The sequence below is a fragment of the Choloepus didactylus genome, chromosome 8 (genome assembly GCF_015220235.1).
Source record: "Choloepus didactylus isolate mChoDid1 chromosome 8, mChoDid1.pri, whole genome shotgun sequence".
Lineage (NCBI taxonomy): Eukaryota > Metazoa > Chordata > Mammalia > Pilosa > Megalonychidae > Choloepus > Choloepus didactylus.
Window position 1 is genome coordinate 125430772 of NC_051314.1, and position 71037 is coordinate 125501808.

The 71037-nt window shown below is 44.7% G+C and overlaps 3 protein-coding genes across 4 annotated transcripts; 2 read left to right on the top strand and 1 right to left on the bottom strand.

Annotated features, from left to right (window-relative positions):
* Positions 1-12596: 12596 nt before the first annotated feature.
* Positions 12597-23065, top strand: C1RL (complement C1r subcomponent like). The gene is made up of 6 exons (XM_037846098.1): positions 12597-12720; positions 13123-13351; positions 19256-19445; positions 20504-20629; positions 20743-20829; positions 21776-23065. Exons 1-6 carry the CDS (start codon positions 12716-12718, stop codon positions 22603-22605), a joined length of 1467 nt encoding a protein of 488 aa, XP_037702026.1. The 5' UTR covers positions 12597-12715; the 3' UTR covers positions 22606-23065.
* A 1719-nt stretch (positions 23066-24784) lies between these two features.
* C1R (complement C1r) lies at positions 24785-33447 on the top strand. 2 transcript variants are annotated; one of them, XM_037847686.1, is made up of 11 exons: positions 24785-24937; positions 25661-25889; positions 27095-27287; positions 27596-27742; positions 27847-28043; positions 28340-28487; positions 28599-28720; positions 30449-30527; positions 30894-31049; positions 32047-32121; positions 32569-33447. In XM_037847686.1, coding segments are annotated over exons 1-11 (2118 nt in total). In that variant the 5' UTR covers positions 24785-24935; the 3' UTR covers positions 33339-33447. The 2 variants fall into 2 exon arrangements, with proteins under 2 accessions (XP_037703614.1, XP_037703613.1); XM_037847685.1 differs by lacking the exon at positions 24785-24937 and having other exon boundaries at positions 25578-25889.
* Positions 33448-59908: 26461 nt separating this feature from the next.
* Positions 59909-68874, bottom strand: C1S (complement C1s). Its single transcript, XM_037847883.1, has 12 exons — positions 68721-68874; positions 67708-67874; positions 67254-67461; positions 66867-67044; positions 65887-66012; positions 65228-65427; positions 64869-65022; positions 64386-64501; positions 63896-63974; positions 63239-63367; positions 62514-62588; positions 59909-61150 (listed from the first exon to the last, which is right to left on the bottom strand). The coding sequence occupies exons 2-12, from the start codon at positions 67710-67712 to the stop codon at positions 60351-60353; spliced, it is 2070 nt and encodes a 689-aa protein (XP_037703811.1). The 5' UTR covers positions 67713-67874; positions 68721-68874; the 3' UTR covers positions 59909-60350.
* Between the last annotated feature and the right edge of the window lie 2163 nt (positions 68875-71037).

The following is a 71037-nucleotide window of genomic DNA, read 5'->3' on the forward strand; positions in this document are numbered from 1 at the left end:
CCCAACAGCGGGATGAAGGCTGTGTGGCAGTGGCCAGCACTCTCACCAGAGAACAGTAAATGGAGCAGGGCACGCTCAGGGTGACCCTCACTCCTCCACCCTCTGGCTCAGAATAACAGGAAGGATCCTCAGGCGCCCTCCTTAGATCAGCTGCTTTCATGGGCAACTCCAGCTCCTGGACACGCTTGTCCACCACATGCTTGTCTTTCCCCTTAGCATCTTCCATGAAAACGCCAATACCTAGAGCCTACTCTCCCTCCTGCCCCACCCTATGAACGCATCCCTCAGACACCACAGGCCAGACACTGCACTCAGTCCTGGCGATCCTGGAACCTGCAGGACAAAGTCCCTCCGAGGAGCTCACAGTCTAAGAAAGACAGACAATTGAACAGGCAGTTGTCATAGAGCAAGATAAGTGCTGGAATGCAGATAGGTCCAGGGAAAGTACACTAACCCTGAGTCAAGGAGGGCTTCCTGGAGGAAGAGATACATGAGGAGAGAAGTGATAACAATGGCTGGCATCCATCAGGTGAATTCTATATGCCAGGCACTGTTCTAATGAACTTTGCACATAGTAACTCATCTACTCCTCTCAAGATCTCTATGACATATTATGATCCCCATTTTACAGATAAGTAAACTAAGAAACTGGAGGTTTAAGTAACTTAATATATCAAATAAAAGGCAGAGCTGGGATGTGAACTCAAACAGATTGGCTCTAGGGGAGCCCAACGATCTAACACAGGGTTTCTCAACCTCAGCGCTCTCGGCATTTTGTCCCAGATAATTCTTTGTTGTGGGAAGCAGTTCTGTGCATCATGGGATGTTTAGCAGCGACCCTGGCCTCTACTCTCTAGATACCAGTAGCTTCCCCCCAGTGGTAACAACCCAAAGTGCCTACAGACATTGCCAGTTTGCCCTCCAGGAGTCAGTTCACCCCAGGTGGAGAACCACTGGCCATTGTGTTATTCTGCCTCCCTAAGAAAGTGATGCTCTTTATTCAGTGCCTACCAAATGCCGGGTACCCTACTAAGCAATTTTGACTATTAACCCATTTAATCCTCACAAAAACCTTAGGGAATAGGGACTATCTTTCTCATCCTTGTTCTACAGATGAGGCTGTTTGGAGGCACAAAGGAGTCATATAAGCTGGCCATGGTCACAGTGGCAGTTCCTGGACTTCCACCTGGTGAATCTGGCATGAGAGCTCAGACCTTTAGCCACTGTGTAACTCTGTCTTTTGGTCTCAAAGACTAAAGAATATGGAATCGGCCAGGGCATCACCCATGCAGAAACAAGTCATGTTTGGAAAATAGTAAGAGCATGAGCGTGGCTGGAACACAAGGGGGTACAGTACGGGGTGAGGCCAGAAAGGCAAGCAAGACCCCAATTATGAATGAAGAACATGCCGTGACAGACAAGCAGCTTGGGCTTCATCTTGTGGCTCACAGGAGGCCGCCATTGCAAGGTATAACTGGGGAGGGGCATGGTCCACTGACACTTTAGACAGAGCAGGCAGAGTAGGGAGTGTGGGCTTAAAGGGTAGGACAGGTGGCTGGCACTCCTTTGGGGTTGAGTCAGCCCCTGCCTAGATGTCTTGACCCATAGAAGTCAAGGCCTCACCTTGCTAGCTTAAGATGACTTGGGGGTGTGGGAGCAGGTGGGAAAGACCCAAGCCGTGCCAGGCTCACCCTTATACCTTACATCCCTAGTCTGTCCACATCTCTACTAGCCTTTAAGGACAGAAGAAGTCCAGGACCCAGCCCAGCTGATTCAGTGCTCCTCAGCCCCCAGCTGCTCTCCACCTCTCTCCTAACATCACCTGATGTCACCTGACATTACCTGATGCTGGGCATAGATGCCCCAGTGGGTCCTGGCCCAGGGCAAGGAGGCTAAAGATGAGGCAGGGGAACTGTGGGAGGTGATAGTCCCTGCTGCCCCAGCCCCCTCAGCCCGTGGTCTCCCATGGCTGTCTGGATTCCAGGAGAGGGCAAGCTCCTTCCTTTCTAAATGCTGGAGTCTGCTGAGGGCTGCATTAAAGTCCTCCCTGGCTGCTGCAAACCCAGACGTTGCCTCTGCTGGGCCCTTCCCCAGGCAGGCCGGCAGGTGGCAGCACCAACAGGAATGTCAAAAATAAAACCTAATAAAAGCCAAACTCCCTAAGTTTGTTTGTGCACTCCCTGAACTCACACCCCATGCACTTCTTCTTTCCCTCCCTCCTGCAACTTTAAAGACTATCCTCTCCTCCTGCCTCTGCTTTTTTTCCTTCTCAGTGAATGTGAAACAAATTTCAATGGGTGCACGGGCTTAGAAGCAGGCTTAGAAGGTGGCAGTGAGTCCCCTTGGCACTGGAGGTAAGGGGAGAGTTGAGGCAATGAGATATCAGTTTATCTTTCAACATAAACCCACATTTATCCCTGGTAATTGGAGCTCCCTGTCCGTGTTCATATACTGCTCCCCATGGTTGAAAGGATCCATGCCTGGCCTACATTTTTAAATCCTAGGACAAAATGCTTTTCTTCATTAAGACATTCATTAAAGATGCCTCCAGAGCCAGGGTCCAACATCGTTTGTGAAGATTTCATCCTTCTAATCTTGTCTGACTTGGAAAGTACCATCTGGTCACCATTATAATAGCAAATATATTTTTAAACTATTATAGTGATTAAATAACATTATAGAATTTTTACTAAATAAAGAAACATTTTTAAAATCATCTGTAAGCTCTATATTCTAATACAATTATTTTGGATTTTTCTCATGGATGTTTTCTATATTTGTGGATAAAATATGCTTATAGTTTTGTCGCTTGCTTCCTTTACTTAGCATGCCAGGGATCTCAGGCCTCTTACCTCTGTTTGGGAGCCTAAACATAGAGAAGATGTGGATTTTGCCCTTTGGAGGGGGGGTCACATTGGGTAAGAGAAAGGGAATAGTAAATGATTGAACGTTAGGAAATAGATGACAAACCATCATTTGGCCTTGAACTGTCCCAGTTTTAGTGCTGAAAATTCCACCTCCTGGGAAACCCTTCAGTCCCAGACAAAACCAGATGGTTGATCACCCCAATAGAAATAAGCCCCCCAAATTAAATCTCTTTAGCATTCAGAATCCCATTTTAACTTACATATCCACCTTTTAGCTACCTCTTTTTGCCTTATTTTTCAAGTGGTTGCTTACTCTTAAACACTATTGAGAGCCCCCAAAGGGCTTTTGTTTATGTGGGTTATATCTATTAATATTCACTCTGTTAGAAATTAAAACTGAGAACATTTTAAAGCACAAGGATGCACATGCACACCTTCCATTAGCCATCAGGGATGGTGTCATCACATGCCATGTAGCCTCGGGAAGACACCACTGTACACTCAGGAGAGAATGACAGCAAAGAAAGCAAATAACATTAGTAATATTATGGAAATAATTTTGATCTCACAGACCCCCTGAAGGGATCTCAGGGAACCCCAGGGTGATCCGACTGCTGCTCTAGAAATTACAGCATACATCCTTAACTTGCCAGTCTTCTTAGGGTTCATACTGTACCCCTTCATATAGAATGAAGGAATCTTGTAGCCAAACAAGTGCACTAAACACTCCCTCATCTTTATGATATTATGGTTTTCTTATATGTTGCATCTATGTATGTAACAATACAATACAACGTTATAAATTTTACTTTAAAGAGTTTTATGTATTTTAAAGAAATTTAAAAGAAAAAATGTATTTTATATTTACCTGCAAATTTGCCATTTCCCTTTATGCCATTCTTCCATTGGTTTCACTTCCCTTCAGCCTGAAGAGCTTCTGCTACCATTTGTCGTAGTGCAAGTCTACTGAAAACAAATCCTCTTAGTTTTCTTTTATCTGAAAATCATTTTATATCTTCATTTTTTTTCCTTCAGTGCTTGTTGTCCCACCATCTGCTGCCCTGCACTGTTTTGTTTTGCTAATTTTTACTGTGGTAACATATATACAACATAACATTTCCCATAGACCTGCATTGTTTTTTATGAGAAAACAGTGACATTCAAAATGTTTCCATATGCAGTGTGTCCTTTTTCTCTGGCTGCATTCAAGATTTTCTCATTATCTTTGGTTTTTAGAAGATTGGCTATAATGTGCCAAGGTGTGATTTTTTTCTTTTTCTTCTTTTTATTTTATTTGCCACTTTAACCATTTTTAAGTGTACAATTCAGTGACATTAATTAGTTTTTTCAGTGTTTGCTACCATCACCACTATCCATTACCAAAACTTTATCATCCAAAATAGATGTGCTTTCTTATTTTTTATTTTTAATTCTGTTTTGAGTTTACTGAGCTTCTTGAATCAGAACATTTGTGTCTTTCACCAAAGTTGGGAAATTTTCAGCAATTATTTCTTTAAATATTTTTCCTGTTTCATTCTCTCTTCCCTTTCCTTCTGGGACTCCAAGAACACATATATTAAAGGTTGTGATATTGCCCCACGGGTCCCCAAGTTTTTGCTCATTTTTTCCAATTTTTTTCTCTCTTCTTCAGATTGGATAATTTCTATTAAATTATTTTCAAATTCACTAACTCTTTCTTTTTCATCTCCATTCTGCTGTTAAGCCCATTCAGTGAATTTTTATTTCATATATTATATCTTTTAGTTCTAGAATGTATATTTGGTTCTTTGTTACAGTTTCTGTTTCTCTGTCAATATTTTCTATCTTTTTTATGCATTATGAGAATTTTTTCTTTACATCCTTGAGGCTTTTACATCCTTGAGGATGATTATAACAACTGCTTTTATTTTTTTTTTATCTTTTTTTTTTAATCTTCATTTTATTGAGATATATTCACATACCACGCAGTCATACAAAACAAATTGTACTTTCGATTGTTTACAGTACCATTACATAGTGGTACATTCATCACCCAAATCAATCCCTGGCACCTTCATTAGCACACACACAAAAATAACAAGAATAATAATTAGAGTGAAAAAGAGCAATTGAAGTAAAAAAGAACACTGGGTACCTTTGTCTGTTTGTTTCCTTCCCCTATTTTTCTACTCATCCATCCATAAACTAGACAAAGTGGAGCGTGGTCCTTATGGCTTTCCCAATCCCATTGTCACCCCTCATAAGCTACATTTTTATACAACTGTCTTCGAGATTCATGGGTTCTGGGTTGTAGTTTGATAGTTTCAGGTATCCACCACCAGCTACCCCAATTCTTTAGAACCTAAAAAGGGTTGTCTAAAGTGTGCATAAGAATGCCCACCAGAGTGACCTCTCGGCTCCTTTTGGAATCTCTCTGCCACTGAAGCTTATTTCATTTCCTTTCACATCCCCCTTTTGGTCAAGAAGATGTTCTCCGTCCCACGATGCCAGGTCTACATTCCTCCCCGGGAGTCGTATTCCACGTTGCCAGGGAGATTCACTCCCCTGGGTGTCTGATCCCACGTAGGGGGGAGGGCAGTGATTTCACCTTTCAAGTTGGCTTAGCCAGAGAGAGAGGGCCACATCTGAGCAACAAAGAGGCATTCGGGAGGAGGCTCTTAGGCACAACCATAGGGAGGCCTAGCCTCTCCTTTGCAGCAACCGTCTTCCCAAGGGTAAAACCTGTAGTAGAGGGCTCAACCCATCAAACCACCAGTCCCCTATGTCTGTGGTCATAACAACTGCTTTTAAATCCTTTTATGCTGACTCTAATGCCTGGGCCATTTTAGGGTAGTCTTTGTTGCTTGTCTTTCTCTTGATTGTATTTTCATCTTTCTTCATATTTTGAGTGACTTTTACTGTATCCTGGATATTATAATTGATACATTATAAACATGATGGATTCTGCAATTTTCCTCCAAAGAGTATTGATTTTTTTTTTAACTTGCAACTCAAATCTAACTTTGGTCTTAGCTAAGCTGCTTGGAGTCTGCCCCATGCATGCATTGTTTGGGGATCATTCAGAAATTTGGAAAGAGTTTACATGGGGAATTCTGTGTTACCCCTTTCCAGGATTGCCCAACTCTGTCTTCTGGTTCTGTAAGCCAGTAAGACCTCGGATTTCATTTGAGTTCCAGGCATTTCATGTTGTGTTTAATTCAGGCTTCCTTCAAGCTAAAAACATATATAAAAAAAAAAAAAAAAAAAAAAGGCAAGAAACTCACACTAGGTAATTCCCTTCATTTAAATGTTAACTCTCCTGCCATAGCTACCTGTTTTTGTTCAGTCTCCCAAACCTTCAGTTTTTGCTTTTTTATCCAGACTTTATAGTTGTTAGCTGTGGGAGGGTGAGACAGATAGGTGCTGACTCCTACAGTACCTGGAAGCAGATAACATGCGTCTGGAAAAAAAAATTGTAAACTGCAAAACACTCCACATGTTTCTTTTTTTTTTTTTTTTTTTTCTTAGCCATCAATATTCATTGAGGCAGGACGGTGGGGGGTAGGGGCAGAAATTTCTGAGACATTCAGGTAGCTTACAATCTGGTTCTGAAGTCAGCATCATACAGTAAGAGAACTACACATCTGAGGAGCCCAGAACTCAAGGAGGAGTTTCAGAGTCTCAGGGCTATACCCCAAAGCTGCTCCTTGGATCTCCTGTGCTATTAATTAAGAAGAAGGTGCTAGTTCTCCCCCTAGACCCACTTCCTTACTCCAGTCTCCAGAACCCAAGGCATTAACTCCATACCCTCCACATCTCCCCATTGCCAGATATGAGCAAGTGTGGCCCTGAAGAGCTCCTATGTCTGCATCTGTGCCTAAATTACCAGGGTGGCTGCTTCTGCTCCTGCTGTGAAGGCTACAGGCTGCAGAGCAATAGCCAGCCAGACATTGCAACATTGTGAATGTGATTAATCCCACTAAATGGAATGCTTGGAAGGGGTTGGAATGGGAAGATTTATGCTGTATATGTTTCCACAATTGAAAAAAAAGACAGTCTAAATAATGGCAATTAAATGCCATAGATGATCCTGGATGAGATCTAAGAATAGAGGAGAAAAGGCTCAAAAGGACACAACTGGGACATAAGAAAAAAATGAAATATAGAATGTAAGCTTTATATCAATGTTAAATTTCTTGAACTTCTTAGCTACACTTAATGCGATTACATAAATGAATATTCTTGTTCATGGGAAATGTATATGTGAATTATATTGTTTGTTCAAGGATGTGTGCAACTTGCTCTCTATGTTCAGAAGACAGAGCAATAGATGATGGATGATAGGGAGGGAGGGAGGGAAAGAAAGAAATAGTAAAGTGACAAAATATTGAAGTTGGTAGATCGGGGTATCAGTGGAAGGGGGTTGGGGTATGCTAGAGTTCTGTGTATGGGGTTTGTATTATTTTTGCAACTGTTACTGTAAGTTTGAATTTATTTCAAAATACAAATTAAAAAGAATTAAAAAAAAAAAATAGCCAGCTAGAAAGAAGGCCCCAATACAGGACAGGTGGTGCTGAAAGCAGGACAGGGGCACAGCGGCCCAGCCCCTGCCGCACAGGGGCCTGCCTGCGTTGACCAACTGTTCACAGAGCCTCGGGCTCCTTCTCCGGAGGCTTCCTTCCCCCGACACCAGCACCCATTGCAGCCACACCATCTAGGTAGGGCCAGGGCAGACCCTCACATTCCAAGGGTTGGGTTCCCCAAAACCAGGGCCATACCCACGACTGTTCTGCTCCAGTCACCAGCTGCAGGCCTGGTCACTGCCTCTTCACCCTCTTGGCTCCCTGCCCTTCTTTCCCATCCAGCCTCCACCCAGCACTTTAGCTCCCGGTCCATTTAGGGTGACCAAATGTCCTGGCTCACCCAGGGCATCCCCAGTTTTAAAACTGGAAGTGCCACATCCCAGGAAATCCTTCATTCCCAGGCAAAATGGGACAGTTGGTCACCCTACCCACCCTGGAGTTTTCTTTAAAGGCCTCCCTCTTTCTCTCCACCACAGCATCTCCAGGATGGACTAGCCCTGGGACTGCAGAACCTACCCTTCTTAGGAATGGAATCCACTCCTGTCCATAGCAGGCTTTTGAAGACAATGAGGCAAATCTCTGAAAAGGAGACAGGGGTGAACCACTTCCCAGGACCCAGCCCTGGTCTGAGTCCTAGCTGGCTCCTTCCCAGTAGATGCATCATGGGGTCGGTGCCACTGTCCACCCCTGGGGATTCAGCCCTGGCTGTCCAGGTGTTCCATGTGACCCAAAGAGATGCCAGAGAAGGCAAGGGCGAGGGGAGAAATGCCAGCGAGAGGGTCCAGCTCCTCAAAGGGTAGATGTGGGAGAGAATCCCCAGGTGCACTTGCTGGTGGGGTGTGGCAGACAAGGTGGACTTGACCCCAAGGTTGTACCCAGGAAATTGCATCTGTCCTGATCCTCACCCTCCTGCCATCCCCTTGCAGCCAGGAAGCCTGAAACTTTTAGCCTGGAAAACCAAAATCCAGAATCCAGAAAGTGCCCTTTTTGGGTCTGAGACCAAAGAGTGTTCTGGAAGATTTGGGAAAGTTAATCCATCAAAGCTACAAGGGAAGGGAAAGTTAGTGACCCTTGTGGGTAAGGCACTAACATTCTGGCTAGACCTGTCAGAGTCACTTGGGAAGATGAAGACAGTGATGGAGGGGTAGGAGCACTCATGCTTCTAGGAATGTCTTCAAATAAAGTGAGTCAGGTTGGGTGAGAATAAATACAGAAGCCATCTGGTAATGTCAGGGCTTCTAGGTTGGTCAGGTTGGTGTACTGTAAAGGAGGAGCTGTGGCGAGGCATCCGGTGGCTGTTCCAGTGCCTCTGCCTCTCAGGGCAGACACCTGGGGGCTCCTGCTGCAGCCCTTATATTCATGGGCCTTTTCACCTGCACATCCTGGGCTTTTCACTTGCAGGTGTCTGGGGATGCCTCCTCTCCTAGGCTCCACTTGCCCTCCTCCCCCTGCTACAACTGGCAAGAAATGGCCCAACCTGGACTTCCAGGGGCCATCAGGCTTCCCTCCCCATGGGCAGAAGTGGCCCATAGTCAGCCACCTTACGGCTCTGACATCCAAAGAGAAGACAGGCATTGGCTGTATAACGCCAGATTTCTGACACAGGGCAGATTACTCTACAAGGTAGAACTGTGAAGCCCAGGAGCTGAGATGGAAGCATCATGCCTCTTGGCTCACCTTCACCCAGGGTCCTCTGTCTTACCGCCTCATTTCTTGCTGCCTCCACATGGCCATCCTTCCTCTCCCCAGCAAGCACACAGCCAAGAGCCAAAGAACAGAGCTAGAGATGACCAGAAACAAGAGAGAGATTGGTAGAGAACCAGAGACACAAGGAGATGCAAGGAGTCTTTGAAATAAAGATGTTAAAAGCATAGACAGCCAGCATGGCCCTCATAGAACTTTCCTTCAGCTTCTCCTCTAAGTCAGTGGGTAAGACGCCTATCTGGTCTATCTGGTCTACCTGGTCATAGCAGATCAAGCACCAACCTGGGTAAACACCATCTCCAATATTTCAGCTCTCCCTGAGTCAGCAGGTGGTGTCTACACTAGAGTTTTCAAACAGAACATGCTGAAAATTTCTACATTTCCAGTAACTTCCTGTATCTCCCGCTGATGCAGACATTTCCCCAGCCACAGCTCTGTTCCCTACCGTGGGCCAAACCCTCTCATTCGCCCTAGAATGAAGGGACTTGTGTCCCAACTGGAGGTGAAAAACATTGTGTGTCCCATATCTCATGTGTTAATGTTCTCTTTTGTTCACTTTAACCTTCTCAGATCAGCTTATTTTCCCTGCTGAATGCTCTCTAATAAAATTCTGGTGCTCGGTTTTCAAAATCAAGCCCCACAAATGCTAATGAAAGAACTCTCAAAAGATAAGAAGATGCTTGCTCCCTCTTATCCTACATTTGCAGAATCAGACAGGATTCTGCTTCACAACACTGATTCTGATAAAGTAGTGACTTGAAAACACTCAATCTCACTGGTGTGAAAATGTACAATCCTGTTCTGTGTTATGTTTCTATCATCCTTGGAAGTATAATTGATAGAGACGAATTTTTTAAGACACTCAGACTTCAGGAATTATTACTATATGCCCAGTGAAATATAGTCAATAAACCCCAAAAATCTGCAACTCTATTTGGTTATTGATAACTTATGGCTCTGAAAACTGGTATTTAAATTAATCTCTTCAGTTTCCAGAAAGTAGAAATGCTTGTGCATTTGTTGTTTGATTGGTAGACCAGGAGAATATCTTTGGTATTCTCTTCTCTTCCTTTCAAGCATAAAGGTAAAAATCCTATTACCTTGTTCAATTATTTTTTTTGATCCAAGTATTTGAGAGTCTGATTATTTAAATGAACAGGAGGAATCACTGCCCTGTGAGCTTCCAGAATGATAGAAGCAAGCCAGGTGGGAAAGGCTGGAAAAGGAAAGGGGAGGAAGTGGTAAGACCCTGAGTTCAATTAGCTCAGGGGAGATTTATAATTTGTCCATGGCCTGTACCATCCCTTCCCTGGGTGTATAGTTTCCTGGCTGCTATTGCAAATACCACACATGGGTTGGCTTAACCACAGGAATCTATTGGCTCACGGTTTCGGAGGCTAGAGGGCTTGCTTCCTCCCTGCGTCAGTAGTGTTCTGGCTGCCGGCAATCCTTGGGTTCCTTGGCTTTCCCATCACATGGCAACATCCTCTCCTTTCTCTTCCAGGTTCTGCTGACTTCCAGCTTCTCCTCCACGTGGCTTTGTCTTCATAAATCCTCCGGTAAGAGGATTAAAGCCCAACCTCATTCTCTTGGGCCACACCTAAACTAAAAATAACATCTTCAGAAGGTCCTCTTTACAATGGATCCACACCCACAGGACCAGGGGTTGGGACCTGAACATGCCTTTTGTGGGGAGCTTGATTAAATCTACCATACTGGGGGTGACCATAAAGAGGACAAGTGCTCTGACCATGAAAACACAGTGTCTGGGATATTTAGGTGTCCCACCTCCATTGCACCCCTAAGATTTTGGAGGGAATAAAAATTCCCAAGCCCAATAAGAAGCTGCCTACTGAGGTCAGAGGCTCCCCAGGAAGATGGAGCGATACAATGCTTAAAGGATAGGAAACATACAAAGCTAAAGCTTGGGTGGAGGAAGAAGAGCAGAGCAAGAAAGGAAAGATCTGGGGAAAAGGAAAGGAATGTAGCTATGGGACAGGGAAGGGAAGGGTAAGGAGAGGGGGAAGAACATGCCACTGGGACCTGAGCACTGTGCTCTTACTGCCTCCCAAGCTCTTCCTTGGGCTGAGGAAGGAGGGAGGAGAGGACCCCAGAGGAGTGGACCTTGAGTGGGGACCAGGTCACTTGGGATGGGGGTAACTCAGAGAGAGCCAGGAAGGAGATTTTCATTGCTATTAAAGTAAATATTCAATTTTAATATTTATTTAGGGGAGGAGGTAAGAAGGGAAGGAGATAGCTAAAGAATATTTCTACCCATATATTCAAAATTCAACTACACATGTCTCATGGTCTCATACGTGGACGTGGCACTGCACTACGCATCAGTGACGGTGAGCAAAGTAGCCGTCATCTCTGCCTCCCTGGAGTGCATTGTCTGGCCTAGTGGACTGTTTGGAAGTGCCCCTAGGGTTCCCTAACAGCCTCTTGAAAGAAGAGGTGGACCAGGAAGCACCAGAGAGGGCATGAGGTGGCCTGCGTGCTCAGTAGAACAGGGAAGTAAAGGGCAGTAGAACTATCTGATGAAGCCACAGTGAGTTACGGATTCTGAGCCCCAGCTGTGTGCAAGTCTTCTAGAAGGGCTGGAGCCCACACCCAGGACCTGACCCTGGGGCCCCCAGTGAGGGAGAATTCGCCCCACCCCTGCTCATCCCTCACTCCTTCCTTCCTCCTTCAGATCACAGATGGTGGGACTACCCTGGGCCAGTTCTGTGGGCAGCAGGGACCCCCACTGGACAGCACCCCTGGTCAGAGGGAGTTTGTGTCCTCAGGGAGCAGGGTGCAGCTGACCTTCCGCACAGATGCCTCCTCGGAGAACAAGACCGGCCCTCTCCACAAGGGCTTCCTGGCCCTCTACCAAGCTGTGGGTGAGCGTCCCCCTTGGGGGTGCAGGGAGGGCACCTGCTGGGTATCTGCCTAAGGAAGCCTGAGTGACAGCTGGGGGCTCAGGGACACCGGGGCCACCCCTGCCCCTACCCCAGCCCTGACCTGCTGGACAAGCAGCCTCCAGTTGCTGACAGCAGGATTCAAAAGGCTCCCTAAGTGAGCCCCCCCCCCCCACCGCTGCTTGGGGAAAAGGGAGAGGGAGGGAGAAGCTCAGGCTCACAGGCCACAATCTTCAGTTTCTTCAGGAGACAAGCAGGTAACATAAACGAAAGGAGCAGACTGAGTGGGAGAGGCACCTGCTGGGTATCTGCCTAAGGAAGCCTGAGTGCATGAGGAGCCACCCTGCCATGTGTGATGTGTGCATATGGCAAAAATTAGTTTTAAATGGTGAAAAAGAGTCAACAGTCCATGCCCCCCCACCCCTGATCTCTGCCAGGCCAGCACAACTTTGGAGATGTTTTCTAAGTTGTGGGGGGTGGGATCTTCCCGATTCAGACAGCAGGTGGCGCCCAACCCAGAGAATTAGAAAAAGGGAACCCAGGATTACTTAACTCATTTCCAGTAACTTCCACCTCCTCCCCCCTGGGCCTTCTCCAGCCCCACCTCCCGTGCCCTGGCCTAGTCCCAGAGCAGGGGAACTGTCTCTGGAGAAGCCCCCACCCCGCAAGCTGCCTAGGCATGATGTGAGTGTGCCCCCTGGAGAGGCCCTGACGGGAGAGTGGGGCGTGGGACACACACACACACACACTCCCCAAGGGGAATTGGGGTTTGCCTGTAGGGGGAGGAGCAGAGGTCTGAGTAAGGAAACTAACATATTAAATGTCCCTCACTTTTACCACCATTGCCCCTCAAATCCCAGGAGGGGGATGGGAGGAGAGTTATTTGCTGAAGAAGATAAGCAGCACCCCCCTCTGGATGAGCAGCTTCAGGGAAACTGGCAGACCTGGAGCTCAGGCCGAGTAGAAGGGGAAGAGAGTTGAGGCAAGGAAGAGGCAATAAAGCCTCTCCTCGCCCGCCCCGCTCCTCCATGTCCACGGGCCCCAGGCTGTCGCCGCGTGGCTCATCTCCCCCTCGCCCTCTCACAGGTGGTGGCTGTTCCTCTGGGGGGCCCTCCAGGTCTGCCCCACACAGGGCAGTGTCCTCTTGGCCCAGCAGCTACCCCAGAAGCTGACATCTCCCCAGTACCCGGAGCCGTATGGCAAAGGCCAGGAATGCACCGCTGACATCGAGGCTCCAGAGGGCTTTGCAGTGAAGCTCCTCTTCAAGGACTTCGACCTGGAGCCGTCCCCGCACTGTGAGCGGGACTCTGTCACAGTGAGCTGGGGACGGGGTCCTGGAGGGTCTCTGGGGAGGCAGCCCTGGGCCTGCAGCCTCCCAGGGGCAGAGGGAGGTGGCTCGGTCCTGGCCCCAAGGTGGGACTGGGAGGCGATGGCCTGCCCCCGTGCCCAGCCCTCCACCGGCGTCTGTCCACAGCTACCATCCTGGGGCCAGAGAGCAAAGGAGACTTACAAAGGGACACACAAATCCTGCAACTCTGGAGTAAAAGGCAGGGACTCACCCTTCAGGCCTTAGAATTATATCATCGAGTATTTGTTGATACCTGTTCTGTCAAGAAGCTGGGCATAAATAATAACAAAGATTAGGTAACCATTCACATTTGCCTTAGAGGAGCTATCGCAAGACGTCTTATGACAAAGGCTTTATTCAGAATAAGAAGGTTTAAAAACATGTACCTCATTTAAAAATCAGAGTTCTACAAGGCTTGTAATGAAAAACAGCAGTTCCCCGCCTACTTCCAACCACCCCTGATTGAGCTCCCCGGGGACAATCATTCACAAAATCATTCACAACTCATGTAGCTGTTTCAACTAGGATACACTTTCATATCTAAAAATAATGTGCTTATTCTGTTATTTTTTATTTTTCATTTTTCGTATATCACTTAACGTTCAACTATAGAAGATGCGGACTAGCTTTTTCTCTTAGCCCATCACCACCCCCATTTCCCCTCCCCCATCCTCCCAATTTATCTATAGGATCATTTTTATTTAAATCTATATCTGTTGTTTACATTGTTTATGGCTGTAAAATATTCACAGCTCAGCATGTGGTATACGATAATTATGTTTTCTTTCTTCTCCAACTTTTGGTTTCCCCGGGGCCAATAATTACATGGAGTTCTTTTCCAGGATTTGTTCATTTGTTCTTGTTTTCTTTTCTTTTGTTTCAATGGTTAGTTTGCTGAGTTCTCTCTGTAACTAATCTCCCCAAACTCTTAGCCTGGAGTATAAATTTCCTCCTGACATATTCAAGCACAGCTGGTCTGTTGATCTCCTTGTTATTGGTGACATCCTGCCTGAAGACTTCAGATTCCCTTCTTCAGTCCCAGTTCTTTGCTCTCTAAGCCCTCACACATTCCAGAAGTTAGTTCCCTTCTCCCTCATTCTAGGGCTTTCCTTTTACCTCTCCCATGTTACACCCAAATCCCATCTCTGTCTCTTTCTTGGTTGCCCCCTTCTTTTGCACATTCTCCAATAGCTTCTTCAGAAAGGGAGTAAATTTTAGAGGATCTTACATACCCCTAAATGTCTTAGGTCTGCCCTCACAGTTGGATAGTTTTTCTGGCTATAACGAACTAGCTTGTAAGCCATTTTCTCTCAGAATTTTGATGTCATGTCTTCTAGTTTTAGTGTTGTTAAGAACTCAGATCCATTATGATTCCTGATCCTTAGGTTTTCCCTCTCTAGAACTTCTGGAGTTTTTCTCTTATTCTCAATATTCTGACCTTTCATTTCGATATGCCTTGATTCGAGTCGTTTTCATTCATTGTGTAGTGCTCTTTTAATCTAGTCTTTCAATTCTGGGAACTTTTCTTTTATGATTTCTTTAATAATTTCCAGACATCTGTTTTCTTTATTTTCTCTTTCTGGAACTCCTATAATTCAGCTGTTGCATGTTCTGGACCAATTCTCTAGCTTTGCTATCTGTTCTGTCCTATTATCCATCTTTGTCTTTTTGTTCTACTTCCTGGGAAATTTCCTCATCTTTAAATCCCAGTTTTTCAATTAATGTTTCATCTCTACCAACATATTCTTTTATTCCTAAGGGCTTATTTTTATTTTCTAGCTGTGGCTTTTTGTATAATATTGTTCTTGTTTCATAAAGGCAATATCGACTCCTCTCTGTGGATATCAATTATATTTGGATTATTGTTTAATGTTCTTTCTGTTCCCTGTTTTATTTCTACTTCATTCAAGTTCCTTTTTCCGTTTGTTTTGTTTGTATCTCTGCTTTTCATGTTACAGACTTCCCCGCAATGTCTGATGATCCTTGGCTATCCAATCACACTTAAGAGTGAAGCACTAAAACCCTAATGGAAGCTCTGCATGGATAACTGAAATGTGTTAAATAATAGGCTTGAAAATAGAGTTATCCACAGAGTGGTCTAGATGCACTAGTGGGGGCCTCCCAGTTGTCAGTATGTGGAAGTATTTTTCTTTGGGGACAACCAGTTTCCCCAGAGAGAAATTCTCCAGTTTCCTGCTTGGAGTAGCCAGCATTCCAGTAAACAAGCAGGGAAGGGGCTGGGGCAGGGGCATTGCATCACAAGGCTTGATCTGTAAACTTCCACTTAACCCCTTGTTCTAGTTTGCTAATGCTGCTGGGATGCAAAACACCAGAGATGGATTGGCTTTTATAAAAGGGGGTTTATTTGGTTACACAGTTACAGTCTTAAGGCCATAAAGTGTCCAAGGTAAGACATCAACAATCAGGTACCTACACTGGAGGATGGCCAATGGTGTCCGGAAAACCTCTGTTAGCTGGGAAGGCACATGGCTGGCATCTGCTCCAGATTTCTGGTTTCAAAATGGCTTTCTCCCAGGATGTTCCTCTCTAGGCTTCAGCTCCTCAAAAATTTCACTCTCAGTTGTTCTTGGGGTGTTTGTCCTCTCTTAGCTTCTCCAAAGCAAAAGTCTGCTCTCAAAGGCTGTCTCCAAACTGTCTCTGTAAGCTGAAGCTCCTCTCTCAGTTCCAGTGTGTTCTTCAAAGTGTCCCTCTTGGCTATAGCTCCTTGTCAAAATGTCACTCACAGCTGCACTCAGTTCCCTCTGCCCGTCAGCTCATTTATATGGCTCCACTGATCAAGGCCAACCCTGAATGGGTGGGGCCACACCTCCATGGAAATAGCTCATCAGAGTTATCACCTCCAGTTGGGTGGAGCACATTTCCATGCAAACATCCTAATCCAAACGTTCCAACTTAATCCCCACTAATATGTCTGCCCCACAAGTTTGCATCAAAGAATATGGCTTTTCCTGGGGGACATAATACATTCAAACCGGCACACCCCTCTATTTTCAGTTCTGGCCTTCCCCCTCTCTATCAAGTGTGCCTGATGACCCCAGGTCCAGGGTTTCTTGTTCAAGCTCTGGGCTGCTGCTAGGTGGGTCAGAGGGCTCTACCTGGATGATGCACAGGGTGGGCAGGGGATCCTCCTCCTGTCAGCCCTGCCCTCAGCCTCATCCTCAGGGCTTCTTGGGTCCTCCACTTTCTGAGGCCTCCCAGGGCTCTGAGACAAGAGCCTGCTCGCTTCCTTTCTGGCAGTTTCCAGTTGCTGCTTGTCCACCTCTGTCCCACTTCCAAAATCCTGTTGACATCTCTCATCTGCTGGCATCTCCTCTCAGTTTTTTGTCCTCAATTATGTAAACCTTTTTATTCATATCATGTCATATTAGTGGTTTTTGAGGTGGACAAGGTGAGAAATGCTAGCATTTATTGCTTCAGATTTAACTCTATTCAATTCAGCCTATGTCTGCTGAACACCTACCATGAGCCCTGTTCCTGTTAGCCATGGAAAATTTCAATCCTAGTCTGATCCTCCCTTGACATTGAGAGCATTCAAACTCCTATCTATTGCCTTAGATGCAGAATTCAACACCTCAAATGCAGAATTCAACACAATGTAGTCCATCTGTGCTGGTTTGAATGTATTATGTCCCCCAGAAAAAGCCATATTCTTTGATGCAGTCTTGTGGGGCAGATGTTTTGGTGCTGATTAGATTTGCATGGAAATGCGCCCCACCCAACTGTAGGTGATAACTGATGAGATATTTCCATGGAGGCATGGCCCCACCCATTCCGGGTGGGCCTTTATCAGTGGAGCCATATAAATGAGCTGACGGGCAGAGGGAACTTAGTGCAGCTGTGAGTGACATGTCCTGAAGAGGAGCTACAGCCAAGAGGGACACTTTGAAGAAAGCACAGGAGCTGCAGATGAGAGACAGTTTAAAGATGGCCATTGAAAGCAGACTCTTGCTCCAGAGAAGCTAAGAGAAGACAAATACCCCAATTCCAACTAAGAGTGACATTTTTGAGGAACTCCAGCCTAGAGAGGAACATCCTTGGAGAAATCCATTTTGAAACCAGAACTTTGGAGCAGACACCAGCCACTTGCCTTCCCAGCTAACAGAGGTTTCCTGGACACCGTTGGACATCCTCCAGTAAAGGTACCCAATTGCTGATGTGTTACCTTGGACACTTTATGGCCTTAAGACTGTAACTGTGTAACCAAATAACCTCCCCTTTATAAAAGCCAGTCCATCTCTGGTGTTTTGCATTCCGGCAGCATTAGCAAACTAGAACACCATCCTTTTTTCCCTTGTCAGTATCTTAGCACAGTATCTCACACCTGGTACATCAGCATTAAAAGTTTGTTGAAGGAATAGATGAAAAAAGGAATGAAATCCAAGTTTGCCATTTGTGCATGATGCTCAACAGAATGAATTTTCAATAAGCAAGTGTTGAGTATTGTAGAGCTGCCATACAATGTTATGTTGTCCTAGCTGCAAGAGACCTCCAGACCATTTCATGGGAGGTCTCATTTTATAGAAGGGAAACTGAGATTTGGGGCAATTAAGAAACTCCCCGTGTCACACAGGGAATTCAGAGCAAAATCTGGAATTTAACATGGATCTTATGGTTCTCAGACCTGTGTTCATTCCACTTTGCTAGAGAGACTCCTAAGTGATTTTTAAATAACAATTCATGAGGAAGGGTAAAAAGAAAACTGGAGGGGTTTATAACCACATAGATCAGTAAATGACAGTTTCCTATAGCAAATGCTTCTTCCTCCAGAGGGAAGCCTCTTAAATGTGGGGAGTTACATTGGGATGTGCTGGAGCAAGGCATTTGGGGTGATGGAGAAATATTCTTCATGCCAACTTTTACCCAATTAATGTAATCACAGTGAGATGGGCTAGATTGAGTCTTAAAGGAATTTGTTATTTGAGGAGAAAGAAGGAATGAAGAGCCAGCAAGAATCCAGGATATGTAGATCAAGATCAAAGTCAGAAAAACAAAATGATCTAAGCAATGAGCTGTGTGTCCAGAGTAGAGATTAATCATGATGCACAGGCTAGGGGAGCTCCTTCCAAATTCCCCTTCCTTGGGTTGAGTAATCTATGGGAAAGAATTCGAGCAAGAGCCAGGCACTAGAAGGGGAGTGAAACAGAGACAGCCTGTTTTAAGAACTTACCAAGTTAAGCCATAGTGGCCAGTGTACATATACGCCATGACTTTTGTGTCCTGAGATTCCTGCACATTGTGAGGGCTTCATTTACAGTTCATGGGGTAAGAGGAGGGATCCCCTAAAAGAAGAAGAATGGGAAAGGTCAGAAATCCCAGGGGCTCAGTCTTTGCAGGTGGATCTTCTTGTCCACAGGTGCTAGCAATAGAAAGTTACTCAGAGAAGTATGTGGTGATGACAGGGAGAGAAGAGAAGCTGGTTGGGAGAGACTTCTGTCTATATTCATTGAGTCAAAACTGTGCTTGCTATCAACACCATGCTGAGCATCAGGGACTCAGGGGTGAGCAAAACAGATATAGTCCCTGCCTCCTTAGAGCTTACAGTCTAGGGGACTACTAGGGGAACCATGGGGTTCCCAAGGAGCTTTTTGAAAGAAGGTCAAGGTGGTGGGCTTTATGAGATAATTATGGTCAGCTATGAGATATTCTAGGTATGTGGTCATGTCTGGAAGAATCAATAGTAGAACAGGAAGCTCCATAAAGAAGCCTCCATGGGTACAGCTTCTGAGCCGCAGCCATGTACAGACCTTCAAGAGGGGCTGGAGTCCACACCCAGGACCTGACCCTGGGACTCCCAGTAAGGCAGTATTCACCCACCCCTGCTCATCCCTCACTCCTTCCTTCCTCCTTCAGATCACAGATGGTGGGACCACCCTGGGCCGGTTCTGTGGGCAGCAGGGACCCTCGCTAGGCAGCACCCCTGGTCAGAGGGAGTTTGTGTCCTCAGGGAGCAGGGTGCAGCTGACCTTCCGCACAGATGCCTCCTCGAAGAACAAGACCGGCCCTCTCCACAAGGGCTTCCTGGCCCTCTACCAAGCTGTGGGTGAGCATCCCCCTTGGGGGTACAGGGAGGGCACCCACCGGGTCCCTGGGTATCTGCCTCAGGAAGCCTGAGTGACAGCTGGGGCCAGGGGCTCAGGGACCCCTGGGCCAGCCCTGCCCCTACCCCAGCCCTGACCTGCTGGATGGGCAGCCCCATGAAAGGGGGCAGCCACTGCTCAGCTCCAGCAGATTGTTTCCAAGCAGATGTGCAAGCCCAATGGTAGCAGATCATCTAATTTTTCAAAACAGGCCCCGAATCCAGATTTTTAAGCGAAGTTCTAGATTTTCAAATAGTGACTCCAATTTTTTGAAAAATAGTGCATGCATATGATAAAAAAATTTCCCAAGGAAAGACAGTATGGTAAAAAGAAAGTCTTCCTCTGATCTCTGATCTTTAATCCCTCTCCAGAAACAACCTCATTCTCCATTTCCTGGATATTCTCTCAAAGATATTTTATGCCATTCAAATAAATATTGTATGTGTGTTGCATTCTATCCCCAAAGTTCTAAACTTGGCATTTTTCAATCAGTGATATATCTTAAAGATCATTCCATAAGAGTATGTTTACAATTGCTTCATACTTTTTTAATGGACATGTAATATGCCTTTGATTGATGTAATATGATCTTCCTTTCATTGATGTATTCAATCAATCTCCCACTGATAGATATTTTGCTGCCACTGACTGTTCTGCTGTGGATATCCTTGATTATACATCTTTGAGCATATGTGTAAGAATATCTTTAGGATGAATTCTTAGAAATGGATATGCTAGGTCAAAATATGCTTGCATTTTTAATTTTGATATTGCTAAATTTCCTTCCAAAGAGGTTTTGCTAATTTACACTCCCTCCAACCTCTTATGGAAGTGCCTGTTTCCCCATACCCTACTTAGCACAATTACTTTCAAAATAGTTCAAATGTTAAAGAAAAAAGAAAAAAAAAAAAATCACTGTACAAATCAAACTAAATAGGGCCCATCCAGAATCAGCCCCCCGGTTGCTGGTTGCCAGTTTGCTCGTCTGGTCCATGTGCTGATGGCTGCTGTTTTCCTATAGCTGTGAACAACAGTCAGCCCATCAGCCAGGCCAGCGGGGGCTCCGAGGCCATCAGGACACCTGGAGACAAGCCCTCCAAGGCCCAGAACCACTGCCAAGAGCCGTATTATCAGGCCTTGCCAGCAGGTGAGTCCCCACCAGCTGGGGAGCCCTGTCTTATATGCCTCACTCCTACCCCAAGAGGCCTGAAGCCCTCTAGGCACCTACTTTCCCAATTCTGAACCCGTCTCTTTCCTCAGCTCACTCCTCCAGGACTCTCCCCTGTGCAGCGCAGGGCCCCTGGAAGGACACACGGGATAGGGAAGAGGTTCCTCAGTGTGTGCCTGGTGAGTCTCGACCTCCCAACGCTGCCCTGATGGCCGCTCCCCAGACCAGCCTCCCCTGCAGCTGGGCCCTGGGGGGACAGGGAGGGGTGGGCAAGGGAGGGAGAGGGCCAAAGGAAAGGCTTGGGATAGAAAGGGAGATAAAGGCAGAAGGCGAGAAGGGAAAGGGGAACTAAGAAGCCCAGAAAAGGAGAGATGTGGTGAGCTCGTCCCTTATTCTTCAACTGTCAAGAGAGATCTGAGAAAGTTAAAACATGAAGGAAGTTAATCAGATGCTAAAGTTAAGGAGGAGGAAGGCCAGGGGTGTCAAGAAAAGTTGAAAGTATTCATTTGGTGTGCTTTAAGGATATACAGAGAGGCTCTTTGCCCCCAGTATATCTCCCTACTGAGATGTCACAGTGCCAGAAAGTCCACCAGTTTTTAAATCCCCTTTTTTTTATATTTTATTTTATTTTATTTTATTTTTTGAGTCAAGCATTGCCTTCTTACCCCGTCTGAGTGAGTTTTACTCCTGATCCACAGAAAGCTGAAGGCTCATTGTACTTTGGGAGTGGGTTGGAGGGTGGGTAGTGGTGGGAGATGTTATCAATTAGGCTATGCCACAGGAAACAGAGGCACCACTTGCTGCGTGATTTTTTCCCAGGGACGGTCCCACCAAGTCTAAAGGAGCAGCTTGAAGATGGGTGAGGAGGCAGGAGGGAGAGCCAGGCAGAGCCAGCTTCCCAAACCCCTCACCTCACTGTCCTGAGTCCCCACAGGATGGGTCCCCAGTACCATCTGAATTGATTCACTGCTCATGTCCCTCCATCTGGCCTTCCCTTATGAGTCTGCCTCAGTGCAGGCTCCTTCTGACCCCTCTTCATGCACCCTTCCAGGACAGCACTTCCCAGAAATAGGTGTTTAATGAGTGCAGCTGCTGACTTCCACCCTCCCCTCTCCCCTCTCCCAGTGTGTGGACGGCCGGTCACCCCCATCGCCCAGCACCAGGAGGCCCCCGGTTCTCCCGGAGCCGGGCCGGGCAGCTTCCCCTGGCAAGCCTTAACCAGCATCCACGGGCGCGGGGGCGGGGCCCTGCTGGACGACCGCTGGGTGCTCACCGCCGCGCACACCCTCCACCCCAAGGACTGCGTCTTCCAGGGCAAGAACCGGAGCGTGGACGTGTTCCTGGGCCACACACACGCAGAGGAGATGATGGAACTGGGAAACCACCCCGTCCGCCGTGTCTTCGTGCACCCGGACTACCGTCAGCACGAGCCCGGCAACTTCAACGCGGACATCGCGCTCCTGGAGCTCCAGCGCCCCGTCCGCCTGGGCCCCAACCTCCTCCCGGTCTGTCTGCCCGACAGCGAGACCCAGTACCTCAGCGGCCAGTGGGGCTACGTCAGCGGCTTTGGCGTGGAGAAGGGCAGGTTAGCCAATGCGCTGAAACACTCAAGGCTGCCCGTGGCCCCCAGGAAGGCCTGCGAGGCCTGGCTCCGAAAGCAGCAGAGGACCGAGGTGTTTTCCGACAGTATGTTCTGTGTTGAGGAGAGGATGCAGCAGCAGAGCATCTGCCAGGGGGACAGTGGCAGCGTCTTTGTGGTGTGGGATGACCGGGCCCGCCGCTGGGTGGCCGCGGGCATCGTGTCCTGGGGCATCGGGTGTGGCCAGGGCTATGACTTCTTCACCAAAGTGCTCAGCTACGTGGACTGGGTGAAGGCAGTGATGGGGGGAAGGACCGAGCCCGGGGGCGCCTCAGCAGGGACCACCCAGCCCTGTGACCCCGCTGTGCACCCGTGACCTTGCCATCAAGGGGCACTGCCCCCCACTCCGAGAAGACCAAGTCTTTCCAGTTTTTAGTGAGAACTTGAGGTGATTTACAGTAAAAGACACAAATATAATACAACGGTTCAAATGGAAATAGAAATAGAATACCGAAAACAGGGGGGAGACCAAATTCGTCAGCCATGAGAGTCAAGGTAGCTATGTGATTCAACGGTAACTTTATCTGTGAAAAACAGCAGGATTCACGGTCATTCATGCATGTGATCACTTCTATTTTTCAAACCTGTGCACAGTACAAAAGACTAAAAATACTCTTAAAATAGGGAGGTTGTTTTAGGTGGGATAATTTTGGCTGTTTTGTTTTTCCCTACTCTTCTCTATTTGCCAAACTTTATTGAATGAGCATGTGTAATTCATATTGAAAAATGATATAAGCTTCCATCTGCCAAGGCAAATAAAATAAAATATAAATATATGAAGTGTGTGTGTGTGTGTGTGTGTGTGTGTGTAACCTCCACAGAGGGAAACCTACCATTACTTTAGTTGAAAAAGTTTTCTTCCTAGAATCAAATCCTAAGAAGAATGAATAAAACAGGAAATATCTTCAATACCAAGTTTAAAACAAATGCAGGAGCAATCTTTACATAGTGGTTGCTTCTTTCTGTTCTTGGTATAAGTCAAAGGGATAACAAAAATGTGCAAGAAAAGGTTATTTTGAGGGCTGGGGCAGAGTGGGGTAGGGCTGGACCCGGCTCAGGAGTTCAAGCTTGTCGCTTTCCCGTCATGTTGCGTGACACCAGGACAGAACTCAGAGTCCCTAGCACGGATGGGAGCTTCAGCTGAGACCTCCTTCTTGGACTACCGCCTCCTCACCCCCAGGTTATGAACACACACACACATTCTGCAGTCAGGATGCTAACATGCAATTTGCTAGACAAAACTCCCCTTCCTTGTGGTCTGATGCAGTCCTTACCCGCCCCCTACATTTTGTCTTTCCTGACCAGACAAGGCCGGGCATGGGTCAGCCCTACCATCGGATTCCTTCCTCAGCTCAGACTGGCGAGCCTGCTGGAGGAACCCCCAGACCCCCAGGCGCCTGCTGTCTGACTATACTCAGGGTGGCCTTGCCTTGGTCACTGCAAATCAGAAACTGCCCCATCTTTGTGAGTCCTTGCAGTTCATCTCCTGGGAGAGTGCCTGGCATGCAATAGGGAGCCCATAAATGGAAGAATGAGTGGGTGGCAAGGGAGAGGCAGATGGATGGATCCTTCAGGGGAACAAGCAAGCAGCCTTCAAAGGCGTGAGAACCCCCAGGTGTGTTCTGCAGCCCAAGCCTCCCCGTGCCATAGGGTATGTGGAGCCCTGGAGAACTGACCCAGGAAGGCTTCCAGAAGGAACAACATTTTAAACCAGGACACCAAGGCCTGGTGGGCAGGAGAGACAAGAGCCCCTACTTCCTCCCCTGGGGCCTGGCTGAGTCCGGAAAAAACCCTCACTCTCTACTCACACCAGGTCTGTGCTTAGCCCCAAGCAGTCAAAGCTCTTGGAGGTGCAAACTCTTGCCAGATGCTGAGGGAAAGGGGATGTTTCTACTCCCTCTTCAGCTGCCACTGCTTCTCTAAGGGTCAAGTCTGCAGGCCTGAGTTCATCAAGGTGGGGAGGGTCTCACAACAGACCCTAGTGCCGCTTCAAGCCCTGTTCTGTGTCGGTGTCATTCCTGGGTCAAGTAGGCCAGTGCCCCCAGGATAACCAAACCCTATTCTCTCCTGTCCATTCCCAAGCTGCATTCCCCTGCCCCATTGTTCCTGGCTCTCCCACTGGGCACTGAAGTCCCAGCCGTTGCTGGACTGGACGATGAGGGTAAATGGAAAAAGGCATGGTCACCCTGCGTCCCCCTCACCCTGCAATGTCCCATTGCCCTTTGGGTGGCAGCTTCATAAACACAGCAGCAGGCCCTAGGAAGGCCCCCAGGGAGAGGGAGAATTCAGATATGGGTTTAGAAACCGGGGAGTCCAGGCCAACAACCAAAGCCGCCCCCACTCTCCTGCCCCATCCCCTAAAAATTCAGATCCATCTCTTTAGTCCTTCCCCTGTTGACCAGCAGGTGGCACCACCGACAGCTGTTTCAAAACCAAAACTAAATAAAAGTGGAAACTCGGATTCTTTTGTTTATGCAAATAGTTCATTCCCTTCAACATTCCTCCGGGAATGGTTCCCCCCTTCCACCTCCACAGCCATTCCCTCCCCCTTCCCTCCGCTGCATGACCGTCTCTCCCTCAACACCTCAACGCAGAGCTCCGGAGACGCTGTCAGAGAGACCAGGATCCAAACACAGGCCTTGAGAAATGTGAGTGAGGCCAACGGGACCCGGGAGGCGGGAGAAGCCAGGGAGGAGGACCCTGGGCACAGGAGGCAGATCTGATCCCAGATTTGATTCAGAAGATGGGAACACGTTTTCCCTCCTCTATGCCTTATCCATTCCAATGTGCAAGCGTGCAAGCACCCCCATCCCTCCCTAGAGGTAGGAGGCGATGGCCACATCCCCTCTCTTCCTCCCAGCTCAAAATAGGGGAGCAGCAGGATGAGGAGCCCAACCAGCCCAGGGCAGGATCCTCTGTGTGGGTTTCCCGCATCCCACAGGCGGTTTCTCCCAGAGGCCTTGGCTGAGTCTTTGGGAGCCCTCTCAATCAGCCACAACTGGAAACCCTCACCCTCAGTTCAACTGGTCCCGAGCCAGCCCTGTTCCGGGAAAGGCTCACATCTGGGTGGGGAGGGGTGTGATGGGGCCAGCAGGGGAGGAGGATGGGGAGTGGAGCCAAGGCAGTGTGGTGACCTCCGGACTGGACACTGCCCCGGGGAGGATCACCCAATGCCACGAGCTGCAGAGACTGAACTCCCCAAGCCCCCCGCCCCCACCCAGAACACTTCTGCGAGGTCTCGAGTGGACGGGGAGGAGAAGGCTGAGCGGAACGACCATCCCGCCCCCCCACCCAGCCACTGCCCAGATGGCGAGGGTGCTGCAACCTCTGCTGAGAGGAAGCCCAGTGGACAGCCTCTCTCTTTTTGGCAGGTGGCTCTTGTACCTCCTGGTGCCACTCCTGTTCTTCAGGGCGGGAGACTCCAGCCCCATCTCTCAGAAGCTCTTTGGAGAGGTGACCTCCCCTCTGTACCCCAAGCCTTACCCCAACAACTTTGAGACAACCACTGTGATCACAGTCCCCCAGGGATATGGGGTGAAGCTCATCTTCTGGCAGTTTGATCTGGAGCCTTCTGAAGGCTGTTTGTACGACTATGTTAAGGTAGGGGTCAGGTTGGGCGGGCAGAGGGGAGGCTAAGCTGGGAGTTCCTGAAATGAGGCCTTGTGCTCCAGCAGCCCCGTACAGCACTCACCAGCTTGTGAAAGCCGATGGCTAAGTGGAGTCCCAGAGTCAGTCAATGTCACGGAGGGGGTGCCCCACGGTTTCAGAGGCCGTGGGTGATTACCGAGGGAAGAAACACAAGGGAGGAAAGGTACAGGCCCCACTCTCAGGAAATTCACCATCTGCAGGAGTTAGAAAAACCTTCCCTACTTCCTGACTTTCTGGGAGTCTTTAGGAGACCACTGTGCCTCAGTTTCCCAAACTGAGAACATTACATGGCTGCCTGCCTCAACAGGAACATGAGGAAGAGAAGTAAATGTGTGTGGTGGCAACTTGAGCATAGACTTCCTCAAGGACAGTGAACTAGGTCCTCTCACCTGTAGAACAACCCAAGGGCACCTTCCCAGTCCTGTCTGTTTCTCCATCCAACAAGAATGAGATTCCAGATTCGGGATTCAAGTAGAGCCTGCAATCATCCAATAAATAGCTCCCTTGGAGGTTACGAGGATGTAACATGAAGATGGTACATCTTCCTAGCCCAGAGGATTTGGGAAACTTGCTGTGCTGGTAGAGAGGGGGCTTGGTGGCAGGGGGAGTGAAGGGTGGGTGGGATGGGGAAACATCTCTGCTCTGGAGGGATGGAGGAATCTGTGAGGAAAGGAGATTGGGGAGCTGGGCGGTGCTGCCAATGCTAAGGCTGAGCCCAGAGGCTCATGTTCCGCTGAATACGTCAGGAGGCACAACTGGGCGTGAATGGGCTGAACAAGGTGAGGTGGAATAAGAAGACAGAAAACAAAGCAGACCAGTCCAGGTCCTAGAAAGGAGGAATAACAAGGGCTAAGGAGAGACAACCAGCACTCCAGCGGGAGAAGGACATGGGAGGTGGTGGGAATGAAGAAACATCTGAAAGGTGCTGGAGGAGCATTAACATGGAAGGGGTGATATAGCAGGCTCAGGATAACATACAAAGAGTCAGTTCATGGAAGAAGCAGAAAGGAAGACAAAGGCCACCTGGGGAAGCCCGTGTGGGATATGATTCACTCTTTGGAGTAAGAGAGGAGGGACCTTCACTCACCTCCACATGGGACTAGTCTCCTCAATGTGCCTTTTCCTACCCTTTGTCTTCCTACCACCCCCACCCCCAGATCTCTGCAGACAAGAAAAACCTAGGGAGGTTCTGTGGGCAACTGGGTGCCCCACTGGGCAACCCCCCTGGAAGGAAGGAGTTTGTATCCCAAGGCAACAAGATGCTGCTGACATTCCACACAGATTTCTCCAACGAGGAAAACGGGACCACTATGTTCTACAAGGGCTTCCTGGCGTATTATCAAGCTGTGGGTGAGTGGTCCCTGGGTGGAGCCTTTCTCCAGGCCTCAGTCATATCGGATGGGGACCAGCCAAAGGGAATGTCAAATCCAAAGAAGCCGGAAGCCTGGCCTTCCTCTTCCTCCTCTCAGGGGCTCTTTTTCCACCCTGGATGCTATCCCCATTGGGCAGGTTCCCGAAAGCATCAGAGGGGCCTGGAGGACCAGGTGGCCAGTTGCCAACTTTGTCGTTAGGGGTCTGATGAGCGACTCCTCTGAGACCAGAGCCACTGCAGAAGTCCTCGGCAGGACTTTAACCCTTCCTTCCTGGATCCCCAACAGATTTCAACGAATGTGCTTCCCAGGGCAGCTCCGTCCAAGACGATCCCAAGCCCCGGTGCCAGCACCTGTGTCACAACTACGTTGGCGGCTACTTCTGTTCCTGCCATACAGGCTACGAGCTTCAGGCGGACGGACACTCCTGCCGGGGTGAGGTCGGGGCGGGAACATGGGGGAGGCAGAAAGCAAGCAAGGGCTTGCTGGGCCAGGCAGAGAGCCTGCCCCTGACCCCCCGCCCGGCTCTGCTCTCACAGCCGAGTGCAGCAACGAGCTGTTCACAGAGCCATCAGGCTACGTGTCCAGCCTGGAGTACCCCCGGCCCTACCCCCCGGACCTGCGCTGCAATTACAGCATCCGGGTGGAGCGGGGCTTCACCATCCACCTCAAGTTCCTGGAGCCCTTTGAAATTGATGACCACCAGCAAGTACACTGCCCCTACGATCAACTGCAGGTACAGCCATCCTGCTCCCCAAGGGACCCCCTCCTCTCCCTCCCATCCTCACTTGGCTCCTCTCTTCCCTACTTCCTCCTGGACACTCAGGCCAACATCACACAACACAAATGGGCTGGGCAAATTCCCACACAACTAGAAGTGGATCTTGGGGATCCCTTTTCCCCTTAAATTGAACACCTACACAAAGAGGGATTCCCACCACCGCCGCCAGCCTGACCACCACACCAACACCTGCTTGGCCCTGGGGGAAAAGGTCCAAGTTGGAGAGATGACCCTACTTCCTCCCCCACCAGATTTATGCCAAGGGGAAGAACCTTGGAGAGTTCTGTGGGAAGCAGAGGCCCTCTCTCCTTGACACCAAGAGCAATGCTGTAGATCTGCTGTTTTTCACAGACGACTCTGGAGATAGCCGGGGCTGGAAGTTGCACTACACCACTGAAGGTAAGTTCTCCTGGGGGCCTCCCTCGCTGGCCAGCAATGAGGCAGCCTCAGGTGGAAGGAAGGAAAGTCAAGAGGCTCCTAGATAAACATGCCCTTCCGTCTCCCCAACAGTCATCAAGTGTCCCCAGCCCAAGACACTCGACCAGTTCACCCTCATCCAGGACCTGCAGCCTCAGTATCAGTTCCGTGACTACTTCATTGCCACCTGCAAGCAGGGCTACCAGCTCGTGGAGGTGAGGGTCCAGGCCAGGGGAGAGAGAGCTGGCCCAGCATCCCTGCAGTAATTCAGATGGGTAGGCTCACAGCAGCTCTGGGCGCAGCCCCAACAGGAATCATAGCTGTGTGAGCTGGAGGGTCACCTGGTCTACCAGCTCTCAAACTTGGCTGCACATGGAAAACACTCAGGGAATTGGAAAAAAAAAAAAAAAATCTCTTGCTAGAGATTCCAATTCCATTAGTCTGGTGTGTATCCTGGGCATCAGGATTATTTAAAGCTCTCCAGGAGATTCTAATATGCAGCCAAGTTTAAGAACCGTTGACCTAGTCCAATAACTCATTGTGGAATTAGGAACTGAAAAGGAAGGGGGAGAGGCAGAGGATAAGGAGTGACTTGTTTAACATCATGTGGTGATTTTGCTGTGGAGCAGAGACTAGGATCTAGATTTCCTGCCTCTTGCTCCAGGGCTTTTCATGCACATAGGTAGTTTCACTTTGGATCCACTTTGCAGACTCAGGAAGGAACGGGGTTTTATCAAATGGCCAGTCCTACAAAGCTGAGTGGTAAACTAAAATGCTATTTTTAAAATATATGATTGGAGTTATCCCTAGCCAGGGACAGGGACAGGACATTTCCTCCTTGTTCAATAGATATACCTGGAAGACCTAATCAGAATCAGAGAAAAGAATTGTAATATGTCCTCACGCAGTAGTGAATCCACCCGACAAATATTTTAAGTGTCTACCAAGTGCTAAGCAGTGCTTTGGATGCTGGAGGTACGGTAAAAAGAAACAACACACATTCACACAGCTTTCATGAGCTTACATTGGAATGTTTCACCAAGTCGAGTTGGCCTGATGGATTTCTCTTTACCCCAGTTTGCTGCCCTCTACATCATGAGGACCGGGTGTCCCGGGTCCCAAAGGCTGGAGAGTAACAAACTCTGCTCATGTTACAGCCTCCGTTTCCTGTACCACCACCACCTTTACCTTTGCATTTGTCAGTCACATAATACAACCTAAAGCAAGTCACATTATTAATCTCACATAATTTACATTTTGCTCAGACATCCTAGTTGTCACACACATTCTCTTGTAATCTTTTAACAGGCTTTACTCTCTGGGATGATTTTTAGTCTTAACAAAACTCATTCATATTGTCCAATTACTTTTCATTCAGAGGGTGCTGTTTTCTCACCTTGTTCCTGCTACCCACTTGACTACAACAGCATTTAGCACACGTGCATCAGCATCTCAAGCATCTTTGGAAGGGACTAGGAGGCACTGGTATTCTAAGAAAGTCTCTTGCCTTTAAGAAAACTGCAGTCTAGGAGAGAGAAAGTGATGGAGGGCATTCCAGAGGGAGAAACATGGTTCTTGCTCCAAAGCTATGTCTTCTGTATCAATACTGAAAACAGGCAACCTGGCTTGTTATTTTTTTTTTCTTTTCATTACAAATTATGGGATTCAGCTGGACGTCAATGAGAACAGGCAAGAGTCTAGAGAGAAGATTACTGGGTCTAAAAACCTAACCTTGCTCTGACGTTCTGCTGTGTGACTCAGTACTCCTGTCTGTAATTCTGGTCTGAGAAGACTGGCTGGGGAGAAGGAAGGAGCCACATCAGGGGTGCTGAGGTCCGAGAGTTTGAGGGATTCTTTGCATTCCCTACTATTCCTGTGTGGGTAAGGACAGGAAGCTGCCATCCCTCCTTTCACTAACGGCACTTCTACCTCTGTTCTAACAGGGGAAGCAGGCGCTGCTCTCCTTCACAGCTGTCTGCCAGGATGATGGCACATGGCATCGTGCCATGCCCAGGTGCACGAGTAAGTCACAACACAGGAACGCCTCTACACCTAGAGACCTTCCACCTCCAGCCTTAGGGTCCTGGGCTGAGGGGGATATTAGGGCCCAGACTGACCCTCTCCCCAGGAGATGCCCTCTACCCATTTTGTCCTTCAAAGTCTATGGCCATCTGAGGAACCAGTGAGCCTTCATTTGGCAGAACTGATGGGCTCTACCCAGAACGGAATTTCACTCCATCCAACTCTCATCCATCTCAACTGCTCTCTCCACTGACCATATTTCTCTAAGGTGCACAGCCTGTTCTGTGGGCAGACAATTCCCTTTCCCTCACTGAGGTTCGAATAAGGCTGCACTCAGCTCTCATACGGCTTTGTGTTCTCTCCAAGTCAAAGACTGCGGGCAGCCCCGGAGCCTGCCTAATGGGGCCTTCAATTACATCACCACAAAGGGCGTGAATACCTACCAGGCCCGTATCCAGTACGACTGCCATAAGCCATATTACAAGATGCAGACCAGAGCTGACAGCAGTGTGTCCACGCGAGGTAGGATCCCATGAAAATGGCAGTCTTCTCCCTTCCATCATCTCAGGACATCCTCTGAGGTTTCTTCCCAATACAACCCCTAGGTGATATGTAGTAGGGTATCTACCCAGGGCACTGGCTTCTAGGACCTAAACTATGGGATCAAGAAGAAGGAGGAGGCACCTGAGCTGAGGTCAAGAAGAAGAAGGAGGCACCTGAGCTGAGGCAAAGAGAGATGTAGGTCTTATAAACAGTCTGCTCCTTCTCACCATCATCACCACTAGCACCACCAGCACTGCCAGCACACCATACCACCATCACCGCCATCACCGTCATCACCGCCACACCACACCACCACCACACCACCACACTGCCAGCACCACCAGCACTGCCATCACTGCCATCACCACCACACCACACCACCACACCATCACCACCACCACCGCCATCACCACCACACCACCACACCACCGCACCACCACCAGCACCACCATCACCACAAACCTTGATTCTGGCACTTAGAAGTTATGTGACCTTATGCAAATTATTTAAACTTTGTTTCCTCATCCATAAAACATACTTCAAAGGGTCACTGTGGATAGTAAATGAAACAATGCAGATAAAGTGCTTAGCATCAAGCATGGCAAAAGGCCAGCAGTCAGAAAATGGTAGCTTCTGTTATTATCTGTAATCCTACTACCAAGATGCAAGCACTAATAAGACGTTTGTATGTTCCTTTCCAGTTTTATGTCTACTTTCACAAATAGGGATCACATCAAACACATAATGAAGTATTCTGATTTTTTTCACTTAACATTAAAACAAAAACTATGTATGAAGTTTCTTAGCACATTAGATATTCTTTTCTTGTATACTTGCACCTTTCCCCTTTGTTCTTTTCCATGTTGGTTCCTTATGTCCCGTCTCCCTGTACAACACACTCAGTGCTAAATGGCCTCTGCAACCTGGATTTTTGCCCGTCACCTCCCAGTTCAATCAGATTCTCCTCTCCCCTCAGGGGTATATACCTGCACAGCCCAGGGCATTTGGAAGAACGAGCAGGAAGGAGAGAAGATTCCTCGATGTTTACCAGGTAAGTGAAACTTTTCTCAGGCCGTCCTCAGTGCCCTTTGCAGCCCAGCAGGGCCCTAGAAGAAGCACAGCACAGAGAATGGAGACAGTTCAGCTCAAAGTCAAAGACAGGAATGTGGAGTCAGGAGAAAAGAGAGGAGAGAGAGTCCCAGGAGAAAGGGAGAGAAGTACACAGAGAACTCAGCCCTGGCATCCAGCATTCTCCCTGAGCAGACGGGAAGTCAGGGGGAAAAAGAGCAAGGGGATTTCCAGGAAAGAATAAACAAGAACAAGGAGAAGAGCTTGACAAGAGGCCAAAGAAGGGGGAATGGGAATGGGAGGAGAAACTCAGAAGAGTCCCACGGGCCAAAAGGAAGGGATGAAAGGGGAAGGAAATGACCACAGAGAGGGACGAGAGGGCAGGAGCTGAAGCTGACTTGTCCTTGCCTTTCCCGTCTGTCTCCTCCAGTGTGTGGGAAACCAGTCCACCCCGTGGAGCAGAAGCAGCGCATTATTGGAGGGCAAAAAGCCAAGATGGGCAACTTCCCCTGGCAAGCATTCACCGTCATCTATGGGCGAGGAGGGGGGGCCCTGCTGGGTGACCGCTGGATCCTCACAGCTGCCCACACCCTCTACCCCAAGGAACAAAGCATACAAAGCAATGCCAGCAGGGATATATTCCTGGGCCACACAGAGGTGGAGGAGATCATGAAACTAGGAAACCACCCCGTCCGCAGGGTCAGCATCCACCCAGACTACCGTCAGGATGAGTCCCACAATTTTGATGGGGACATTGCCCTGCTGGAGCTGGAAAATAGTGTCCCCCTGGGCCCCAACCTCCTCCCCATCTGCCTGCCTGACAATGAGACCCTTTATGACAAGGGCCTCATGGGCTACGTCAGTGGCTTTGGGATAACATCAGAGAAGCTCACATCTGACCTCAGGTTTGTCCGTCTGCCCGTAGCTAAGCGAGAGGTCTGTGAGAGGTGGCTCCGGGGAAAGAAAAGGGATGACGTGTTTTCTGAAAACATGTTCTGTGCTGGGGACCCAACTCTAAAGCAGGATGCCTGCCAGGGGGACAGCGGAGGGGTCTTTGCAGTGCGGGATGAGGACAACGATCGCTGGGTGGCCACAGGAATTGTGTCCTGGGGTATTGGGTGCAGCTGGGGGTATGGATTCTACACCAAAGTAATCAACTATGTGGACTGGATCAAGAAGGAGATGGAGGGGGAGGGCTGAGCCCAGAAATCACTAGGTTACAATCCAGAGAGCAGCGTGTAACAAAAATTATCTGACCAGTTGTTGATCACCACTAAGAGTCCATATTAAAATCACTGATGCAGAAATACACTGTGTGAAATAAATTCTCTTTTCTATAATCCCATCCACATTCTTCACCTGAAACCACCCACAGGGCACCTTTCTTTCTTCAAGGATTCCAGAAGACGTTTCCACGATCTCTAGTTATCATTTTCCTTTTCCATTTTTATACCATTAAGGGGTCAAATAAAATGCCCTTGTCCAAATAAAATTTTACAAATATTCCAGTATGTAAAATGAGTAAAAGTGGTATTTGATTGATATAAAATATTTAGTAAAATAATGTGACGGTTAATTTTATGGATAACCTTGGTAGGTTATGGTACCCAGTTGTTTGGTCAAACACTTGCCTGCTTCTTACTGTGGCAGTGTTCTGCAACTTTAAGTAAAAGAGGTGATCCTCAATAAGGTGGGTGGGCCACATCCAATCAGTTGGCTGTCTTGAAAGCAAGAACTACAGGTTCTGGAGGCCTCAACAATTTCTGTCTCAAGACTTCATCAACTCTTACTGGAATTCCAGCCTGCCAGCTTCCCCTAAGGAATTTGGACTCCAGAATTCCACATCAACTTTACTGGAATTTTCAGCCTCAGTCTCCCTGTGGAAATCAGACTTACCAGCCCGCATAATTGAGTGAGCCAATTCCTTATTTCATTTATACGCACACAAACCTACCCATATATACATATATCCTGTTGGTTCTGTTTCTCTGGAGAACCCTGACTGATACAGGTAACATTTAAAATATCTACTTAGGGCATGAATGAGAAGAATTACACTTACGCACACAATTATAATTAGGGTTATAGAAAACAATTTATTCCTGTATTTCACTGTGATTATACAAGCTGAAGAAAATTCTGATTTTCCCACATAGATAGTTTTAAATATAATAGCTTTTTTTGACAGCTCACCTTCCATTCTCTAAATATTCCTTAAGAGAGGGGTGGTATGAAATTTTGTTTCTAAGTTAAATCACTAGCAATATTTTTAAATAACTTGTACTCCTTTAACATACACTTAAAGGTCAGAGAATAGCCCAAACCTTAGAATAAGCATTGTAAATATTTATAATAGAATATGATGTTATTGCCCAAAAGACTGCTGAAGATTTGTTTGAACAACTCTACATGAGCCAAAACACACATCTGAATTTAAGAAGACTGGTGCAGAGCTAAAACCTTCCCAAGTAATGACAAGTTTATAAATCCACATGCAGATCCTTGATTCTTTATCCGAACCCTTTGGACCAAGTACCAGTCAATGGTCAAGATTTTACAGATTTTAGAAATCTGCCTATTATGTAATATCCCTGCCAGTTCTAGGGCAGCACCCTATAATAAAACAGAAGAATAATTCTTTAGCAAAATATTTGAATAGCTACAGCAAGCAGATAAATAAAGACTCTACATAGCTGCCCATCAGCTCAGGTCAGATTTTGCCACTAAAAAAGTTTTGTTGCCAAACTTATAAAGACACATTCAGTAGTTTTTAGAGCATTTTGGATTTCAGGACTATGGATTTCAGGATTGTGTACCTGTATACATAGAAATGACAGAAAAAACTTTTTCTCATGTCTATACAAAAGTGTGCACAAATGATATATAGTACATTTGAGGAATATGCTTTTATTGCAGTTTTTTTCATGGTTAGAATTTTTTTTTCAAGAGTGAAGTGCCTCCAGGATTCCACTGGAAGTGGGAGTGGAGGTGATGGAAACGATTTTAAAAAAAAAAAAAAGGCTTTTTTTTAAATAAATAAAACATTAAACTATATTATTTCTAAGATCCCTAGCAAATATAAAGTCTGAGTCCATGATCCTCATTATAATCATCCAGAGCTGTTGCAACTACACAAGTCCCTGGGAGAGGCAGATAATCCTCTGACCTTCCCAGTTCTCTTTCCCTTCCCCCAAAGTCATGTGTAGGCCCCCAAGATGAATGAGTCTTCCTGGCAACATGGGACATGGATTCCAGGAATGAGCCTGACCCTGGCGTCAAGGGATTGAGAATGCCTTTTGACCAAAGTAGGGAAAAGAATGGCAACAAAATAAGGTTTCAGTGGCTCAGAGAATTCAAATAGAATCAAAAGGCTGTCCTGGAGGTTACTCCTAGGCAAGCTTCAGCTAGATAGGCCAAATGGCCACAGCATGATAAGCCCAAGTCAACTGTAGTCCTGAAAAACTTGAAGAATACCTGCATCCCTATCAGACACTCTATAAAAGTTTCACTCACTAAGCTTATTCTTCAGAAATTTAAATCCTTTAGAGTGCTCCTATGCCAGCTAAGTCCCAAAACCCAGAGGCAATAGCATCTTCAAGAACATCAACTAGATGTGTCCCCTTTGCTCACCCCTTTTCAACATGAACAGGTTAGGGTGGTCACTGCCTAGACATCTCTGACGATCGGGAAAGTGATTAAACTAGAGGAAGGGGTAGCAGCAGACAAGGTGGAATTTAACAAAGGATTATGAATAGTGAATCTCTATATAATTTTCTTTTTCTTGGTTGCTAGGGTGTTAAAATATCTAGAAGGAAAGAATTGAAATGGTGGAATTGTAACCCATAGCACCCTTTGAAATTTGTTCTAAAGCTACGTGTTAAATTGTAATTTGAAAGCTATATCTTTTGTATATATGTCATATTTCACATTTAGGAAATAACTGAAACTATGGTACTATAACTATAACAACTTTGGAAATTTCCTATATATCTACTTGTTAAATCATACTTTGATACATGTTTTTTGTATATATGTTATATTTCATAACAAGGAAATAACTAAAACTGTAGAGTTGTAACCTATAATGTTCTTTGAAATTTGCTCTCTAACTACTTCTTAAATTGCACTTGAAAAGTTACTACTTCTATGTATATATGATATATTTGCCAATAAAAAATATGATCATAAAAAAAAGTCTTGTGTCTCTTACTCTTCCAGTGCACCAGAGTACAAAAAATGAGGTCAAAAACTGAGGCTCTTCGCAAACACGTATTCAAACAAGTTCACATACACACATGCTCATAGGAGCACTATTCACAATGACCAAAAGGTGGAAACAACCCAAATGTCCATCAACAGATGAATGGACAAACCAGTTTTAGTATATCCACACAATGGAATATTACTCAGCCATAAAAAAGGAACAAAGTACTTGCTACAACACAGGTGAACCTCCAAAACATTATGCTAAGTGAAGAAGCCAGACACAAGGGGTCACATATAGTATGGTTCAATTTATAGGAAATACTCAGAATAGACAAATCCGTGAAGACAGAACGCAGACTCGGGGAGGGGAGGAATGCAGAGAAACTGCTTAATGGATATGGGATTTTACTTTGGAGTGATGGGAATGTTTTAGAACTAGATAGAAGTGGTGGTTATACAACATTATGAATGCACTAAATGTCACCGAATAATTCACTTTAAAATGGTTAATTTAATGTTATGTGAATTTTACCTCAATAACTTTTAAAGAAAAACAACAATGCTATATGAATAGACTGTTCACAGAAAAGAAAATACAAATTGCTTTCGGGTTTGGGGGCTCAGTATCACTCAAAATAAGAAAATATTTAAACACCATCTTTTTAATTACAAGATTTGCAGATGTAATATACCATGCTGGCGAAGATGTACAGAAACAAGTCACTTTCATGCATTACTTTCTAGAATGAAAATTGGTACAACTCTATAGAGAACAATTTGGCAATAATATAATCAAAATTACAAATGCACATGCCTTTTGACCCAGCAATTCACTTCTAAGAATTTATCCCAGAGATATTCTCACATGAGAGACAAGTGACATCTGTACAAGGTTGGTCATTGCAGCATTGATTATAATAGCAAAATATTAGAATTCTGAATTCTGAAATGCATCCAGGTGCAAAGTTTCAGATAAATTATGGTATATCCAAACAATGGATACAGTGTAGTCATTCGATCCCCATGGTAGAGTGATAAGTGAAAAAAAATCAAGAGACATAACAGTGTGAAGAGAATGCGTGTTAAAAGGGGGAATGGGTACATATTGCTTTTATATGTATAAGTTAATGCTGAAAAGATACAAAATAAACTTTGGTGGTCTCTGGGGGAGAAGAAACGTTTGTGAAAGGAAAAGTTATTTCTCTACATTCTTTTGATCTTTCAAGCTTTGAATCACATAGCTGCATTATCTGTTAAAAATAAAATAAAGAGACGGAGCGCTATTAAAATATTCTTTAAATAAATTGTTATTTAAAAAAAGAAAGGAGTAACCTCATTGAGAACACTGACATTTAGAGAATATTGAAAGAAGCAAGGAAATTAGCCATTCAGATAGCAAGGGGAAAAGCATTCTAGCAAGATGGCAGAGCCAGTACAAAAACCCTGAGGCAAGAGCATGCCTGATCTATTAGAGGACTGCAAGGCAGCCAATGCAGGGTTTTGAGCAGAGAATATGAACTTACATTTTGAAAGGCTCACTCTGGCTGCTGAAATGAGAACAGACTATAGGCAGACTATAGACAGACTATAGGCAGAAAGGGGTAGAAAGGGGACCAGTGAGGAGGTGATTACAGTAATCCAGGCAAGAGTGAAAGTGGTTCAGACCGGGTGGTAGCAATGGAGGTGACGAGAATTGGTCAGATTATGGACATAATTTGAAGGAAAAGCCAAAAGGATTCCCTGAAGGAGTAGCTATTGGGGAGGGGGAGGGAGCTGGTCAGGGTTAGAAAAAGAGAGCTGTCAACCAGAAAAATGAGGCTGCCATGAGTTGAGATGGACAAGATTACAAGAGGAGCAGCATGTCTGATGAGAAATATGAGGTCAGTTTAGGGCACATCGATATTCAGATACCTATTAGATTAGGGATTTCTCTTTTGGCCAAGATGAAGTAACAGGGATCAGATTTACCCTCTGTGGTGGTTTGAAGTTGTATGTACCCCAGAAAAAAAACCATGTTCTTGAATTTAATCCATTCCTGTGGATGTAAACCATTCTAGGTAGGACCTTTTGATGAGGTGGCTTCAGTTAAGGTGTAATTCACCTCATTCAGGATGCATCTTAATCCTATTACTGGAGACCCTTATAAGAGAATGAAATTCAGACAGAGAGAGAGAAAGCCACAAGGGAAGCAGCCGGAATCTGAAATCAACAGAACCCAGAAGAGAAGGGAGAGACCAGGAGATGCGGCCATGTGACAAACTAAGGACCAAGGAACACCACAGTCTTTGGGAAGAAAGCATCACCTTGATGACACCTTGATTTGTACCTTCTTTTAGCCTCCAACCGTAAGCGAATAATTTCCCGTTGTTTAAGCCAATCTATTGCACAGGATGTGCTAAGGCAGCCTAGGAAACTAAAATACCCTCCCACCTGAAAGAAACAAACAAGCAAACAAAACAGACAAAATATACCAATGGTTTCCAAGACATTGGACTTCAGGCATCAAGCAATGATCCCTAAGAGACTGAGCCCTATGTTTGCCCTGGTTTTGTGCTTGGAGGGAGTTTCTAAGCTGAGGCACTGAAAGGAGAAACCCAGGCAGGGCTCAGTTGGCCCACTGAGTTGAGGAGACCAGAGCTGAATGCCAGAGAAGACCAAGCTCACTAGTACCAAAGAGGAGAAAGCTACATGAAAAGAAAACTCCAGAGATCTGCAAACAATCCTCCTTCAAGTATTCAGCAGAGTACTGATCAGCACTCATGTATGAGGAAACTACCCCAGGACAGAAAAGGAAAAAACATATGAGATGATCAGAGGGAACAGTCTGCAGTATTCACCAAGGCTGGGAACGGTGCCTGATCCCACCAGCCGACTGGAAAGCTTCATGATTCACAGGGCATTCAGTACCCAGAGTATGCAGGAGGGTCTTGCCTCATTATTGGGGAATAATTAGCCCTTGATTAAATGCTGCTTTGGTGCCATCTAGCAAATCTTAAAGGCAAGACCCGAAAGGATCAAACTGTTTCCAAGTAACTTTACTGAATCCCTGAACAAAGCTCAATAATATTTATAGAATTACAAAAATACCTAGCACCCAAAAAGATAAAATTCACAAAGTCTGGCATCCAATCAAAGAATATAAGACATATAAAGAAGTATGGAAATCAATCAAAACTGACCCAAAACTGACAAAGATGTGAGGACTGGCAGACTGGAACATTAAAACAACTATTTTGACTGTATTCCAAGTATTCAAAAAATTAAATAGATACCTATCAGACACCCAAGGAGAGATGCTGAATAGATTGTTTGATATGAATCTGGAGTTGAAAAAAGAGGTCTGAGCTGAAAGTTTAAATTTGGGAGTAATTGATAGGTATTTAAAGCCACCAGCTTAGATGAGATCATCAAGGCAACAAACTGGGATAGGAAAAAAAGAGGACCATGCCATGCCAGTATTACAAGTCTGGAAGAATTGGAAGAGCCAACAAAGAAGGATCAGAAATAGTGACCAGTAAAGTGGGACGAAAACCTGGAGAGTTCAATATTTCAGAAGCCAAGGAAAGAAAGTGCATCAAGAAGGAGGAGTGATCAAACATGTCAAATGTTGCTTATAGGTCAAGATAAAGACACAGGATCAATCCTTGGATAGGGTGATGTTGAAGTCATTGGTGACTATGCCAGTTTGGATGTATTATGTCCCCCAAAATGACATGTTCTTTGATACAACCTTGTGTGGGCAGATGTATTAGCATTGTTTAGGTTGGAACCTATTGATTGAGTGTTTCCATGGAGATGTGACTCAATCAACTGTGGGCAAGACCTTTGATTGGATAATTTCCATGGAGGTGTTACCCCACCCAATAAAGGTGGGTCTGAATTAAATCACTGGAGCCATATAAAAGAGCTGACAAACAGAGAGAACACAGAAAATAGTTTAGAGAGACATTTTGAAAACGGCCATTGAAAACTGACACAGACATTTTGGAGAACGCCATTTTGAAATGCAACCTGGGAGCAAGCAGATGCCAGCCACATGCCTTCCCAGCTAACAGAGGTTTTCCAGATGCCAATGGCCTTTCTCCAGTGAAGGTACCCTATGGTTGATGCCTTACCTTGGACACTTTATGGCCTTAAGACTGCAACTTTGTAACCAAATAAATCCCCTTTATAAAAGCCAATCTATTTTTGGTGTTTTGCAAAATGGCAGCATTAGCAAACTGGAACAGTGACTCTTAAGCATAGTTTGGTGGGATAATGGGGACAAAAGCCAGACTGGAGTTGGAGAGGGAATGGGGAAAGAGGAACTGGAGACAGAGAGAGTAATCAATTACTTTAAGGAATTTAATGCAAAGGAGAAAAAAGAAGGGGCAAGCTGTTGGGGAAAGTGAAGTGGAGAGAAGGTATTTTTTAAGAATAGAGAAATAACAACACGTTTGTGTAATGATGGGAATTACACAAGAGAGAGGGAAATTGATGACGGTGGGCAGAGGTGGGAGGTGATGGAATCTAGTTGGAAGCATGGGTAGTTATCCACAGTTAACAAGCAAGCAGGCAAAGTATAAGGGAACAGATGCTGGTGTTTCAGCAGATGTGGGGTAGAAGTGTGTGGAAGTTCTCTTCTAATTCTTGATATGTCTTGGTAAAGTAGACAGTAAGGTCTTCAGCTGAGAGTGGACATAGAGAAAGGTTTGGGTACTTGAGAGAAAAGAAGGAATGAAATAGTCATCTAGGAGAGTAGGGGAGAGAATGGATTAGGGAATTTTGATTGCCTGGGAGCATTCAGGGTCATGAATTAAAACTGAGACAGTTCATCTTCAGCCGCTGTCAGTCACTACCATACCACTAACGGTGTACAGGGGGCAAGGTTGGCTTTTGCCAAGAGGGTATTTTGGAGCAGACAAGAGTGAGAGAGTCCAAGCTGTATGCAAGAGAGTTACTATATGGAATTTAAGCTAGGTAATTAGGAGAGCAAGTGCTAAGGGGGGTGAGCGGCAGTGAATATGCAGTAGGATTTACGTATTGGAGTCCCATGTTGTAAGATGTAGGAAATGCAATCCTAAAGGAAATGACCTGGAGAAAGGAGGTGGTGACAAGAGAATGGGATGTATAAAACTGAGATTGTCAGAGAAGCTGTGGTTATTGGTAAGGACAATATCTGTCTAGGCAGGACCATGGGAGTGTATGTGGCTGAGACAGAGTGAAAGAAAAGATTGTTGGAGGAGAAAATTTTGAGGAAGTACAAGGCCAAACCTTTTGAAGGATCATCTATATATACATTGAAATCATCAAAAATTAAGACAAGAATTGTGTTAGAGTGACAGTATACCAGGAACCAAGATCGTTGAGAAACGAGGGGAATGACCCAGGTGCCAGCAGACGGCCACAACAATGAGAAGACATGAATGGAATAATCTGATGAGGTGAGTTCAAAGCCAAGGGTTTCAGAGAAGAGGGGGAGGATGGTCTGCACATGGCAATGAGGATCCAAGAAGACAGTTACACACTGCCAGGCCAAGTGGAAGTGGGGCTGTGGGAGAATAATACAACCAGCACTTGAGAGAGCTTCAGGAGGGCACAGCAGTTAAGAGAACTGACTCTAGGATCAAACTGCCTGGTCACTTTTCACTAGTGGTATCTTAACCCGTTACTTAATCTCTCTGAGCCTCGGTTTCTGGATCTATAAAATGGGGGTTAAAATAGTACATACAGGGGAGGCGGGGCAAGATGGCAGACTGGGGAGCTGTATGTTTTAGTTACTCCTCCAGGAAAGTAGGTAGAAAGCCAGGAACTGCGTGGACTGGACACCACAGAGCAATCTGTCTTTGGGCATACTTCATACAACACTCATGAAAATGTCGAACTGCTGAGATCAGCGAAATCTGTAAGTTTTTGCGGCCAGGGGACCCGCGCCCCTCCCTGCCAGGCTCAGTCCCATGGGAGGAGGGGCTGTCAGCTCCGGGAAGGAGAAGGGAGAACTGCAGTGGCAGCCCTTATCGGAAACTCGTTCTACTGATCCAAACTCCAACCATAGATAGACAGAGACCAGACACCAGAGAATCTGAGAGCAGCCAGCCCAGCAGAGAGGAGACAGGCATAGAAAAAAAAAAAAAAAAACACGAAAAACTCCAAAATAAAAGCAGAGGATTTTTGGAGTTCTGGTGAACACAGAAAGGGGAAGGGCGGAGCTCAGGCCTTGAGGCGCATATGCAAATTCCGAAGAAAAGCTGATCTCTCTGCCCTGTGGACCTTTCCTTAATGGCCCTGGTTGCTTTGTCTACTAGCATTTCAATAACCCATTAGATCTCTGAGGAGGGCCCTTTTTTTTTTTTTTTTTTAATCCTTTTTTCTTTTTCTAAAACAATTACTCTAAGAAGCCCAATACAGAAAGCTTCAAAGACTTTCAATTTGGGCACGTCAAGTCAAGAGCAGAACTAAGAGAGCTCTGAGACAAAAGGCAATAATCCAGTGGCTGAGAAAATTCACTAAACACCACAACTTCCCAAGAAAAGGGGGGTGTCCGCTCACAGCCACCATCCTGGTGGACAGGAAACACTCTTGCCCATCGCCAGCCCCATAGCCCAGAGCTGCCCCAGACAACCCAATGTGATGGAAGTGCTTCAAATAACAGGCACACACCACAAAACTGGGTGTGGACATTAGTCTTCCCTGCAACCTCAGCTGATTGTCCCAGAGTTGGGAAGGTGGAGCAGTGTGAATTAACAAAGCCCCACTCAGCCATCATTTGAGCAGACTGGGAGCCTCCCTACACAGCCCAGCAGCCCAGAACTGCCCTGGGGGGATGGCACTCACCTGTGACATAGCACAGTCATCCCTCAACAGAGGACCCGGGGTGCACGGCCTGGAAGAGGGGCCCACTTGCAAGTCTCAGGAGCCATACGCCAATACCAAGGACTTCTGGGTCAGTGGCAGAGACAAACTGTGGCAGGACTGAACTGAAGGATTAGACTATTGCAGCAGCTTTAAAACTCTAGGATCACCAGGGAGATTTGATTGTTAGGGCCACCCCCCCTCCCCGACTGCCCAGAAACATGCCCCACATACAGGGCAGGCAACACCAACTACACACGCAAGCTTGGTACACCAATTGGACCCCACAAGACTCACTCCCCCACTCACCAAAAAGGCTAAGCAGGGGAGAACTGGCTTGTGGAGAACAGGTGGCTCGTGGACGCCACCTGCTGGTTAGTTAGAGAAAGTGTACTCCACGAAGCTGTAGATCTGATAAATTAGAGATAAGGACTTCAATAGGTCTACAAACCCTAAAAGAACCCTATCAAGTTCAGCAAATGCCACAAGGCCAAAAACAACAGAAAATTATAAAGCATATGAAAAAAACAGACAATATGGATAACCCAAGCCCAAGCACCCAAATCAAAAGACCAGAAGAGACACAGCACCTAGAGCAGCTACTCAAAGAACTAAAGATGAACAATGAGACCATAGTACGGGATATAAAGGAAATCAAGAAGACTCTAGAAGAGCATAAAGAAGACATTGCAAGACTAAATAAAAAAATGGATGATCTTACGGAAATTAAAGAAACTGTTGACCAAATTAAAAAGACTCTGGACACTCATAGTACAAGACTAGAGGAAGTTGAACAACGAATCAGTGACCTGGAAGATGACAGAATGGAAACTGAAAGCATAAAAGAAAGAATGGGGAAAAAAATTGAAAAAATTGAAATGGACCTCAGGGATATGATAGATAATATGAAACGTCCAAATATAAGACTCATTGGTGTCCCAGAAGGGGAAGAAAAGGGTAAAGGTCTAGGAAGAGTATTCAAAGAAATTGTTGGGGAAAACTTCCCAAATCTTCTAGACAACATAAATACACAAATCATAAATGCTCAGTGAACTCCAAATAGAATAAATCCAAATAAACCCACTCTGAGACATATACTGATCACACTGTCAAACACAGAAGAGAAGGACCAAGTTCTGAAAGCAGCAAGAGAAAAGCAATTCACCACATACAAAGGAAACAGCATAAGACTAAGTAGTGACTACTCAGCAGCCACCATGGAGGCGAGAAGGCAGTGGCACGATATATTTAAAATTCTGAGTGAGAAAAATTTCCAGCCAAGAATACTTTATCCAGCAAAGCTCTCCTTCAAATTTGAGGGAGAGCTTAAATTTTTCACAGACAAACAAATGCTGAGAGAATTTGCTAACAAGAGACCTGCCCTACTGGAGATACTAAAGGGAGCCCTACAGACAGAGAAACAAAGACAGGACAGAGAGACTTGGAGAAAGGTTCAGTACTAAAGAGATTCGGTATGGGTACAATAAAGGATATTAATAGAGAGAGGGAAAAATATGGCAAACATAAACCAAAGGATAAGATGGCCGATTCAAGAAATGCCTTCACGGTTATAACGTTGAATGTAAATGGATTAAACTCCCCAATTAAAAGATATAGATTCGCAGAATGGATCAAAAAAAATGAACCATCAATATGTTGCATACAAGAGACTCATCTTAGACACAGGGACACAAAGAAACTGAAAGTGAAAGGATGGAAAAAAATATTTCATGCAAGCTACAGCCAAAAGAAAGCAGGTGTAGCAATATTAATCTCAGATAAAATAGACTTCAAATGCAGGGATGTTTTGAGAGACAAAGAAGGCCACTACATACTAATAAAAGGGGCAATTCAGCAAGAAGAAATAACAATCGTAAATGTCTATGCACCCAATCAAGGTGCCACAAAATACATGAGAGAAACACTGGCAAAACTAAAGGAAGCAATTGATGTTTCCACAATAATTGTGGGAGACTTCAACACATCACTCTCTCCTATAGATAGATCAACCAGACAGAAGACCAATAAGGAAATTGAAAACCTAAACAATCTGATAAATGAATTAGATTTAACAGACATCTACAGGACACTACATCCCAAATCACCAGGATACACATACTTTTCTAGTGCTCACGGAACTTTCTCCAGAATAGATCATATGCTGGGACATAAAACAAGCCTCAATAAATTTAAAAAGATTGAAATTATTCAAAGCACATTCTCTGACCACAATGGAATACAATTAGAAGTCAATAACCATCAGAGACTTAGAAAATTCACAAATACCTGGAGGTTAAACAACACACTCCTAAACAATCAGTGGGTTAAAGAAGAAATAGCAAGAGAAATTGCTAAATATATAGAGACGAATGAAAATGAGAACACAACATACCAAAACCTATGGGATGCAGCAAAAGCAGTGCTAAGGGGGAAATTTATAGCACTAAACGCATATATTAAAAAGGAAAGAAAGAGCCAAAATCAAAGAACTAATGGATCAACTGAAGAAGCTAGAAAATGAACAGCAAACCAATCCTAAACCAAGTAGAAGAAAAGAAATAACAAGGATTAAAGCAGAAATAAATGACATAGAGAACAAAAAAACAATAGAGAGGATAAATATCACCAAAAGTTGGTTCTTTGAGAAGATCAACAAGATTGACAAGCCCCTAGCTAGACTGACAAAATCAAAAAGAGAGAAGACCCATATAAACAAAATAATGAATGAAAAAGGTGACATAACTGCAGATCCTGAAGAAATTAAAAAAATTATAAGAGGATATTATGAACAACTGTATGGCAACAAACTGGACAATGTAGAAGAAATGGACAATTTCCTGGAAACATATGAACAACCTAGACTGACCAGAGAAGAAATAGAAGACCTCAACCAACCAATCACAAGCAAAGAGATCCAATCAGTCATCAAAATCTTCCCACAAATAAATGCCCAGGGCCAGATGGCTTCACAGGGGAATTCTACCAAACTTTCCAGAAAGAACTGACACCAATCTTACTCAAACTCTTTCAAAACATTGAAGAAAAGGGAACACTACTTAACTCATTTTATGAAGCTAACATCAATCTAATACCAAAACCAGGCAAAGATGCTACAAAAAAGGAAAACTACCGGCCAATCTCCCTAATGAATATAGATGCAAAAATCCTCAACAAAATACTTGCAAATCGAATCCAAAGACACATTAAAAAAATCATACACCATGACCAAGTGGGGTTCATTCCAGGCATGCAAGGATGGTTCAACATAAGAAAATCAATCAATGTATTACAACACATTAAAAACTCGAAAGGGAAAAATCAATTGATCATCTCAATAGATGCTGAAAAAGCATTTGACAAAATCCAACATCCCTTTTTGATAAAAACACTTCAAAAGGTAGGAATTGAAGGAAACTTCCTCAACATGATAAAGAGCATATATGAAAAACCCACAGCCAGCATAGTACTCAATGGTGAGAGACTGAAAGCCTTCCCTCTAAGATCAGGAACAAGACAAGGATGCCCGCTGTCACCACTGTTATTCAACATTGTGCTGGAAGTGCTAGCCAGGGCAATCCGGCAAGACAAAGAAATAAAAGGCATCCAAATTGGAAAAGAAGAAGTAAAACTGTCATTGTTTGCAGATGATATGATCTTATATCTAGAAAACCCTGAGAAATCGACGATACAGCTACTAGAGCTAATAAACAAACTTAGCAAAGTAGTGGGATACAAGGTTAATGCACATAAGTCAGTAATGTTTCTATATGCTAGAAATGAACAAACTGAAGAGACACTCAAGAAAAAGATACCATTTTCAATAGCAACTAAAAAAATCAAGTACCTAGGAATAAACTTAACCAAAGATGTAAAAGACCTATACAAAGAAAACTACATAACTCTACTAAAAGAAATAGAAGGGGACCTTAAAAGATGGAAAAATATTCCATGTTCATGGATAGGAAGACTAAATGTCATTAAGATGTCAATTCTACCCAAACTCATCTACAGATTCAATGCAATCCCAATCAAAATTCCAACAACCTACTTTGCAGACTTGGAAAAGCTAGTTATCAAATTTATTTGGAAAGGGAAGATGCCTCGAATTGCTAAAGACACTCTAAAAAAGAAAAACAAAGTGGGAGGACTTACACTCCCTGACTGAAGCTTATTATAAAGCCACAGTTGCCAAAACAGCATTGTACTGGCACAAAGATAGACATATAGATCAATGGAATAGAATTGAGAATTCAGAGATAGACCCTCAGATCTATGGCCGACTGATCTTTGATAAGGCCCCCAAAGTCACTGAACTGAGCCATAATGGTCTTTTCAACAAATGGGGCTGGGAGAGTTGGATATCCATATCCAAAAGAATGAAAGAGGACCTCTACCTCACCCCCTACACAAAAATTAACTCAAAATGGACGAAAGATCTCAATATAAAAGAAAGTACCATAAAACTCCTAGAAGATAATGTAGGAAAACATCTTCAAGACCTTGTATTAGGCGGCCACTTCCTAGACTTTACACCAAAAGCACAAGCAACAAAAGAGAAAATAGATAAATGGGAACTCCTCAAGCTTAGAAGTTTCTGCACCTCAAAGGAATTTCTCAAAAAGGTAAAGAGGCAGCCAACTCAATGGGAAAAAATTTTTGGAAACCATGTATCTGACAAAAGACTGATATCTTGCATATATAAAGAAATCCTACAACTCAATGACAATAGTACAGACAGCCCAATTATAAAATGGGCAAAAGATATGAAAAGACAGTTCTCTGAAGAGGAAATACAAATGGCCAAGAAACACATGAAAAAATGTTCAGCTTCACTAGCTATTAGAGAGATGCAAATTAAGACCACAATGAGATACCATCTAACACCGGTTAGAATGGCTGCCATTAAACAAACAGAAAACTACAAATGCTGGAGGGGATGTGGAGAAATTGGAACTCTTATTCATTGTTGGTGGGACTGTATAATGGTTCAGCCACTCTGGAAGTCAGTCTGGCAGTTCCTTAGAAAACTAGATATAGAGCTACCATTCGATCCAGCGATTGCAGTTCTCGGTATATACCCGGAAGATCGGAAAGCAGTGACATGAACAGATATCTGCACGCCAATGTTCATAGCACCATTATTCACAATTGCCAAGAGATGGAAACAACCCAAATGTCCTTCAACAGATGAGTGGATCAATAAAATGTGGTATATACACACGATGGAATACTATGCGGCAGTAAGAAGGAACAATCTCGTGAAACATATGACAACATGGATGAACCTTGAAGACATAATGCTGAGCGAAATAAGCCAGGCACAAAAAGAGAAATATTATATGCTACCACTAATGTGAACTTTGAAAAATGTAAAACAAATGGTTTATAATGTAGAATGTAGGGGAACTAGCAGTAGAGAGCAATTAAGGAAGGGGGAACAATAATCCAAGAAGAACAGATAAGCTATTTAACGTTCTGGGGATGCCCAGAAATGACTATGGTCTGTTAAATTCTGATGGATATAGTAGGAACAAGTTCACAGAAATGTTGCTATATTATGTAACTTTCTTGGGGTGAAGTAGGAACATGTTGGAAGTTAAGCAGTTATCTTAGGTTAGTTGTCTTTTTCTTACTCCCTTGTTATGGTCTCTTTGAAATGTTCTTTTATTGTATGTTTGTTTTCTTTTTAACTTTTTTTTTCATACAGTTGATTTAAAAAAGAAGGGAAAGTTAAAAAAAAAAAAAAGAAAGAAAGAAAAACAAGGAAAAAAAAAAAGATGTAGTGCCCCCTTGAGGAGCCTGTGGAGAGTGCAGGGGTATTCGCCTAACCCACCTCCATGGTTGCTAACATGACCACAGACATAGGGGACTGGTGGTTTGGTGGGTTGAGCCCTCTACCATGGGTTTTACCCTTGGGAAGACGGTTGCTGCAAAGGAGAGGCTAGGCCTCCCTATATTTGTGCCTAAGAGTCTCCTCCTGAATGCCTCTTTGATGCTCAGATGTGGCCCTCTCTCTCTGGCTAAGCCAACTTGAAAGGTGAAGTCACTGCCCTCCCCCCTACGTGGGATCAGACACCCAGGGGAGTGAATCTCCCTCGCAACGTAGAATATGACTCCCGGGGAGGAATATAGACCTGGCATCGTGGGACGGAGAACATCTTCTTGACCAAAAGGGGGATGTGAAAGGAAATGAAATAAGCTTCAGTGGCAGAGAGATTCCAAAAGGAGCCGAGAGGTCACTCTGGAGGGCACTCTTACGCACACTTTAGACAACCCTTTTTAGGTTCTAAAGAATTGGGGTAGCTGGTGGTGGATACCTGAAACTATCAAACTACAACCCAGAACCCATGAATCTCGAAGACAGTTGTATAAAAATGTAGCTTATGAGGGGTGACAATGGGATTGGGAAAGCCATAAGGACCACACTCCACTTTGTCTAGTTTATGGATGGATGAGTAGAAAAATAGGGGAAGGAAACAAACAGACAAAGGTACCCAGTGTTCTTTTTTACTTCAATTGCTCTTTTTCACTCTAATTATTATTCTTGTTATTTTTGTGTGTGTGCTAATGAAGGTGTCAGGGATTGATTTAGGTGATGAATGTACAACTATGTAATGGTACTGTAAACAATCGAAAGTACGATTTGTTTTGTATGACTGCGTGGTATGTGAATATATCTCAATAAAATGATGATTAAAAAAATAGTACATACAATCTCATACAAATATTAGAGAGTTAACTAGATAATACATGTAACAGTCTTAATACAGTGCAGGCATTTTGTAAGATCTACTGGAGAGATGCCCTTCTGATTACTTTGTTGCCTTAACTATCACAATCAGAAGACAGGATCCTTCTCTGTGACTGATCTTGGAGTCACTCACTTTTCACTCCTTGTTCCCTCCCCAACACACTTTCCAGTCAGTCTGATACAGTGCAACCAAAATTGCTACTATCATTAAAGGTACAGGACCAGAGAAGTGGCATGAATTTCAGGGTCTGTGGTGGTTTGGAGCTGTGTGTACCCCAGAAAACATGTTCTTAAGTCTAATCCATTCCTGTGGGTGTGAACTCATTGTAAGTGAGAATGAAGTTACCTTAGTTAAGGCGTGACCCAGCCCAATTAGGATGGGTCTTAATCCTGTTACTGGAGTCCCTTGTAAGTGGAATGAAATTCAGACAGAGAGAGGATGAGAAAGCCACAGGAAGCAAGAAGCTGAACATCAATTGAACCCAGAGGAGAAAGAAGAGAACAGGAGATGCTGCCAGGTGCCTTGCCATATGACAAGCTAAAGACAAAGAATTGCCCCAGAATGCCACAGTCTTCTGGAAGAAAGTGTTGCCTTGATAATACCTTGACTTGGACTTTCTTTTAGCCTCAAACCTTGAGTGAATAAATTGCCATTGTTTAATAGGACCCTTTTTGTGGTACTTGCTTGAGCAGCCTAGGAAGCTAAAACAGGGTCCCAGCATGATTTTAATGCCCACCCTTCCAATAATCCCTCTCTTTTCTGACTCATGATTGAAATGCCATTAACAAGGAGCAAAGTCTTTCAGACCTTTAGAGAAGAAGAGTTTCCTTCTATTCATTCGCATTGAAGGATAAATGATGATGCTGAGGACAGCACAGAATGGCATAAGGCAGCAAACTGCCAAGACCAGAAAAGGAGGGATGAAAGGGCTCAGGGCTGCCCATAACAAACTGAGCCAACTCTTAAGTTGCTGAAAATGATCTCTCCATTAAATTTTGTCACATGTAGTGGCCTCCAGAGCAGATATATCCAACCTACAAGATTAATTATTTTCCGAAATCTTTCTCAGGGTATCTCTCTCCAGCTTCTTGGGTTTAGCCCTTCCCACACTAATTGCTTCTACCTAGCTCCAAGAGAAGACTCGGTCTTCTTCCAGCCCTACTTGGGCCTTTCTGAGTGTCTGGGGAGCACGAGCCTCCAGTGATCCCAGGATTCTGTTTCTCTTTTGTCCTGAGTTTCCTCTCCACTAAAATCAGTTACTTTTTTCTTTTGTCCTCAGCTTCTGTGAACTTTTATTCTAAACATCCTCTTCTTTCCTGTTGGAAACCTTAGGCTGTTCTTGCTTTCTAAGATCAAGAAACATTTTCATTTTATCCATGAATAGGCAGATATCCAAAACAAACTGAATGAACTATGCCAAAAACATTTCACACTCAGTTCCCAGCAGTGAGAAAGAATTATTTGCTTCCACACTTAACATAATGGAAGATACTGATTGCAAAAAGCCTATTTGGAGATCAGACAGAATATGGTGGTTAAAATTAGAACTAGCTCCTTACTGGCAGTTACTGGTCTTCTATGTCTTTTGTATTCTCTTGTAGTGAAACAAGAGATACAGCATTTTCAAAAAGAACCTGAGGGTGCCAAGTCCATTCAATGGAGAAAGAATAACCTCTTCAACTGGTTGTGCTGGGAAAACTGGGTATCTACATGTAAAAGAATAAAACTGAGCCCCTACCTCACACCATATGCAAAACTTAACTCAAAATGGGTCAATGACCTAAATATAAGAGCTAAAACCATAAAACTCTTAGAAGAAAACATAGGAGAAAATCTTCATGACCTTGCATGACCTTGATATATTCTTAGATATGACACCAAAAGCAAGAACAATAGAAGAAAATTTAAATTTAAATTTAAATTTTCATCAAAATTTAAAACTTTTGTGCATCAAAGAAGTTATCAAGAAAGTAAAAAGACAACCAACAAAATGGCAGAAAATATTTGAAAATCATATATCTGATAAGTGTTTAATATCCAGAATATATTAAGAACTCCTACAATTCTACAACAAAAAGATAAACAACCCAACTTTAAAATGGGCCAAGACAACTTGAATAGACAGACATTTGTCCAAAGAAGATACACAAATGGCCAATACAATCATGAAAAGATGCTCAACATCATTAGACATTAGGGAAATGCAAATCAAAACCTCAATGAGATATCGCATCATACCCACTAGGATGGCTATTACTATTAAAATGGAAAAGAACTGTTGGCAAGGGTGTGGAGTAATTGGAAACCTCATGTATTGCTGCTGGTAATGGAAAAAGGTGCAGCCATTGTGGAAGCATTTGGCCATTCCTCAAAAAGTTAAACATAGAATTACTATATGCTCCCATTTGCTAATGCTGTCATTATGCAAAATACCAGAAATGGATTGGCTTTTATAAAGAGGATTTATTTGGTTACAAATTCACATTTCTAAGGCCATAAAAGTGTCCAAACTAAGGCATCAGAAAGAGGATACCTTCACTGAAGAACAGCCAGGAAGGCACATGGCTGATGTCTGCTGGTCCTTTGCTCCAGGGTTGTGTTTTAAAATAGCTTTCTCCAAAATGTCTCTGGGTTTCTGTCTTTGCTCCTCTCTCTCAGCTCCTGTGCATCCTTGCTTCTTTCTCCCAAGGCATTTCTCTCTAATCATCTGGGGGTCCTCTCTTAGCTTCTCCAGGGCAAACTCTGGGCTTCATCTCTTAGCTTAGCATCTCCAAACATCCTTCTATCTGCATCTTCAAGCATCTCCAGGTGTTAGCAACCTGTGTCAGCTTTTGAGCTCTCTTAAGTAGTCCAGTGAACTAACCAAGACTCACCCTGAGTGGGTGGGGTCCACACCTCCATGGAAATAATTTAATCAAAGATATCACCCATAGTTGGGTGAGTCTCATCTCCTTGGAAACACTCAATCAAAAGGTTTCACCCTAATCAAAAGACTAATAAGTCTGCTCCCTCAAGATTGCATTAAAGAACATGGCTTTTGTGGGAGACATAATAGGTTCAAACCAACACACTATATGACCCAGCAATTCACTTCTTGGTATATACCCAAAAGAATTTAAAGCAGGGGCTTACCCTTGAAAGCTTAATACCAAGTGAAATAAACCACACACAAAAGTACAAATATTGGGGGTTTCAGCACCAACATGGTGACATAAAGAGCTACTGAAAACTTCTCTCCAGAGATTCAATGGGAAAAAAAGACAATTCTGAATTGTTTGAAACTCTGGAAGAGGATAGAGACTGGAGAAGGACCCTGCAAATGTCAAATTGAAGAAAGAGAAGAAATCAGGTAGAAATCTTCTGTCCCAGACCAGCCAGTCCTCTCCCATCCCCCCACTTGGTCTCATGTGGGGAAGGCACAGAATCAGCAGATAGGAACCCTCCCACCATGGACACAGACTACAAAATCTCTTACAGCAGTGAGACACACCCCCACCATTTGAAGACCTGGGGGACAGGGAAGGACATTTCAAGTCCCAGGTAATTAAGGTACAAAGAGACTGGGAAAATGTTTACAGACACTGTGATTCCAGCCCTGGGCCTGAAAGCCCTTCCTCCACTCTTGAGGGAAGCAGCAGCAGGGGGCCGTTTCCTTGCCTGGGGGATGGCTGGAGTACTGGGTCAGCTGAGGGAGTACTTTGCCACAGGTGGAGCCCCACATCAAGCCAGACTGTAACTGACAAAGTGAGGGCACTTTTGGGGGGAACTTTTTGTTGATTACAGCCTGTGCTTGAAGGCAAGGCAGCTTCTGAGGTCAATTAAGTTACCAAACAGTGCCATCAAAGGACCAGGGAATTGGAAGTTTTTAAAAGATGCTCCAGTCCTTTTCCTAAGCTGACAGGAGCTGGTCTACATGCCCTGTATGGAAATCCAGCCCTGTTTTGGCTGAGAAATAAGGAAGACCCAGCTGTTAAAGCAAGGCTCTACAACAAACCCAGGTCTTGCTGGCCAGCAGAAAGCAGAGCACCACTGGAAGCCAATAGATTTGTATCACCACACACAGTGAACTCACTGGGGTGCCCAGTGCCTACCTCCCATCCCTGTGGCAGGCCATGGTGGGTGCCTGATTTGGAGGGGCAAGACTGGGGGGTAGAGCCAATCTGACAACTGGCCAGCAAGAGAAACAAAGAAAAGATACAGATCAAAGATAACCAACAAGAAAATCCTAGAAAAAGAGAGAAAACAACCTCCAGAATAAACCAATCAAGAAAATCAGATGCCTAGACAGCAAAAAATCATCAGCCACACCAGGAAACACAAAGATATGGCCCAAAGGAACAAACTAACACCTCAACTGAGATTCAGAAGTTGAAACAACTTATTAAAGATGTTCAAACTTATCCACTAAATCAAATCAATGAGTTGAAAGAAAATGTGACAAAAGAGATGAAGGATATAAAGAAGACACTGGGTGACCATAAGGAAGAATTTTATAAACTTGAAAAAGCAAATGGCAAAACTTATGGGAATGAAAGGCACAATAGAAGAAATGAAAAACACAATGGAGACATACAAAAGCAGTCTTGGAGAGGCAGAAGAAAGGATCACTGAACTAGATGACAGGATATCTGAAAACCTCCACACAAAAGAACAGATAGGGGAAAGAACGGAAAAGTATGAGCAGAGTCTTAGGGAACTTAATGACAACATGAAGTGCATGAATATATGTGTCATAGATGTCCCAGTAAAAGAAGGGAAGGGAAAAGGGGAGAAAAGAAAAATACAGGAAATAATCAATGAAAACTTCCCAACTCTCACAAAAAGCATATAATTACAAGTCCAAAGAGTGCAGCATACCCCAAACAGACTTGATCCAAATAGACCTACTCCAAGGCACTTACTAACCATATTGTCAATGTCAAAGACAAAGAGAGAATTCTGAAGGTAGCAAGAGAAAATTAATCCCTCAGATACAAGGGGCACTCAATAAGACTAAGTGCAGATCTCTCAGCAGAAACCATGGAGGTGAGAAGGCAGTGGTATGATATTCAAGACACTGAAAGAGAAAAACTGCCAACCAAGAATCCTATATCTGGCAAAACCGTCCTTCAAAAATGAGGGAGAGTTTAAAATATTTACAGATAAACAGACACTGAGAGAGTTTGTGAACCGGAGACCTCCTCTACAAGAAATACTAAAGGGAATGCTACAGACAGATAGGAAAAGACAGGAGAGAGAGGTTTGGAGAAGAGTGTAGAAATGAAGGTATCAGGAGATAGAAAGAGGGTAGAGAGCAGACATTTGATGCTGAAGGAGTAGAGAATGTTCAAGTATACAATCTGTAATGATTGCATAGATCCAGAAATGGATAGCACAATACTATGCAATGGTAGCACAATATTGTAAGTGCACTGAACACAAAGATGACTATGAGTATGGTTGAATGGGGAAGGTTAGGGATATGTATGACACCAGAAGGAAAGACAGAAGATAAAGACTGGAACTGTATGACTTGGTGAAAACTGGAGTGGTCAATGATTGTGATTAAATGTGCAAATATCAGAATGTTTGTACATGAGGGAGAACAAATGAATGTCAAATTTGCAAGGCGTTAAAAATGGCATGGTATTGGGGGGAAAATACAACAAATGCAAACCAGAGCCTATAGTTAACAGTAACTTTGTGATATGCTTCTATTAATTGTAACAAAGGCAATATACCAAAGCTAAATGCCTATAAGAGGGGGATATACCAGAGAGGTATGGGACTTTTGGTATTGGTGTTGTGGTCTGAACTTTTTATTGTATTGTATCATATTTTTTCTTTTTTTTTTTTGTCATCTTTTTTTCTGTTCTCTTTTTTCACCTCTTCCTCTTTCTTTGAGGAAGAAATAGAAACATCTTCATATAGATTGTGGTGGTAAATGCATAGCTATGTGATTATACCAGGAAGTGTTTTAAAACTTCAACTTCGTGTGAGACCAAAGGAAGAGTTGTTTATTTGGTGCAAAATCTATATTTTCTGTAGCATCCTATATAACTGAACTTGTATGGTCAGTTTATTCAACCACCATAATTACATGGAACTTTGAATAGGGAGTGAGATCATGTTGGCTTGTACAGGTTAGTGTGGAGCCCCAATACATCCCAGAGTAATTTGTACAGAGAATAAAAATGTATTTGCAAAGCCCCCTTGAGGGACTGGGGGAAAATGTGGAAATATTAAACTCCCCCACCTGGAGAATTACCGATATTCTCACAAGCATTGGGGACTACCAAATTAGAAAGCCGCGCCCTCAATCTTGGGGCTTGCCTTTATGAGCTTGTCACTGCAAAGGAGAGGCTAAGCCTAATTATAATTGTGCCTAAGAGTTACCCCAGAGAACCTCTTTTTGTTGCTCAGATGTGACCTCTCTCTATAAGCCAACTCTGCAAGTAAACTGACTGCCCTTGCCCCTACATGGGACATGACTTTCAGGGGTGTAAGTCTCCCTGGCAATGCCAGACATGACTCCCAGGGATGAACCTGGACCCAGCAGCAAGGAACAGAGAAAGCCTTCTTGACTAAAAGGGGAAGAGAAATGGAACAAAATAAAGTTTCAGTGGCGGAGAGATTTCAAATGGAATCTAGAGGACATTCTGGAGATTATTCTCATGTGTTATATAGGTATCCTTTTTTAGTTTTTAGTGTATTGGAATAGCTAGAAGGAAATACCTGAAACTGTTGAACTGCAATCCAGTAGCCTTGATTCTTGAAGATGATTGTATAACTATATAGCTTACACTGTGTAACTGTGTAAGCTTGTGAGCTTGTGGCTCACACTCCCTTTATCCAGTGTATGGACAGATGAGTAGAAAAATGGAGACAAAAAGTAAATGAATAATAGGGAGGGATGGGGTGATGAGATGTTTTGGGTCTTCTTTTTTACTTTAATTTTTATTCTTATTCTTTTTTCTGCAGTAATGAAAATGTTCAAAAATTAATTGTGGTGATGAATGCACAGCTATGTAATGATACTATGAACAACTGATTGTATACTCTGGATGATTGTATGGTATGTGAATATATCCCAATAAAATTGATTTTTTTAAAAAAGGACAAATATTGTATGATTCCACTTACTTGAAATAGCTAGTATAAGCAAATTCATAGAGACAGAAAGTAGATTAGAGGTTACCAGGGGTTGTGGGGAGGGATAATGGAGAGTTATTGCTTAATGGGTACAGAGTTTCTATTTTGATTGATGACAAAGTTTTGGTAATGACGGTGTTGAAATAACACAACATTGTAAATGTAAATAATGCCACTGAATTGCATACTTAAAATGATTAAAATGACAAATGTTAGGATATATATTACAATTAAAAAAAAAAAAAAAAAAGAACCTGCACTCTCAGGAAACAAGCTCCATTAGGGGATTCTACTTCTAAGTTTACCTTCTCCCCTTTGACATTTCCCCACTGGGTTTCCTGCAGCCACAGCTTCATCTCGGCCCCCATCACATATCCAGTCTTCTACTTTCTCTGGACTAAGGGTGGACACACCCAAAATCTATTCCCCTTACCCCCTTAGCCCAGCTGAGAGAAGCTGGATTTTCCAAAGTGTCTTTTTAACATTGTAAGAGTCAATAAAATAGAAACAGGTGTGACTATAAAGGGGTAGTACAAGAGAGAACTCTGTGGTGACGGAAAGTTCTCTATCTTGATTGCAATGGTTACGTGAAGCTACACATATGACAGAATGACACAGAACTATCCACACACATTGTACCAAAATCAGTTTCCTGGTTTTGATAAAGTACTATAGTTATATATGATATAACTGTTGGGAAAACTGGTGAAGGGTACCCAGGCCTCTACGTACCATCTTCACAACTTCCTGAGACTCTATATTTCAAAAGACAAGTTTTTTACAAACTACAGTTTCTACAGACACTTACTCCCATAACTGACCCTTAGACTAAAAATGCAGTATTTGTGCGAGTCCCCTCTTATTTCATTAAATGTTTTTTGGATACTGAAGAAAAAAAGCTTTCCAAAAACAATCATAAAATATAATATGGGTAAAGTTTATGCATTTGATCAAGACAATATGAAGTTTTCTTATATTTGTAATGTTTAAAGAAAGAATAAAGTCTCATTTCTGCAGGATATGTTTCTGAGTCCAGGAATCTTAGTAAAACAACTTAGAGAGCCCCAAAATCCCTTCTAGCCCCTTCTGGGTTGGCCCAGTTTCAACTAGGTTCCTTCCCATCAAATCCTCTTGGCTCTGGCACCATCTTTTCTCCCTGGCATGAGGAGCTGATACACCAGTCCATTTTCTTCCAGTTAAGAAAAGTGACAACTCACATCCTTTAAAAAGTTAGGTCTTTTCCTGATTCTTGGATGAAACGGACACACCTTGATCCCGGGTGATTTGCGAGGCAGTGTGAATGATACCCTTTAAGCCACAATAAATTATTTTCTAGCCCTGGTGATGAGCTCTTCCCAGCTCTGAAGTCTCCGATGACAACTCATTTAGATCCCCTCCCCACCATTCACTCAGGGAAATGATTCTGTGGAAGTCCACTGCTGACAGTGCAAATCATGCAAAGGCCATACGCAACATACTGCATAAGGCTGCAGCAAGAGGGAATTCTCCCACCAAAACCTCAGCCCATCAGCAAGGGCAGAACCCAATAGACTAAAGATTCTCTCTGATAGGGATGGACTTCCTTCTTTCTGTTACTTGTCAGGTCCCAGGTTAATTTTTTGCTACTACTCTAATTATTAAAAAAGAAGGAAAATTTCTCCATCACAGATCCTGTTTCTAAATATTAATGTTTCTCTGATGCTTTCTTTTCTCTAGTGGAACCCTCCTTCTCCCAAAATTGTCGATTCCATTGCACAACAATGACAGACTGCGTGTCATGGTGGGAGAGGTTTACAAGTTTTATAGTTAAGGAATAATGCAAATGGCTTATGCTGCTTGGCTGCCTTGATGCGGTCCTTCCAGAGGCTCCCTACCGTCGCTCCCTTTTGGTTCTTCAGACGCTTTGATTAGAGTTCTTCTCATCACTTCGCTCTGTGTTTAGCCTCCAGTCTAAGATCAACTGTTGAATTTAGCCCTTTGGTCTATGAAAGATCAAAGGCCTTTTTTGATGGGCCCCAAATCCAACCTTTTGGCTTCTGGTAAAAACTGTTCTCCTGAAAGCCATGTGTCACATCAAAGAGGCCAGAGTCCCCCTGAACTCTTATTTTCAGTCCTCAGCTTTCATAAGACACCCTGTTAGGGCAACCACCACCCAACCCTAAGATAGCTGTCCTGTCCTCAGATTTAAAAATTACTGGTCTCTAATCTGTGGTCAATTTTCATCACTAATCATTTTTTAGGGGGAGGAAGAGTTTTGTGTATTTTTTAAAAATTCCATCCCCTAGAAAATAGAAGGGGTAATCTTTGGGTCTATCCTCACTGAGACTCTCAGCTACAACATCTTTGTTTAGAGTTCAATCCATGCAAAACATTACTGCCTGCCTGACAGACTGACCAAAACCACCAAGAAAGCAGATGAGAACATGCTGAATTTTTTTTCTTTTATTGTTATTAAGTCATAATACTTTATTATACAAACTAGTACTAAAGGACAGTTAATTTTTAGGTGACACATTGAAATAATTTTTGTCTCAACAATTTATACTTAAAGGGGGTCCTGAGCAGTCAAAGGCTAACTGTTATATGTGGATTTCTGAATGAGATTTACATGTTCAAGGAGTTTCAAAAGCAGAATATGGTGCCTTGTGTCATGAGTCTCATGTCAATCCACAATATTTAGATCCCCTCCTTTCAGTAAATCTCAATTGGAAGAGGAGAGAAAGGCTGAATTCCTTGTTTTCAAGGCAAAGATTAGCTGCCAGATGCTTGCATTTCCTTAGCTGCCCTCTCATCTCACTCCCCTTCTGCGGTTCTCAGTTCTTGAAGTGGAATAAGACAAGTCAGCCAGAATTGGGTTATAAACATGCTTTATTGTAACTAGATAGTAGATAGTGAGAATGATAAAGTAAATGGACTTGTGAACAAGTGATAGGGAAACAAACAAAAATAATAAGAATAAGGCATCCCCAACAATAAATTTGAGAGTCAGAGCTGTACAACCAGGCACTCAGGAGGAAAGGGGATTCCCAATCGAATAGTGCAAGATAAGTGTGCCCTTCCCATGTAGTTATCTATAGAACGAGTTCAGGGGCGAGGACCCCACAGGTTGAGACCAACCCAATGCCATGATCAAATGCTACCTCCATCCAGGTATCCCAACAATCAAGTTCTATTTATATCATAATTCCCTGTCTTCTCTGCAAGAAGTCATGGTGAAATAACAGAAATATTGTGAGGAGCTGCGGAGACTGGTATTGCCCCTTGGAGAGGCTGCTAGTGGTACACGTATGGCTCATTCCTTACTGGGGGTACTATTTTCCTGCATAGTCTTCATTATCCAGTCAATGTAGTTTTTCACCTTCGTGTAGAGCCCATAGGTTCCACATTCAGGACCCCAGGACACCAGGCCAGCCACATAAAATTTGGGTTTCTCTTTACTGGGGTCCTGTACAGCAAGGGCCCCACCGCTGTCCCCACCACAGCTATCAACATTTCTCTCTCCCCCAGCACAGATCATGTTCTCAGTGAAAACGAAGGCACCCATATTCACTTCGGGATTTTTCGGCTTCACTCCCCGGCACTTATCTAAGGAGGCTATGGGTATCCTTGCCCCTTGAAGTCTATAAATATTATCTCTATTCTCTGTTCGACCCCAGCCTGAGATCAGCCCCAGGTCATTCTCTGAGGGGATGTATGCTGGGCTGGTACCTGGCAGGCAAATAGGGGAGACATTGGGTCCCATCTTCACTGGGTCTTTCAGCTGCACCAGCGCAATGTCATTGTCAAAATTCGTCCGTGCCTCTCGGTTACTCAGGGTTTTCCAGCTTGGATGGATAATCACCTGCTCAGCAGTGAGCATCTGGGCATTCTTCAGAAGTGAGGTGCGCACTAAGGTCGACCCAACATACATGATGGGGTTAGGGTTTCCCTCCACGACGTGCGCAGCCGTCAGCACCCAGTACTCGTCAATAAGAGCCCCGCCAGCTCTTGGGCTTAAAAAGAAGACTTGCCAGGGGAAACTCTGAATCTTTGCATCAGTTCCTCCAAATATCCTCTGATTTACAGTATAAGGCTCACTGGGGACTCCACAGACTAGGAAGGAACAAGAACAAGGTGAGGAGGGAGCAGGAAACAGATGCCAGCCTCCTGCAAATCCTCAAACCACTCAAATACTTTTACCTGCCAGGGCTGTGGAATTCTCCTGCACAATATAGCCAACCCTGTATTTGGTCAACCATCCCAGTATCTGATTCATCCTGACCTTACCTAAGGACCAAACATCACACTTTGGCCAATGCCACGAGAAAGCTCACAGGAGAGACTAGTTAAACTTAGGCAATGTGTGCATTAACGTGTCCATTTGGATTAGTGCCTCACACTATCGACAGCTTGACTCACAGGCTCTCCAGAGACATAGTTCATTCCCAGGCTCAGCACGTAAGGCCAACAGGGAGCCCAACAGGGAGCCAGTGATGGAAAAGTTAGTCTCAGGAAGCCCTTTTCTCCCATAGATGGTGGGCAAGGCAAGACTTCTACCTTCTTCTAATGCCCAGGTCAAAGCCCTAATCACCTTAACTGAAGTCCTAAATGCAACTGGGTCCCTCCTAATCCACAGGTCAGCCTAAGAAGTAGTTGGCAAAGAGAGGGGTCTCTTCTTTCCTCTTGCTTTCTCCTTCTTGTTGACTGGTTCCAGGCATGATCCCCTTGCCATTACCCAGTATAACCGAAACGGAATTTTATTTCAGATGAAGTGGGCTTACCTAAATCCCTCACTAGTCAGCCTGAATGGACTCTGAGTTAAGTATAACAGGCTTTGGACTCAGACAGACCTGGGTTCAAAGCTTGGCCCTGCCACTGAACTTGCACTCAAATCACTCATCTGTAAAGTAGGATTAATATCAGCTGCCTCACAGGGCTGTTGCAAGGAATTAGCTCAGTCCCTAGCACTAAACAACATTGGTGTTACTATCAGAATCATCATTATTATTCTGGCTTTGCCTAAGTGTCTTCCTCTACTCAACTCTGATTTGCCCACAACCTCTCATCTCTTTTATTCCTCTATGTCTTGTTGCCATATCAACTTTTGATAGACTACCTAGTTTATTCAACTAGTCCTGTTTCTGAGTATTTACTCCTCACTATACCTCTCCTGTTGTAGCCATTCCACACCCCTTACAGCATCTGCATTACCAGCCCTAACTGGCCCTGACTCTAGACTCTGACCCCCTGGCTGTCACTGTCGGACTTTTCCATTCCTTTCAGCCTGCCTGAGGGAATTCCCCAAGGCCCTGGTGGGCCACTTCCCAGTGTTGTTGCCACATCACTGAGTTGGACTCTGATAGCCCAGAACTTCTAACTCCTTTCCCAAAATTACAGCTACTTCCAGAAGGTGACTCTGCTTCCCCTCACTTGCACCCACAGCGACAGTCTCTACCCAAGCCTAAGCCCTGATTACCTGGAACACATTTCGGCAGCTCTGTGCCCAGCTCCTCGTTCACCCAGCTCCCATTGCCAGAGCAGCGGTACTCCCCTGGAACAGCACAAGGGACACAGGACACAATCACCACCACATCTTCTCTCTTCCATTCCCTTCTTTTATTCAGAGCCTCTGCTCCTCTGGGATTTGAGGAGGGGGTCAGATCAAAGCAGCTAGAAAGTGAGCTTGAGAACACCTCCCCAGCAATCCCTCAGGCCTCCATCTTGCCAAGGAAGTCTCCAAAGCAGAAGGAAAAAGGGTCGTGGTAGAGATTGGGAAAATGTGTTAAGTGGGAGGGTGGGGGAAAGCAGCATAATGGGAAGTATTGGCTAATCCAGTCCTTCATCCAGCATCACCAAGGCCTGTACATCAAGGAAGCCAGTCATCATGGTATGCTGACTTGAAGCTGGAAACATTGTTCCTATGGGTTTTACATTAAATAATTTATCAAAAGCTGGATGACCATATAAAATGGATGTTGAGGGAGAATTCCTACCACAGCTGCAAGGCTGAGCTAGGTGATCTCTAAAATTCCCTATGCGTTATCCTAGAGAGCTCCATATGTAAACTGTATCCTTAGACTAAGCCAAGAGAATGAAGAAACGTCTGTCCCATCTCCCTCGTTTCTCTCTGCCTTCTCTCCAACCCAGGAAGACTGTGCGATTCACGCTCCAACACCCTTTCCACCAGTAAAAGAAACCTACCACTTCCTTCATGCTGCATGTAGTAATATGGCTCCTCACAAGTGTAGCGAGTGACAGAACCAAATAAAGTATTTTTGGGATCTTCAGCTTTACCATTCTGAATGGGTTCAGGAGAGCCACAGTCCACAGCTGCAGGAGGAAGGCAGAAGGGTGATGGTTAGGACAGCCAGTCCCTCCAAGCAAGAGTCCCTGGGCCAGTTCCACCCTCCCAGCCATGTTCTTCCTCTTTCCCTGTGCCAAATCCATAAGCACACCTGGGATGACTCTCCCCACACCATCCTCTCCGTGGCCATGCCCTCCAACTGGCATTGCTCAACTCCCTTGCCAGTTCAGATGACCCCTTGAAGGCTACAAGGAGGAACCTAGTTCTCAGTGGTTGGGATAGACCCCCATGGAAGCCAGGGATGAACCCACATGGACTATTAACTCTACCATTCCACTGCCTATCTCTCTTTTGAAAAAAATCTATCAGTCTGGCTGTCCTCGGACCTGATCAGGGCTGGGACTAGAGAAGCCACCATGGCTGGCTTCCCTTTGAAAACCCAATCTACTTTTCATAAGCCTAAGAGGAAACCATACATCTAAATCCTGATAGGATCCTTCCATTCCCTTTGAAAGAAAAAATAAAAACAGTCCCCACTTTGAAGAGATACATACGTTGACATTTCAGTTTGGAATTACTCCACTGTCCGTTGCTTTGACAAGTAGAATAGAAAAATGTTGAGCCAACACTTCCCTAGAGAATAATAGGCATCACCATTAACTTACAAGGAGAAACATAACTTATAGGGGAAATCAAAACTAAAAATGAATCTCTGGCCTTGGATCAAGGAGGAGTTGTCACCACAAACTTGGGGGACAATTTTAGTAAAATGTCCCAAAGCACCCAGGCATTGGAGCTGAAACACAACTTTGCTCCAGCGTGTCAACTCCCCTTCCCCAAGAAGACTGAAGGCAGGAAAAGAATCCCAAGGTGGCCAAGGAGGTTCATGGCTCATAAGGAAGGACTGAAGATCCTGAGCTATTATGCTTATGGAAAAGCTGTTATATGTTGCTCAAACAAGGACATGAGGTACAGAATTGGACAATTCCATGCTCATTCTGACCTGGGGCCAGGGATTAGGGAGAAGCCCTAAAGGTACTTTACCTCCACAATTTCAAATCCATCCAGACAGGTTATCTTCACCACATCCTTAAACACATATTTTGCCTTCTCAGGCTCCCAAACAGAATTGCTTGTGACTTCCTTACGACAGGGGATTGCTTGGAGATGACAGAAGTTAGAACAGAAAAAAATATTACCAAATAATTGGGGGCCCTCTATTCTATTTACATCATTCTCACACTTTCTAAAATCTTTCAATTGTCCTCAATCCTGATGCCTAACATTAATATAGCAGATGTCTAAAATAATTTGGTATTACTAACTATTCACCCCCAGTTCTCTGCATTCCCAGGTCTGGATTCCTAGAGGTTGAGGTATTTCTAGCACCCATTTACAGGATTAGATCTTTCTGAGGACATGAGGGATCTCAGGATTCCCATCCATACAAAGGTCTACGTGTTTTGATTCTACATTGTCCAGGAACTTTGGTACCACCAACCAAAGAGAGACTTCTAGGACACTCACGATCTCCATGGTAACGAAGTTTCCAGCCCTTTTTTTGCCCTGTTTGGTCACTCAGGAAGACGATATCAAGAACATTACTCCTGGTTTCGATGTTTTGTGGCCCAGGGAATCCATCACCACAGTACGGACCAAATTGCCGATCTCCTGCAATAAACTAAAAGGAAACAAAATGATGAAATCAGAAGAGAGACAGAAAAAGCTACAGGAAAGAGGTAAAAGGGAAGGAGGTAATAAATGGAATATAAAATAGGAAGAAGGAAAGAAAGAAAATAAGGGGCAGAAGGAAAGATAATTTTGTCTTCAAGGAGAAATCTCTTTGTGTGAGTTGGAAGGTAAAAAATGAATCATCCATCACGCACAACTAAACCGTCAGGGCAATTCCCTGCTGAATCGACTGGTTCCACATCAAAATCTTCTCTCCGCATAGTCACCACCACTTGGTACCCCTCCTCCAGTGAGATCTTGTATTCACATCTTGAGTTCTCTGGGTATGGATTGGGATAATTGGGGCTCGTGATCTCCCCAATCAGTGTAGTGAATACATCTCCACTGCAATTGACTAAGGGAGAAAAAGAGAAAGGAGGGAATTAAGCATAGGATCAAGCCAAGGAGTTCCTGCCTTCTTCTATGACTCCTTCTCTCATGGACTGATAGTCCCAGAGCCTGGGATCCATGCCCTGACTGCAGCCCACATGCAGCAATTACACACCAAACAGGTATAAGTAGAGATGTCCAGTGCCTCCATCACTTTGCTTATGATAGGGCCTTTCATGGTTAGAACAGCCCAGGTGGACTCTTCACAGGCATCTATTTCTCTTCCCTAATTATCTTATTTTATCCTGTAGCCTTGTCTTCCCCTCTTCTTATGGGTCCCCCTCAGCTTACGGGTAACTCAGAACAGAGACCACATCAAGTCTAAAATCAAAAATCAAAATGGAAGCATGGACAAAGTCATCACTGTGGCTTCAAACCATTCTAAGTCCCAGGGAATGTGCTCCCCTCTTGAGGCCATACTCACCTCCACAATTTCTCATATCATCATGCAGGAAGTATTCCGGGGGGCAGGAGCAGAAGTAGCCACCGATGAAGTTGTTGCAGAAGTGGCTGCAAGGGGCATCTGCAAATTCTGTGCACTCATTTACATCTACAAGAGTAGAGAAAGACTGAGGTTAAGGACAAGACCTAGAAGGAAGAATGAAGTTAAACCCAAAACTACAAAGGTAAAAGAAAAGGAAAGGCCTGTTGCTTAAAGACGTTCAAGGAACCACATTTCAGGATGGTATTATTCTATATTACCCCTCCATAATAAGATTCCAGAGTTGTGTCATACAATTGCACAGTGATTGGGGAGCTCTCAACACCAGGGACCCTTGACCTTCTTCATAGAGTGTTCTAGTGCCAGAGACAACACCCTGCAGGCTCACCACAACAGTGATGTCTTCTGTGGGGAGGAAGAATTTGTACACTTATTACTTTGCATGATGTTGGTACTTCTGTCAAGCCTAAACAATGGTTGGGCTTTATGAGATGTTCTAACTTCATTTTAACCTGGAGATAAGTATAGAAGCATAACGAATTTGAAGTTTGATGCCATATATTGAGTGGGTTTGAATACCATACATTGCCTGTGAGATTCTTGGCAAGCTATTTAACTTTCCTAGTCCTCACTTTCCTGATCCTTTTCTGTTTGTCAATAATGCCTACCTTGAAGGGTTGAAGTGAAGATTGTGTTAATGTAAGTAAAATTCCTAATAATGCTCATACCTAGAGGTTCTCAATAAATTACTATTTATTATGTTATTACTATTATCATCTTTACCACTAAGACATGATCGTGTGTTTGAATTTCACAAAGGCGGTTCACGGAGGGACATGAGCCAACTCCACATTTCATAAGAGTTATGAACAGAATCTTCATTTGTTGCACTGCTCATTGTTTTTTCCTGCTTCTAACCTTTTAGCTGGATCAATCAGGCATAGGTGGAACACGATCCGTACCTACGGCAACATAGTATGCTGCAAACCCAGTGAAACGCTCTTCATTGGAGAAGTCCGACTTGAAGTTCACCTGGAGTTTGTTGTATGGGACTTTGAACTCTTCCACAATTGGGGAGTTGGGATTCTTACTGGTCTTCTGTCCACAGAGTATCCCTTCTTCAATGCCTCCTGACATTATCTAAGAGAAGAACCAAAAAGGATCTAGGACAGGGTAATGTTTCGGTGTGAAGACAAGAGAAGGGGATGGAGAGAGAAGAACAGTATTTACCATCTTAGGACAGTTTGACTCAGGTCACTGCATGCCTGTGGCACTCCACTGCACATCCCTCTCGCCCACCACCCCAGCCCTGGTCTCCTATCTCTAATCTTTACGTGCTGACAATATACCTGCACTGAGTCATATGCGCAGTTCTCTGACAGTTCTATGTCCAGATGAGTGAAGTAGAGGTGAATCCCGTACCCTTCAGGAACTTCTATGTCCCAAGATTTCTCTATTTCATTGGGGTATGCCTGAGGATAGTTAGGGGACAGGATCTCCCCATACATGGTAGGCTCGGCATAAACCCATGCCAAAAGGGAAAACAGGACAATGCACCTGAAAAAGACACAGAGAGGTGGGTGACCCAGGTACCAGCGGCTTAGTGCAGCATCCTAGCATGTGTCACAGGGAGAAAGGAGGGGGAAGGAGAAGGGCAGGCAGCCGGGCACAGAGGAGACCCTTAGGTTGGAATAAAGCAAAAAGGCCTAGGTCAAACCAAAACCCAGACTCCCAATCTGAGTTTTCTCAAGAAGATGAAAGGAGTGGAATCTGTGTCCATCTCGTAGGGCCTTGATGACTTACCACATCTCTGGCGATTTGTCCGTCCCTGGTGAGAAGCACGTCTCTTGGTCCTGGCTCTCTGCCCCTCTGGACTTTGGAGTCAAAGAGGTGGCAGGCCTGGCTGTATTTGTCTGACAAACACAGGCACCTGATTTGGTGGGGAGGTGTCCCCTGGGGTTCAGGTCCACCTTCATAAGAAGAAAACCCAGGTTAAGGAGAACCATGTCCCTAACTGTCACCAAATGACATCTACCCTTCGTGACCTCCCCAGGCCTTACTTCAATTAATTTCCTAGGCTGGTACTAAATCTCATCCTTCTCCTGTTGCCTCTCTGGACCTTCCCCCAGTTTTTCTCCAAGGTTAGGAGGACTTTCTCCCAGTTTTCTTCTTCCTCTGTTCTCCTGCCCTCACGAGTCTCTCTCCTGCCCTCAGAGAACAGCATCTCCGCTTCCACTCAGGTTCTCAAGAGTCTCTGCCCATCGTCACCAGCCATCTAGGACAGAGCTCCCTCCTCCTTTGACGGTGACTGTCCTTATCACTTCAGGTGGGCTCCCTTTACCACACTCATTATGGCTGACCTGCAGGAGGAAGGCGCTTTTCCGCTGGGAGGGCAGTGACCTCGGGAGAAGGGCTTTGAGAGCAGAAGTGCTGCCTCCCACGGAGAAAGGGGTGGGTGGGGAAGGAGAAGAGGGGCAGCTGAATGGCAAGAATCAAAAAAGGAAGAGGAGTGGTATTCCCTGATTTCCTACACTAATTTACCAGGGTTAATTTAGTAATTTCCTTTACTAAAAAGACAAGTTATCTTCCCACGGTTCCTGGAAAAGTCTTGCCCAAAAAAATAGTTTAACCCAGAAAACAGCGGGGCGGTGTGGGGAAGGGTGGGTCACCCTAAGAGAACTAAGTGGTCCGTATCTGCCTTCTTTTAATTCTGATCATTGCAGCCCTCCATCTTTGCCCCCCACCTCCCTGCGTGGGGTTTTCCGCCTTCCTTTTTTCCTCCATCAAAGCTCTGCTTTTCGTTTTAAGGTTTTTACCTTCAGAAGCTGATGGGGGCGAGTGGGTCAGTCCCCTCTCTCCCTGCAGCTCCCAGGGAGAGCAGCACGCTCCCTCTGCAGGAGCCTCCAGCCGACGTCCCCCAGCCTGGTTCTGTTCTGACGACTCCCTCCCCGAGTGTGCATGTCTGGAATTCCCTGCCCTAAACAGAGGGGGCTGGGGGACCATGGCAGAAGGAGAGGGAACTCAGCCTTGATGCTGGAGCGCCCTCTGCTCTTGAAACAACAACCGCGTCCTGCTCCCAGGCCTGGGATGTCTCTCTCCAGGGCTACAGGGGGAGAGAGGAGGAACAGGAATTTCACTGATTGCTTAATGCTCTTTTTCAGCCAAAGAGTGTGTTACAGAGTTTTCAGGGAAGTCAGGTGATTTATGGGAAAAGGAGTAGACTAATAGCATGGGGGAGAAGCCAAACCCAGAAAGTCCAACCCTCCAGCTGTGTAGGAATCATAAATTAAGGAAGAGTAGTTATCAGAAATGCAGGTCATCTCTGCCTTTAAAGCAATTTTAATGGCTGGAGACATACCTAAATCCAGGCTGGTGTGGGGTGATGCTTTTTCCTCTTCTTAAAATCCCTTCCACATCACCAAACATCTAAATTCTATCCACCAGTCAAGCCCCAGTTCAAATACAACCCACAGTACCTTATCCATTACCCTTGGGGCTAGATGTGTTTTTTGTTTTGTTTTGTTTTTTCAGTGCAATTTTATTGAGACATATTCACATACCAGATAATCATCCAAAGTGTACAATCAATGGTTCATGGTATCTAGACATGTTTTGAAATACAGAATTTTATAGATTTTTAAAAGGCAATACAGTGCATGGACCAAATCTTAGGTAATACCTCCTGAGGAGCTGGGACAACTCTCCATGATAAAACATTAATGTTTCTGCAATAAACATATTGATAGTCACAGTAAGTGAAACTTTAGATTAGAAATTACCACACATCAGTTCAGGCAGGTTTTGGTGCCAAACCTGAAAAAAAAAATAACAAAACACTTTGTTTTCAGAATCTTTTGGAGTTTAGAATTGCAGATAAGGGACTGTGGGGAGTATGACTCCTCCAAAAAGCCTTCCCTGATCTCCTTCATGTCCTTCATTCCTTTCTAACTTGTAGTTTAGTGATGGCATTCCAATCCATCTCAGAGTTCATCAGTTGAAGATGCTCCATTATTTTACATGCCACTAGGAATAAGAAAGCTGCCAACTAAACTAGGATTTGCCATTGATTGTAAGATGCACCCTGATTTCAGAAGTGTTCAGGTGTGGAGGGAAATGCATGCTTCAGAATCCATGAAGGGTGGTATTTGTGTATGTGCCTTACCTCTGCACCTGGAGTCAGAAAGCAGGATCAAGTCCTAGCTCTGCCACTTACCAGCACTGAGACTTTAGGCTTCTTCCTTCTTAGCTTCTTCAAGTATAAAATAGAGGTGATATCAGTTCTGCCTACCCTACGTGACTGTCAGGAGAAGCTAGTGAAACAATAAGAGTAAAAGAGATTCGCAACCTATGCTGCCAAATAAATGTACATGTTAAAAGGGAGCAAATTATGAGCCTCATCAGGTCTCTTTTCAGGCAGGTTCTGGGTCTGATTCACTTTTGTAGCTTCTACCATGTGTAGCAGTGTCATACGTGGGGTACATGTATGTGTGATCATTTGTCATTCTTTTTGGCTGCCCAGCATTTAAACCCCTTTACCACATTTGGGAAGTTCCTTATTGTATCAGTCTTGGGAGCAGATCCCATCTCCCAGGAGAGAAGGTGTAAGTGCAGGAAGCATGTCCCCACTTCTCGTAGCTCTGGAGCAGGACGTAAGTGCCCACGCTCCATTCATCAGAGGATTCTAAATCCAGACACAGTGATAACAAGAAGCAGGGACTACAGAGAAGCTGGGGGAAGTGGTGGTTGCAGCAAGATGGAGGAGGGGGTGGAGTCCGCAGCAGCCCCCAGGTCTCTCCCCGTGGCAGAGAGCTTTGCAAGCAGAAGCACCTAGGGCAGGCTAAGGTTGTGGCAGGACAGTGGCAGCAGCCATGTTCTGATCATCCTTCCCGCGATAAAGCTCCTACACTTGGCCCTCCAGCTCTCCTGGCATTTCCTTGAGTGACCCCGGGTCCCTGTAATAAATTCCCCTTCTGCTCAGGTCAACGGACTTGGTTTCTGTTGCTTGCAACTAAGAACAATGGCTGAATGTGTTCGGTGAGTACCTGAGAGATGACTGAGTGAATGAATTAGCCAAGGTGAGTTCAAACCATTTACTCCCTGCTTTTATTTGTGTGTCTTGGGAAAAGCGACTCA

What these genes read in the sequence shown, in the direction of transcription:
- C1RL (XM_037846098.1), top strand. An exon ending in TTATCAGGCCTTGCCAGCAG is followed by an intron (nt 20,630 to 20,742) that starts GTGAGTCCCCAC and finishes CTCTTTCCTCAG; the next exon opens with CTCACTCCTCCAGGACTCTC. An exon ending in GGTTCCTCAGTGTGTGCCTG is followed by an intron (nt 20,830 to 21,775) that starts GTGAGTCTCGAC and finishes CCCCTCTCCCAG; the next exon opens with TGTGTGGACGGCCGGTCACC.
- C1R (XM_037847685.1), top strand. Translation starts at nt 25,596, where the DNA reads ATGGCGAGGGTGCTGCAACCTCTGCTGAGAGGAAGCCCAGTGGACAGC. An exon ending in GGACGGACACTCCTGCCGGG is followed by an intron (nt 27,743 to 27,846) that starts GTGAGGTCGGGG and finishes CTGCTCTCACAG; the next exon opens with CCGAGTGCAGCAACGAGCTG. An exon ending in GATTCCTCGATGTTTACCAG is followed by an intron (nt 32,122 to 32,568) that starts GTAAGTGAAACT and finishes TGTCTCCTCCAG; the next exon opens with TGTGTGGGAAACCAGTCCAC.
- C1S (XM_037847883.1), bottom strand. An exon ending in AGCATACTATGTTGCCGTAG is followed by an intron (nt 66,013 to 66,866) that starts GTACGGATCGTG and finishes CTACTCTTGTAG; the next exon opens with ATGTAAATGAGTGCACAGAA. An exon ending in CATGCAGCATGAAGGAAGTG is followed by an intron (nt 62,589 to 63,238) that starts GTAGGTTTCTTT and finishes GTGCTGTTCCAG; the next exon opens with GGGAGTACCGCTGCTCTGGC.